Raw genomic sequence first — 66348 nt, 5'->3', positions numbered from 1 at the left:
CCTGTCACCGAGAAACCCGTTCCAAAGTCCCAAACAGCAGCCTTATGGCATGTCTGTCGGCTGATGTGATACGCCAATCTCTCAATCACTCGCACAATAAGAGTTCTCGCTAATCGCTTTCCGGCCAACATAGAGGCACTCCTCAGGGCAAGAAGATCACCGTCGCCGGCAAGTATGAGGGCTACCTCGCCGAGGCTCCTGCCGACAAGGCACACAAGAACACCGGTCTTCTCTACGTTGCCGACGTCTTTGGCATCTGGAATAACTCCCAGCTGCTTGCCGATCAGTTCGCTGCTAATGGCTACACCACCTTGATCGTTGACCTCTTCAACAAGGACCAGCTTTCTGTCCCCATGCCTGCTGGCTTTGACGTTATGAAGTGGATCGCCGAGGGCAGCGATGGCAAGAACCCCCATAACAAGGAGGCCATCGACCCCATCATTGTCGACTCCCTCAAGTACATGCAGACCGAGCTCGGTCTCACCAACATCGGTGGTCTCGGCTACTGCTTTGGCGCCAAGGTATGTTTTCTCCCCTACCCTCCCTGTTCTGTAGCTGCTACGACCGCCGGTTTCTGACATGATCACTTGACAGTACGTTGTCCGCCACTACAAGGACGGCATCAAGGTCGGCTTCGTGGCACACCCTAGCTTCGTCGACGAGGACGAGCTCGCCGCCATCACCGGCCCCTTCTCCATCGCCGCCGCCGAAACGGACAGCATCTTCCCCGCCGAAAAGCGTCACAAGTCCGAGGAGATTCTGCAAAAGACCGGCCTGGCATACCAGATCAACTTGTACTCTGGCGTCGAGCACGGCTTTGCTGTCCGCTGCGACGTGAGCAAGAAGGTTCAAAAGTATGCAAAGGAGCAAGCCTTTTACCAAGCTGTCGCTTGGTTCGATGAGCACCTTTTGTGACTAGCGGTTAGCCTTGAGGGAGAAGCCAAATTATGAATGATGGGCGCCGCAGCTGATACCAGAACGATGGGCGGGTTTAAGAATACCAATTGATTATTGCGCGATATGATGTCGTTCCCCACCTTGATATCTCGGTCTCCTGATTGCTCTTAAGCTCTTAAACAACGACCGCATCAAGCCCTCTCGGCCCAGTCTCGCTTGATAAAGTCGGCACATCGCTCTGCCACCATATAAGTTGGCGCTACGGTGTGAGCACTCGTCACCTTTGGGAAAACGCTTGCATCAGCAACGCGCAAGTTTCGGAACCCGTGGACCTTCAAATTCTGGCCGACTACACCTTTATCGACCACGGTACCCATGCGGCACGTTGAAGTTGCGTGGTAGATGTTGACCAAACGCTCCCTGATGTAAGCGTCAATCTGTTCATCCGTCACATCCCGCCACCCACCTTCGACCGTACCGGCCTTGACTCCGGGGGCGAGATGCCAGGTAGCGTTGAAGGGGTACTGTGTCTGACGGAAGCGCTCCACAAAGCTCATCGAGAAACGAGCGGCCTTGCGCGCTGCCGCCCAGTCGCGGGGATCTGTGATGTAGTGATGGAACACTTTGGGATGCGCCAGAGGATCTGAAGACGCGAGCTCGATTCTACCCCTAGAGAATGGCTGCACTAGTGTTGTCTGGAATGCGCAGTACCCCTTGCCCTTCTCATAGTCATACGAAGCATTGGTGAACAGGAGCTCAATATCAGGTACGTTCTCAGGCCTTAGCGCATCCGTGTTGTCGTGTTTCTCATCGATGCCATTTCCGTGGTGTCTCACAGTCATTGTGGTCTCGTCAACGGTGCTTGTGTGAAACCAAGCACACAATCTGGTTCCAGAAGTCGCCAATAAGCCAGTCTTGAAGAAGAGAAAGAGGACGAAGTGCCAAATGCCAATAAGTGGACTGAACAACCGGAGATATGAATCGATGAGACGGGTGCGGAAGGCGATGCCGAAAGTTATGTGATCTTGAAGGTCAGCACCAACTCCCGGCATATCTCGCACGAGTGGGATGTTGTGTTTTTCAAGATGTTTCTTTGGTCCTATGCCGCTGCGAAGAGTCAGCGACGATCGAACGTGCTGGAGGGTCTCAGAGAAACGATACCTCAACATCAGAAGCTGCGGTGAGAAGTGAGTTCCACAACAAACGATGACCTCTCTCTCGGCCTTCACGAAGCATTGCCTGGCAGGGCTCTTGTCAAGATGATCCAAAATGTGAACACCCGTTACTTCTGTCCCATCGTCGTTGGTCTGAAGCTTTGTGGCTACAACACCAGTGCAGAGTGTGAGTCTCTCCCTTCGCTCATCAACCGTCGACTTTGGAAGGTAAGCTGCCAATGAAGAATGACGATAGCCAAACTTGTCTATCATGATGTCGGTCGTGAAGAGGCCCATGGCCGGGGCATTTGGGTTATTGCCATCATTCTGGACAGGGAGGTTCATGTCGCCTGCAGCTTTTTGGATGCTGTTCGAGGCACAAGTTAGCAAGGATTTGGGGAATGCGTTCACTACAACACACTATTGGTCTATCGGGAAGTTCAAGGGATTCTGTCGAAGGTAGAGCGGCCCTATCTTAAGTCAGCTCGATCTTGAGAGGAAGAATTGGATGATACCAAATACCTTCATGACCGCGGTAGGGAGCATCGGGGTGGCAAGCAGCGTTCTCAATCTTCTTGAAGTATGGCTCGCACTTATCCCAGCTCCATTCATCATTACCAAGCGCAGCCCATTGGTTGTAGTTACCCGGCGCGCCGCGCGTGAGCATCAGCCCGTTGACTCTGGTGGCGCCGCCGAGTGCTTGAGTATTGAATGTCCGAGTCTTGCACCCCGTCCATCGCTCGTCGGGCTCAGACCAGAATGTCTCGATCTGAGGACCCTTGCCGTCGCTCGCATTGCCAACGATAGGAATACGATCAAGCCAATTGTCCTTCACCTTGCCTTTGCAGACAACGAGGACGCTGGTGCTTGGGTCTTCGCTCAGTCGGGAGGCGAGGGCGCATGCTGCTGTACCGCCTGCGTAATGTCAACTTGGGGGGACTTGGCCTCCTCGCCAACAACGACACCTACCGCCTACGATAACATAGTCAAAGGTTTTCCCGTCGACGTCAACCGCTTTGCGCTCCGGATAAGAACGAGAAAATAGCCAGGCCATGGTTACCTGATTGAAAGAAGCGTTATGGGACGATTTGGAAAACGGACTGGACTGTCCTGACGAGCAAGAGACCTCATTCAAACTATCTACTCCAAGTAGTATCTTGGGGGCTGCTGTCAGATGAGGGGTTCTTTCTTGAATTTTCGAAGGATCATCACTCGTCTCAAAGCCATAGACTAGTCTTACACCAAAGATCAATCGCAATCTACAGGAACGCCAGAAAGTGCGATCCCTCCAATCGCTGGCTGATCCTTCGCCGGCTAAGGCAACCCAGGCACTTGTTTAAACCTTGGCTTCCGTTACCTACTCACACGGCAGTCCCGGAAACTAATGTTAGAAGAAAGAACAAGAGGATATCTAGAGGACAAGAGCCTTGAGACCTTTTCATCATGGGCGATATTTCTATGAGAATCCCTCTTCATTCATTTGCGGCCCCCAGTGTAACCCGGATCTGTGGCATCTCAGCATCAGCTCACCGCCAGCAATACTTTCATGCCAACCGACTTTGCATGCTGTAGCACACCAATGTCGGCCAACTATCATCAGAGAAAGACCAATACCGATCGGCAGGCCGCAGAAACGGCCAAGAATGCGTGCGAGTCGAACGGTCGACGTTCAACAGCAATGAAACCTGGCTGCTTGTCGATTGACATCGGAAGCACTCAATGGTGCCCCACTGCCTCCACTACCTAAGGTACTTTTCTGTGTATGTCTTGTCACTAAGGTAACAATGAGACGCTCAAATAACCTGAGGTAAGGATGAGTTCGGATACCTAACAGGGTGTTACGAGGATCAGATGGAAACTCCCATTGACTTTGAATTGACTCGTCTAGGTATTCGATTAAGGTACCTTACTGGATATTGGCGGGGAAGAGGGAAAATAAGCACTGAAAACAGGGCACGACTCGTCTTTTTCGTGCCTGCCGTTTCTCATCCTGGGGTTCCTGCCTTACTGTGTAGGCGGAGGTGGTCTTTCCTTCCATTTGCACCGACCTGTGGTTCGAAGTTCGAACGGCGGCCCGCTCCTAGCCCCAGTGATGGGAGGAAGGCGCAAGACGCGAGCTTAGCCACGCTGTTCGTACTCTTTTCGAATGTCTGCACTGCACTGCACTGCACTGCCCCTAGAATGGACGATAGCCACCTAAGCTTCATCAGTCGATGATTTCCCCCTCCCACAACGACGTCGCCCATCTTCCACGTCAACATACATCGCATCGCCTTGCCTTACATCTGCATCTCCATCAACAACAGCGGAGCCACCACCGTCCTCGTCCCCCGAATCCCGCTGCCTGTTGCACAGCAAAGTAGCGCAGTATAAGCCACGAGCTAGCAACTGATAGGGCTATTGGGAAAGACATGGGTGTAAATGCTGACACAGGGGAGGGGTTGGGTTGGGAATGGGGCCAGGCCGGTATAAGCAGGCAGGCAATCAACGATTCCATGATTGGAGATGGCTGGTGAGACGAGCTGAAGCTGCTACGGAGTACCAAGTACTGGGGCGAGCATTCGCTTCTCGACACTGACCTGGCCTGGTCGCACATCCCATGGCATCCCACCTGCACTCTTCTTCCGTTTCCCGGTCGCGGCTGTGCCGCCATCGCGCGCTAGCCAAACGTGCAGCCTCGTCCTGTCTCGTCGAGATTCTTTTTCGACTTCGACTCGACACACGTCACGGCTCCCTTCTGCCGCGTTTCTCCTCCTGAGCTGACCCTACTTGTCTGCTCCAAACTCGGGTTGCCTCACGCCACCCATGGCTTCCTTCAATTTCATCAAATCTACCCCCATGACCGACGTAGACCGCTCCTGAGCACCTCGATACCACCCGCATCCGAGAGAGCACCAAGTCCCGAGCACCATTAGCTGTGCAGCTCCGAATAATCAATTCGCAAGGCTCGGTAAACAACGGCAAACAGAAGTCCATAACGAACCCATTGGTCCGAGACAATGGCCATGGAGGGCATGAGCGAAGCACAGTTCAACCAGACTCTTCAGCAGATTAACGACAATATCAACGACGACGACAAAGAATTGTTTGTTGCCATTGTCGCTCTCGTCATCTCCATCGTCGCCTTGCTTGCATCCCTCCTGCAGGTCGCACAACAATATTTCGCTTCCGCCGCTGGCTATTCAAGTTGTGGCAGCAAGGTGATAGGAAAATGGTCCGAATCCAAGCAGCGCAAAATCAAGTTCACCGAGTTCCGATTCGAGGTCCTTTTCGAAGCTCCCGTTATTTTCCTATGCCCTCCGACTAATAAGAAGGGCCCCGTCAAAGACGAGCCCATTATATTCATCGACGGCTCGGAAAAGAGCTTGCTGGACAGCCGGTCCGAACTTCAAGATCAGAAGGATGTTTCCGACAAGGAGCTTGCGAAACAGTCAGTCCATACGGCTGACAATGAGCGAGCTTCGTGGGTGGCGCTCCTCTCTGCCCTGCAAAAAATGGAACATGAATCTAGGGAATGGCAAGAAAGACAATATACCGAAAAAGTCTACCAAAAGCCACCCAAGGGATCTGACCAGCTCGAGAGCCAGGAAAACGTTGCCAGCGTCCTTAGAGAAGTCAGTGACAAGTATACTCTGACGGTCGCCATTCAGAAGAAGCGTAGGAGCTGGGATACGATGCCCACCAACGTCAAGAAGCCATACGCCACAACGACGTGGTGCCATATGGTCGAAATGCTGGCCATGCTCGGCGTTTACTGGGTCGAATTCAATAGGACCAACGATAGATACCGTGCAGAAGGCAATGGCTACACCATCACGGGGGAGAAGGTTAGCGATCTTGGTATCATGTTCACATTCCAGGTTTATGGGCGCAGTCGATTTGAGAACAACCGTGTTATACCCGTGGACGAGACCAAGGAGCTTTGTTTTGGCTTTCTCCCAACTATTTACCGGGCGACGTCGGACAATCGACGTTTGAAGTTTCCCAACGATGAGCCCCGCGACTTGTCGACCCTTAACTTCGCTAGTAACCATGAAATCGCTGAAACGCTGGTTTTGATCGGCTGTAATACCAATACCGTCAACTACTTTTCCACCACATCGACAGCCAGAGTTGGCCATTTGTTTCCTGGTAAGCTGAGGTCGTACAGTTCTTACTGTTTCCCAGCGCTGACATTTTCTTGGCAGTTGCTTTCGAGATCGTAGGCATGCTTGGACGTACACTCCACATTGAGAAAAGCGCATTCCGTTTACTTCCCAATCCTACTCACTATCGATGGGATACGAAAAACTTCTCCTTGACTAAACTGCTGGAAGCATACACCATGCAAATGAACAAACTCAAGTCGGATCAGCCAAGTCCTAGCCTTGTCGGCAGAGCTATTCGGAGGAATATCCGAAGAATTAACGGGCTGATCAAGACGCACACTGCCGCCTCCGGCAACTGGTTGAGCCTGCCCCTCATGGATGCTCTGCACGAGGCTCTTAACGACACCGATGAGATTTTGACGGCAAGGGCGAAGGTATCTCGGCCAACAGCGCCTCCACGGGTCGACTCGATGATGACCGCAAAGCCCTCTGTTTTTGAGGGCAACCCTGAAGGCGCAGTTGAGAGCGCACGACGTGAGATGGTTCAAGATGTGTTACGCAGTCATATTCAAGAGGTCCTAGGAGGGTTCAACGAGAAGCCGGAAAAGACGGCACCGAAACCTACAGGTAACGCCGCCACAATGGAAAACAGAGTGAGGAGCCAGCTTCGATTTGAGGATATCGATGCGGCACCACCAGAACTAAAGCAAGAGAAACTCATGGAGGTTTACTTCCGCTTGGTGCGGAGAAAGGTCATCGAAGTGTCTCGAGAATCGTCAGATAGGCGCGAGCAGCCTACTGTGGGCTTTGGCGGTCTCAAAAAACGGAACCAAACCAACTTCAGTACCCGGACTGTCGAGACAATAGACGATGAAGAACCAATACTGCTGCACGAGTTGGGCGAGGAGCACGTCACCCACGAGGATATCTGGTGCACTCTCGTTTTCCGGATGATTTGTTGGCTCATGCTACACGATTTCCACAAGAAAGATGTCCAGGTATCGAAGAGCGAACTTTTGGGCAGCCGCTTGCCGGTATATATCTCATAGTCGAAAGATATATCGAGGAGGACAACGATCTTTTCAAGCATTTTGGAAGAAAGAAATTGCATTAATAGGATATGGATGGATATGGACGGATTATGAGCATGAGAGCGAGTAGTTTGATGTCCCCCGAAAGCCCCAATTGGAGCTAGACATGAAACAACTTCGGTCTTCAGGGTAGCTTACGAATGATGACAATGACAATCAAACGATTATCTTAAAAATTAGAAATCTCCTGTGTGAGAAGACGGGAGTCTAGGCCCGTACGCTCTGGCTGAGAAGGGCTGGCGGCAGCAACGCTTATACCTGTCAGCGCTTCGTCAACTTGTCATGCGATTGATCCCCTGACCAAGGTCTGGGACAAGAGTCTGGAGGGTTGGCCTGGACAGAGCCAGCCGGCCGATGGGCTAGTGAATTCATGGAGAGGCAACCCGAGGCCCGGGAACGAGGATGGAGCCCGACTGAGGGATGCGGAGCCCGTCACTGGCTTGTCACCGAGGCTCCAAGCGACCTTTTTGCGATTCCAGAACTCTAGCACAGTACTCCATCAACGCCCAGCGGCCCAGAAAGTTCCCAAGCTGCAAAGCGATTGCAGTCCTCACATTCCAAGGTCCTCTGGGCGTACCGGTACTCATGGGACCGGGGACGCGCGAGAGCGCTAGGCCGGATGAGGGCGAACGGCGGCAAACAGGGGGAAAAGAACCTTGGTTCGGCAAGAGTGGAGAAGCCTACGATTGGGAGCCTGTATCCGTAAAGGAGCATGGTTCACCGAGGCTCTGGGAAGACGATACCCATGCTGCCGAATCGTGAAATGCTTCGAGGACTATTTGTTATCCTTTGGCTCAAAATACTAGCCGAGAGATACGTGGGATGAGCGTATGTGATGTGTATGGGGACCCAAGATTGAGACGAATGCTAATGGCACAGCACAGCGCCTTGACACTGTAGGGGCTCTTGATGTCACGTAGTGGAACCTGTAGTCCGCCAGAACGACTTCATCGACGCGTTCCGTATTCAATTCCTTGACGTTGGAAAGCAATGTTACGTGCGATGCTTCGGCTTCCCTGGGCGCACGCACGCTCAAGGTGAGGTGCTGCACTCACTCAATGCGAGAAGGATGCGCGGGGAAGGGCATTTGACTTTATCGGTGCATATTCAAGACGGAAGCAGACGGATGAGGCCAGTAGTTTGATGCAGGCCGCAGCTCACCATGGTTGTTGGTCTCTCTAGACGCCGGTTAGTGTGATGTCGTCCAATGCCTCGCAGCGCAGAAGACGCATCTGTGCGGCGGCTTTCAGGGCTGGGTACGAGCCAACGAGTCTCGCGAACGAGTGTGGTGTTTGCTGGTTATTTCATCCATGGTTGGCAGACATAGCTCAGACAATGGCTCTGTCGGTTCGTAAGTGGCTTGCTGCTGGCGTCCTTCTTCTCCCCGTTCTCGAGGCGTGTGTCAGCGGCTTTGCAACGGAATGTCTTGGGCGTTGGTCCCTTGATTAAGAGAGAAAAATGCGTCTATAGGGTGGTGACTCTGGCGAGAGTGCTGCGCGCTTGAAGCACTTCTCGGGGTTGGGGGTCCAATTGCATTCTCAAAACAGAATCGCGGTGTGGGAGGGCGGTATGAGACGAGACACTGCTTCACGGGCGACGACGGATAACGCGTTTACAGAGTCTGTATTACCAGAGGGTGCGTGAGTACTAGTTAGGTAGACGCGACTAGCCTATTCATGGCCCCCTTGGCGTGAGATCAGCGGATGATGGGCAGGCGAAGCAGTTTACATAGAACTTTGGGTACGGTAGGCGAATGTGCAACCCTGCGACGTGGTGGCAGCGTGCCACTGCCCAAGTTGACGCGAGAATTGGACGAGCCCAGCGTGAATGTCACTGGGGAACCTGGACCTGTGGCCGCCGTGACTGGCACGACTGGCATCTGCGAGAATGTGACTGGGGGCCATGGTGAGTGCAGTGCAGGGAAGGGAAGGGGAACTAGGGCCAGCCGCCAGCGGACCGAGGGATTGGGTTTGACATGGTCCTGAGATCGGCCGGCAACGGCCATGACAAGGGGAACAATTCACAGTGACGACTGAGGACTGGCAGCGGCAGAGGGCCTTGGTCTGGTGTTTGTTGGAATGGAGATTGATCATTGTATGCTCGGAGGTCTCTTGCTGGCTGACCTCGTCTCAAAGGCGGCAAAAAGAGTCGAGAACCAAGACAGGGAATTCCAGCCATTCTGCCGATGGCGTGCAAACAAGGAACCTGAGGTGGGAGACCTGTCCGAGAATAGACAGAGACAAAGACGGCATCTGCATAGGTATGTAAGCGCAACAACATTGGTAGACAAGCCATGGGCGCAGCAACAGCCAAGAGTCAGGACCAACAAGAGCAACGAAACTGCTTGCGAAGTTATGGATAGCAACTTGCCTAGCTTTGTGCTTCTGAGGCAATCGTTCCAGAAGCAGGAGCAATATCTGTCTACCTTACTTACCTTACCTGGCTGCCTTACATCGCTCCGAACATATCGTCAATTCTAAGATGCGTGAAGTAAGGTGAGATGGATGACAAACATTCTGTTGCGATGCTGAGTGCCTTGTACGCTTGAAACACCGGGTCAAATACCTCTACAACTAACAGGGGAGGGGGGCCCCGCTTGATCGAATTAGAAGGGCTCCATCAATGGTTGCAGTCACTTACTGAGGTCGTTACAGAAGGTACTGCAGACTGCACACCTCCCTCCAAAGGCTCAGAGTCAGGTGACCGAGGCAGCAAGTCTCAAGGCAGCTAGGTACCTACGCAGTATGTACGCTTGCCAGTCGCTGAGGTCGACCATCGAGCGAATCTGGGAAGAGAGCACAGGCTCTAGAATCCCACTTTTCCTCACTTTGACCAGACCTGGAGCGCACGTGTTGCTTCTCCACTTTGCCATGGGACAGGTACGGAGTACTCCGTACCTTTGGCGTGGACATCTGCTGTGTATCCGTAAGACTAAGGTACCTTAGATGGTGGACGAAAGTAATCCAGGGTTGGCAATCCAAACATTTGAGGCCAAAATACTTCGAAGAAACAAGCAAAGCAGAGCAGAGACGGAGAAAGCAATGTCAAAGAAAGAACATGCCCCTATTTCAGTGTTGGCTGGTGATTTTGGCTGGACAAGGTCAGGCAGGTATGAAACCCTGGGTTGCTCGCTGTAGCCGCTCCCGAACCAACACACCGGCCAAGTGGCCCAGTGACGCTCGTCGTCCTGAGTGAGTGGAGGCCACTAAAGGAGGAGCCTGGCAAGCCTGGAACTTGGAAGCAAGGAGCGATCGAAGCAAAGTACCTTTTCTGCCAGCTGTCCACCTCAAGATACCTCTCTCTTACTACATATCTAAGGATAGGCACTTTGATGCGAGCGGCGAGCGGACCACAAACCCGCAACGAAAAAAGATACTGTTTTTATTTCTTTTCCTTGCTGCCATTCCGCCATCTCATTTCATCTTGTCGCTTGAGCGTTGCCCGCCTGCCTGATCCACTTTCCATGCTTAAGAGTCTAGACTTGAGATCCGGACGGCACCTACCTAGCCTGCTCGTGCCTGCTAGGTATTGATGAATCAATCGAGTCTGTTCTCGTTCAGTCGAGATTCCCGACATTGGGCCCTTGTTCTATGCTCTCATTGCCTCGATGACCTGTCGCCCACCCAGCGTTACGCTCAAGTCTCAAAGGAGAGGAGAGGGTGCTTTGATATCATCTACCTCGAATTATGACAAAGACGCAAACAAGCCCGGACCCAAGCCTGACCTGATCCACATAAGAAAGTAAGAAAGGCGAAGACGCCTTCTTCCCTCTTGTTTTCCCTCGCCGCTTTCACTACCTCGTTGCTTGAAGCCAACTTTATTCCCCGCAGCTTGGAAACCTTCCATTCTCTCCCACAATCCTTCCAGGTTACGTCTTTGGCACCTACTCGACATTCTTCCATGCCCGGCATTTTGCTGTGCGAACAATTGATAGAACCCTTCTTCATTCCTGCCTGTCACCATTTACCGCTCCCGAGGTAACTTGGCGGCGGGAGTATCTTTCCTCGATACTCCGTACATTACCTACCTACCTTAGTACCCAGCTTAACTTCCCTGACGTCCGGCCGCCGACAGTCGTCTCACCGCGTTATTGACCGACGCCTGCTTTTTCGGCTTGCCTTGCATCGCCCCCGTCGTTCCTTCCACTGCGGCATTGCTTCTGCGCTTTCATTCCATTCCGATCCGTTGCGGTGTGAGCAGCGGGCTTCTGTTGTGCCGTGCACCTACTAATTGGGTACCGTATTGCTTTACTCAAGGCCTCCCAAGGTTGGGTACCTACTTTGAGTAGATACTGAGAGTGGTACCTTATATTTGGTGTTTTGTAGTCGAATCTACAAGTACCTCCCGCCAGGTACTTTTTCTTCAGGGGTGCCCATCCACCTGGGGGCAGGCAGTGAAAACCTGGAACGAACCTCCCCGTGCTGTTTCTCCTCCGCGGTACTGAGGTACCTTCCATTACCTTCATTGCCCCCCAAAACCGACAAGGACCGCGCCGCATCACCAACGAGTCGCTCTTTCCGCCGTGGCCCGCGACACCCTATCCGTACGTACCTAAAGTTCCCAAGGCTCCTGCCCGCCCTCACACCCTCGCGGTTCGCCCTCCCCTCCCGCCTTGGTTGTCCACGGTGCTGCCACCAAAAAACTCCACCTCCACATCCACAGTACCCGCACCCGTAAGCCGTGCCTGCAACCTGCGACCTGCGACCGTAATCCCGCCCGCCACCTTCGAAATCCCCAACCCTCACTCACACCCGATTCCGATCCCAAACCTTACATTTCCTCTCCTCTTCGACACCTCCCCTCTCTTTTCCGACACTCTCACGACAAATACTCCCCGCCTCACATCGCACCTTGCAGCAGTCGAGATTTCGAACTAGACCGCATACCACGCGAGAGGCAATATGACGCCCTCGCCCGGTCCTCAGATCAATACCACGGAGGTGAGGCGGCCTCGCTCTAGCCAGACCGTCTCCTTCTCTGTCGACGAAGGCAATAATTCTATTCACGGATCCGACTCGACAAGCCTCCAGCTGGCCGTTTCTGAGTGCATAGAAACCACAACTACAACCACTACCACCACCACTAAGCGCACCTTTCCACCCGTCTACCTGCGCGAAGTTCGTCCTCTCCATGAACTCGACTCTAAGGAGTATCCTCTCGCCTCGAAGCCTCTACCCCCCGAACTCGCGAACTTCTCTTTCAGTGTCTCTGGCTCTTCTTCCGATGGCACGGTCGACAACCCTTTTGCTGCCAAAACCGTAAGCCCCCTCACGACTTCCCACCCTGTCTATCTTTTTTCTTTCTTTTTTTCTTTGCTCTTCTCCTTTCCTTGCCATCCATCGCATTTGCTGACAATGTCTATCTCAGCAGCGCAAAGCACCGATTGCAGCCGAAAGGCAGCCAGCAGGCCTCCTGAAAGATGACGAGTCGAGTCAAGAGCCCCCAAGACGCACATCAAAGTCGCCCTCAGATGCCAGCCAAAGAAAGTCTCGTCGTTCGAATCCCCGCGAAGCATCGCCGTCCTACAACGCGTCGCCAGTCCTGCCTTCGAGACCCTCCAGGAACCCCAGACCCACTGGGCTCTCCATACCCGAGGACGCTTCGCAACGTCTTAGACGCCAACTCACGAGGGGCAGACCGTCCGGCTACCTGGCCACTCCAGATACCTCCGAAGTCGCTGGTGCAAGCTCAGAGCGTGTGACGCGACCACGATCCCTTCACCCTCACCGCTCCAGTCATACTCCCCCAGAGTCGGGACCGAGTCAAACAAACTTGCAGGAAGCGGCCAGCCCCATCGGAAGCGATGCACTCACTGTCTTCAGCAGTAACGTTGCCACTCCGCCCATCACCGACGCTGACCCTGAGCCATTTGTTGATACCGACGAGTCGCTCCAACAATCTCTCAGAGCCGTTGGCCACAGACCCTCCATCGATGCCGTGGCTGCACAGGATGCAAGCCTGCCTAGTCCGAGACTTTCGCCTACCCTGGCAGCCGCTCAACTGAATTCGAGAGACTCCGATGACGAAGATGGAGAGTCACCCCAGAGCAGTGCTGTTGCCCGACGAAATGTCAGCTTCCGCAACCAGGCCTGGCTGCATGAATCACAGACGACCGAGGAGGGCGGCTACGCTTCCGACATGTCCATCGTTGTGGATGACAGCTCCTTCCAAGCGGACGACCTCGACGCCCACACCGCCATGCTCGACACCCGCAACATGATGGAAAGATTCGATGCCATGCCCAACGAGATGAAGAGCTTTTTGATGTATAATCTTCTCCGGCGATGCCCGAGAAAAACCCTTCGTCTTGTAGCCGATGTCGTCACCCCTGCGCTGAAGTGCGACTTCTTCAAACAGCTTCCTCTCGAGTTGAGCTTCCACGTCTTGTCGTTCCTCGATCACCGCGACTTGTGTCGAGCTGCGCAGGTCTCCAAGCATTGGCGAAATATCGTGGACACGAACGAAACTGGGTGGAAGGAGTTGTTCGATCGCGATGGTTTCACACTGCCTCCGGGTGAACTCGACAAGGCCATTATCCAGGGCTGGGGTTGGCAAGATCCCGTTGGAGTCACTGGGGCCGAGGTTGACTTGCGACCTCTGAGCAGACTGGACTCGGCCGACAACGAACTCACCAAATCCGTTGTCAAGACCGATTCGACGAGCAGGCTTCGCAGTTCCAAGCGAAAGAGGGCTCTCAACTTATCTAGCGCCGATAGATCGAAGCGTAGAGCTAGCGGCCAGGATGTAGCCCGGCTGGATGCGATACAGTCCGAGGTGAAGCAACACAAGTCCGAGGGACCACTTTCAGCAGCCAACGCGGCGGCCGCTGCTGTGCCCAATCCCAAGACCAGCATCCCGGGACTCCAGAAGTTGCATCTGTTCAAGTCCCTTTACCGACGCCATTACATGATTCGGCAAAGTTGGACGAGCGGCAAAGTCAAGCCTGGACACGTTGCTTTTGCTGCCCACCCCCGCCATGTCATAACATGCCTGCAATTCGATGAGGACAAAATCATCACCGGTAGCGACGATACCTTGATTCATGTCTACGACACCAATACCGGAAAGCTGCGGAAGAAGCTCGAAGGCCACGAAGGCGGTGTCTGGGCCTTGCAATACGAAGGGAACATGCTCGTCTCTGGATCTACCGATCGATCTGTTCGTGTCTGGGATATCGAGAAGGGTCTTTGCACACAGGTCTTCTATGGACACACTAGTACCGTTCGATGCCTGCAGATCCTTATGCCTACTGAGAACGGGAAGGGCCACGATGGAAAACCTATCATGATGCCGCCAAAGCCGCTCATCATTACGGGGTCCCGTGACAGTCAGCTTCGTGTCTGGCGCCTGCCTGAGGTCGGCTCTCGCAGATACATCCAGACTGGCCCTCCAGCCAATGATGCCGACTGTCCCTACTTCATCCGAACGCTTTCTGGACACACGCATTCTGTGCGTGCCATTTCTGCACACGGTGACACCCTCGTCAGTGGTAGCTACGACAGTACTGTCCGCGTCTGGCGGATCAGCACTGGCGAGTCTCTGCACGTTCTGCATGGTCACTCCCAGAAAGTCTACAGCGTCGTACTCGACCACGAACGTAACCGTTGTATTTCAGGGTCCATGGACTCTCTGGTGAAGATTTGGGACCTGAACACCGGCGCTTGTCTCCACACCCTAGAAGGCCACAGCTTACTCGTCGGACTGCTCGACTTACGGGACGAAAGACTCGTGTCAGCTGCTGCCGACAGCACCCTACGCATTTGGGACCCAGAGAATGGCAAATGCAAGAATGTACTCACAGCCCATACTGGCGCAATTACATGTTTCCAGCATGATGGCCGAAAGGTCATTTCTGGAAGCGAGAAGACGGTCAAGATGTGGGACATTCGTACTGGCGAGTGTGTTCAAGATCTCTTGACCGACCTGAGCGGTGTTTGGCAGGTCAAGTTCGACCAGAGGCGTTGTGTTGCAGCTGTTCAGCGAGACAGCTTGACCTATGTCGAGGTAAGTTTCACCCTTAGAGATTCATCAGACAATTTGCTAACCAACACATGATAGATTCTCGACTTCGGCGCTGTCCGTGATGGCAAACCTCTCTTCGAGCTTGGCGAACGCAAGCTCCTCAACGAGCCAGAAGTCCGCGCCCTTTTGGCCGAAGACTTATAATGACGAAGGAATATCAAGATAGGACAACAGGAGTTTTCACGAACAAGCATATTACGACGGGCAAAACAGCATCCACCAAGGGGGAAACCGCATGATGGCATAATGACATTGGTAGGGCGGGGTTGGATGGGCTTCTTCTACCCTCACATTCTCGGAGTTTTTAACGGCCACAGGCGGGGCTTGAAAACAAAAAAGGCGGGCGTTTGCATGATTTCTGGGCCGCGCAGAGCGCATATACCACTTCACTGTATGGGATAATGTAGATATCAGGCAAAAGCCGCACGAAATGAAAGGGTTCATGGTACATCAATTATCACATAGTGGTCCGCGTCTTTTTCTTGCAGTAGACAGTTTATATATTGTGATTATGAGCTCTTTCAACGCTACACTTGACACAGAAAGACAACTGTGGAGGACTCTCTAGCCTGTGCTTTAGCCCTTCTTTCCCGTGCTTTTGTCCGTCTCTTGTTCTCTGTCGCATTGCTCATTACAAAGACTGAATAAAGTCATTCATTCTTGTCCTTTTGTGTGGATTTCCAACAGCAAAGAAGCACGAAGTAACAAAAACAAACGCTAAATCAAGCATGGACTACGCTCACGGCACAGCCTGGATATCTAGATAGTAAAAGAAGCACTAGATCTTACGGTTGACCACTCAATTTAGACCACCTCCGATTGAACGGCCCCCTTTGAAAGGGACTACCCAACCTCGATGGTGTCCGGCCCGAGTCGTCACGTTGCTCACGCTCCCTCTGCGGTTGCTTGACGTCTCCCTCCAGCCCGAAGCCGTACGTCTCGACGCCTCCCGCGTGCGGATCCTTGGGTACGAGGCCGTAGCCGACCTTGGCGCCGGCGACGGGTCGATGGTCGCTGTTGGGCGTCGTTGCCCAAGGGAGCTTCTCGAGGCCCGGGCCGCGGGTTGCCGCGACGATGCTGCTGAAGCGCGTATTGCGGACGAGGCCCTCTTCGCGGACGGCAGCGAGACCAAAGGCCACGCCAACGATGGCGAGGAGGATAGCGACGGAGTAGACGGCCCAGAGGTCGCGGGCGTGGTACTTGTAGCGGAGGTCGGTCCGCTCGCGGGTGCAGGGGTAGGTGTGGTTGTCACCGAGACGGGTGCCCGTCTTCTCGCTCGTGTCGTTGGCCCAGACGACGGCGAGGAGGCGTGGCTGAGAGAACATGGAGATGAGGATGTCTTCGTAGAGGCTCTGGACCTGGAACATAAAGTCCTTGACGACGAGGTAGTTGTGCTGGTCGAGGATGCGCGTTTGCAGGATTTTGGTGTTGGCGTCGGTGTTGGGTTGGAAGATTGTCCCGTTGATGTATTGGCGGAATTGGTATCCGATGGAGTGATATGCCATCGTTCTACGGTAACGAGCCACGTCCTGCGGGAAGATGTAGTTCGATTCCGGGGTGCCTGTGGTGTTGTCCGCTGTTCCATCTTGAGCGTCGACGCCGGGGAGGTAGCGGGTATCGACGATGCGGTCGAAGAACGTTCGCTTCCGGACAGTGGTCTTTTGAGTGAGACCCGTGTAGTTGAAGTCGACCTCATACTCCGTCTCACGATGCTCGCAGCCAAACACCTTTGGGGTGTAGGCCGTTTGCCATTCGGGCAAGGCGGGGTTCATCGGCTGGGGATCGGATGGCTCATCGACCTCAGCGATGCCGAACCAGAGCACCGGCTCCACACGGAGCGCGCCGAGGTTTTGCGGATATGGCGGTGGCGTGTTGATGACGCCTGCGGGACCAGTGTCGTTCATCTGAGGGTTCTGATACTCGCCAGCGGTGGCATGAGCAATGTAGGTATGATTGCCCACCGGGGCAAGCATGCTCATGTTGAAGGGCACCTCGGCGCCGTTGAGCTTTTTCGGTGTCGACCCGACGCCGCTGGCAAGCTCTTCGCACTTGTATCCGGGGCCCTTGAACTGAATGGTGAATGAACAGTTCCAGCCCATGCCGCAAACATCAAGACTTGCATTCGTCCGCGAGAGCGGTTTCTTGCCTAGAATTGCTGAAGTAGATATCTCTTCGAATTGCCAGCTCGTTCCGATCCAATAGTCAAAGAAGTCTTCGCTGGACTGATTCAAGGTAGTTGTGTTCCATAAGGAAGTGGAAAGCTCAAAAAGGTTGTTAATCTTCGTCCCTGTACGAAAGTCATTGGTTTCTTCTTGTGCAAAGTTGAGAGTGCGAATGGATGGGCACGTCGTGGTCTGGCGTGTCGTCGCAGGTTGAGCAGTTAGAGTGTCTGAGGTGAGAACCACGACAAGAGGGGTACACCACACATAGATGGCCAAGATCATGGCGATCCTAGCTTGGCGAAAGACTTCAATGTTGAAAATGGCAGTCATATCTTCCGCCGCGGCAAAGAGCGAATCCACGGCAGCGAGGGTGAGCATCTTTCGGCGGACAGTCATCCATACTCTTTGTCGGAAAGCTAGGATCACAGCCGATCCAAGACTTGCCTTGCTGAGGAATGACAATGCAGCGCCGTAGCGTAGCATGCGAATCTGGCCGTTGGCCTCTGTTCCGTCAAGGCCGGCATAGAAAAAATGGTGGCCGAGGGCAAATGCAATCCCGGCGAAGAGGAAAAAATACATATTCCATGACGGGTGCCAGTACTTGTTGAAAAGCCGAATTTGCTCCGGGGGATAATACATCGACTGCGGTCGATTAGGCGGAGGACCATGCCACGGTGGTGAGAGTAGACCAGTCGCCGAGGACTGAGAATCGACTCGAGCGCTTCTATGTCGTTTTGGTGGAAGCCCTCCAGTAGAAAGTCCGCCCGTATACGGCGTGCTTAGGCTGGAGTAAGAGGCAGAATAGTTTGAATACTCGTGCCTATCCATTTGCAATGGCGCCGGCCTCGGTCGCTGAGAAGACGCATTATTTCCGCTCGCCGGTGCCGGGAAATACGCTGCGGCGCCGGCAGCTCGTTCGGAAAAGGACGGTTGTGGTGATTTGGCGGAAGGCGTCGGCGGGCTTCTTCCGAAAGGCCCGTACGGGCTGCCGATGGGTGCCGGCGTTGTCGGCGTCTGTGGCCCGTTGATCGGCTTCCGAGCAAATTGGCGAGTGGGATGCCACTCAGCCGACGGCGTCATCTGAATATCATTTTGATCTTGAATGTCCCTTTCCCGCAGGCCTAGCCCTTCGTCGCCGGGTTTGCCCTCCATCATGGCTGCTTAACCCAGGCGGATGAGGCCCAGGGATAGAAGATGATGTGGTGTTGGTGGTGGTTTGAGGGAATGCGACAACCAGACAGTGACGTTAGTCGGCGTGGCACAAAGTCTTGGCTATTGGGTGGTCGCTCTAGGCACATTTGACGATTGAAATCGCCAGCGAGGTCAATCTGAAAGATCGCAGAAGTTGGATCCTCTGAGTCTCAACAACTTGTTGGGCTGGATGGCTAAGTTGTGTGGATTGCCATTCGAAGTTTTCTGGGCAAGCGACATCCAACGCGGAGGGGCACCGCTGCTGAAGAACAAAATCTCTGGAGAACAATAGAGTGAGAGGGGAAGTACGGATTGAGGGGAAGCAATGAGAGAAAGACAACTGATAAGACAGCTTGCATGTTGTCTCGTAAGGCTTGCGGAAACACAGCTACCAACACTTGCCGGAGGTGATGGATGCATGTGGCTCCTCCCGCCCTCCATCTCCGGACGTACGAATAACGAACAAGGGGAGGGGCAATGCGACCTGCGTCGAGCTGCACTTGACTTTACGAATACCTTGCCTGGTCACTACTTTGGGGCTGGCCATTGCAGCCAAGTTGGCTCAGCTCGAGGTGATGGCGCAGGACTGGCGTTCCCGACCAACATTGGGGGTAACTGATGTGCGTGATTGGTGATGGCTGCATGTGGCGGCCGGGATATGTCTCGAGAGAAACCCGGGAGCCTTGTTGGTCCCTTCATATTCTGACATCTGGGCTTGACCATATGCTGCTGCCTTTGATCGCACTCGCAACCGTGAATGGCTCTGTTTGATGAGGTGGGACGAGGTTCTCCGTCATCATCTAGACGCAGCTGAGGTTACATTCCCCTTCTCATCGGGAGGATTCAAAGAGTTTTCCATGGATGACACCGCCTCGTGGGGCCGAAGAGGATGACAGTGAGATGAGAGATGGGACGTAAGTTGTGGTAGTTCCAACGCAACCTGCAGGGTTGATGATGAGGTGAGATGACGGAAAATGAGAGTTTGGGGGCTGTGACTGAGTCTGCGTCGTTTCCCACACCAACGGACACTGAGCTATTGAAGGATGCCTCCTCGTGGACAGTATCAAGCGAAGGAGGATGCTCTCGAATTCAAGGGTCGAGGATTTCAGACATTTTGAAAAAGTCTCAGTGTCCATACACTCAAGGTAGTCATCCGACCATGAAGCAAGATATCTTGCCAACTTCCATACCCTGGCCACCCAAGTATACGGTCGATGGTAACCTTGTGGATAGGCTATAGCCAAATTCAGCATGAGAACTAGGTAGCAGAGGCCCGTCCGCCACCGGGGTTGGGTGAAGAACTACATGAGTGACCGACGCAAAGTGGGCAACGGCTGTGCGATATGAGAACCCCGAGAATTGTGTGCCGCCGCTGCTGCGATACCCAAGGGCGGCGTTCAGTTGGTCAAGGGGACTGACAACATAAAGCTGACATGCATCTTCAGCGTGCCATCTCGTACCCGGAAGAGACCGTTGTCTTTTTTGGCTTTTCTAGTCCTCCTGTAACTCAGGTGCCACCCTTCGCTGGTGAGCCTTGCGCCGTTCAGCTGACGAAAAAACTTGCTTTTGGCCGTCTGACTTTGTTTCCGATCTCGTCCATCTCCGGTTCAGCCCTACGCCTCTTCGCTGCTCCCGGCCACAACTGCGACAGCATCAAAAGTATGCCATGCCTCTCCCACTATATTAGCGGAGACTAGATCGATTGAGCTTCTTCAATTTGCTGACTGACAATTGCCGTATGCGACTGGCATCGTTCGCTTTTCATAACGCCGTCCCTGCACGTAGCCCGCCCAGTGCGATGGAAATTCGAGTACAGAAAATATGTTTCTTGCGTGTAAATTGCGATACTATCTACTGTTCTGAAATAGAAAAGTTTTGATCGCTCAAAGATGATGTAACAGTAATCGTCAGTATGTTTCCCTCTTGGATGAATAATGTATTCTCCACAACAATGCAAAGTGAGGGCCGATTCCAAGCCGCGTCCTCCCTTATGCATACCAATTATAATCCCAACTCCGTCCAGGCTGGGAAACCGCCCAAGCCATATGCATCATTTCCATTCTTCATTGTCCTCATCTGCAGCGTCTTCTTCATGGTCACATCCTAGAACACCAGAGCAGAAACCCTTTCATCTCTATCTCTGTGCTCTTTCTCCTTCTTCTTGAACAGGGACTTGAGCATGTTGTTTTTCTTGGGTCGGAGAACCGCTTCGATAGCCTCGTCTTCCTTCTGGCGACTGCCGTCCTCAATTGCTAGTGTCGGCGCGCGTGTACTGCGCTTGGAAGCAGAGCTGCGGTGACTTCGGTGGCTGCTGGCGACACTCTCGGCGTCTCTTTCAGATCTCGCAGCCTCGGACCTTGCAACACTGCTCTTGCGTTCGGGCACCTCGGACTCGCGGATGCTGCGATGCGACCTGGATGAGTGGTGCGACCTCTCCGACCTCTCGGTCCTCTCCGTCCTCGAGCTGCGGTGCGTCTTGGAACTGCGTTGTGTCCGGAAACTCCGCTCAGTACGGGTGTCGTCTCCAAGCATGGAACGCGCGGCCTCAGGGCTGATGAGCTCCATATCAACACTCTCATCATCACCTGCAGGGGCGATCCCGCGGCGCCAACTCTCGATGGAGCTAAGCTCCTCGTCAAGTCGAGGATCAAGAACATATGCCTCGTCGTAGGCAACGGTCCCCTCGCGGACGCTTCCTTCCCGCACGCTCCCCTCCCGTGGCTGCTGGTAGGGGTCATACTGGTCGTACTGGTCGTACTGATCGTGCTGTGCATACTCGATGGCCTGTGGTGCGGGTTGTGCCTCGAAGGCCATTGCGTTGGCGATAGCTGCCTGTTTCTGGGCCTGGGCGTCCTTTATCTGCTTCACAATCTTCCACCCGCCGAACATGACTACCGTGAGGCCGATACTTGCACCGGCGGCAATGAGAAATTGAGGCGATGCCAAAAGCGCAAAAACGGCCGGCGAGCCTCCCTTGATCACAGATAAGAAGGCAGGCGACATTTGTTTCAAGAGCGTGGACAATTCCGCTAGCGTCAAGGCAACAGCGGCGGCGGCATCGGGATTTCCTTGCAGATGAGCGATGGTAGCGGTCGCGGAGTGGTGTGCGCATTTGGCTTCGTCGAGGAGTCCCTCGACCCTGGAGATGAGTGTCTTAGCCTCCTTCTCCTTGGTCAGGGGATCCAGATCAGTGCGATCCTTCAGATCGGGAGGAATGTTGCCGTATGCGAGGTCCATATCGATTTCCTTCTCTTTGCGACCCTTGGGTATAACAGGCGCGGACATGGTACGGGGAACCATGGATCCACGGATTGTTGCCGAGTCTGCGAGACTGTCGCTGCAAGACGGGGCGGTGGTGTAATGCGGCAAGGTCGGGCGGCTCAAAGCCACATCGCGGGGAGCCGTTTCGGCATAAGGAGCACGGTATGCAGAGGGAGGCGCTCTTGATGGCGTGACGCTGGAGACTTCGGAATGTGTCTTGAGGTTGTTCTCGGTCAGAGCAGGTCTCGAATGTGGATAGTACTCGACATCGCGGTGGCTTGACTGGGAGCGTCTCGATCGATGACTTCTCCTGGAGCTGGCGACAGAGCGGCCATCGTCGTGCGAGTAGCGGCGATCAAAGGCTTCGGGAGGGAGATCGCGAGAAGTATCAAAGGTCTGGGCGCGCTTCAGAACCTCCCGGTCGGCCTTGATGGCCGCCTTTTTCTCCTGGTAGGAAGCCTTGGCTTCTTTGAAGATACCGGCCAGGTGTTTTCCCTGCAGAAGCGAAGATGATACGTCAGCTATTGGGCTTCATCGCTCGGCTGAGAGTTGTAGTGCGTATGCATTGTTTGCATGTCGAATGTTGTTGCGCACAGTTCTGACGGCCGAATTCAAGGGCTGGATCGAGTGGGCATGGAGTCTGATGAGGGGCGGTGGGGGGGAATGCAACGGGTGTGAGCCAGAGAAAGAGACTTACGGTACTTATAATCTTGCCCGAATTGTTGATGATAGTGACTGTCTGCGTGAGGGCCATGATGATATATCTCAGTTCACCTGCTCGGCGTCTTTCACCGAGCAAGTGATGTGTATGTGTGAGAGAGTGTGCGAGTGCGTCAAGGCAGAGGAAGAGTGTGTGAGAGACACACACACAGGCGGTGACCCAGTATGGTGGTGTTGGTGCGGGCGGTACTAGTCGATTTTGAAGCTTTCCCTTCTTTTAAGTGACGACAGGCTCCAGGGTGCTACGAGACGGGTTTGGCTTGGCCAAGAAGGTTCCGTCAGGGCTTTGGGAGGAAGAGGGAGGCTGGTCTCAGAGGGAGCCCAGTCCACCGCCAAAATTGAACCCGTCTTGTTCGTTGTCGCGGGGAGCCACTTGAAGGGCACTCGGGGCACTTCTGGGCGCTTTTGGGGGCAGGGTCCCTCGCTGTTGACGATGCGGTGAAGGAAAGGAGGCCCCTAACAATACTCCACCGTCACAGTTCCAAACGGAAGCGAGTACCGACTTGGGTGACAAGGGGTGGAGGACACCGAGGACGGGTTTGCAAATCGGCCCCCACAAAGTCACAGAAACGGGTCAAGACTCAAGACCCCCCAGAGATGCTGTGGCACTCGTGGCAGTGGCACTGAGAAGATCGCGGTCCGTGGGAGGTTTAGCCGTTGATGTTAAAGTGGACGACGAACAACGGCTGGCAGCCGGACAAAAGCGATGTGGGGATACAGAGGCTGGGAAACGTGCAGGTCCCTTTCTTGCCTGGTATCTGTAGAGGGGACGTCGATGGAGATGTTCTGTCGTTTTCTGTCAACGGTATGGGAGATTCCGATATGACGGTGTGAGATGCAGGTGAGCGTTTGGTATGTGTTTGTACGGATATCCCGGTCTCTCTCTCTTTCTTTCTCTCACTTGCGATGCGTAGTGAGATGGATTGCGAGGCCACGATATGTTGGCTGATATGAGAGGAAAAGAGCGGGGAGGGAGGGAGGTCGCAAGAGAAATCGAGAAACGGGGGACGATGCGGCATGAGAGGGGCTCTTCGACATGAAATACAACGGCGGACAGCATCGGCTCACAATTACACGCCATGACTGGTTTCCAATCTTTGGGAAAACATTGGAGGTGAGCCAGTGAGAAGGTAGAAGCCAAATGCCCAAGCCGAATTAATGAGTGAAAGCCCAGTGATGGGAGCGCAAGTCTGCCCCTTTCGCGCCTATGTCTACGGATAGAATACCCTGCTTCTCATCACGGTCGCATTCGCAGTCCCAGTCGGTCACGGTGACAAGTCCACGTCTTCTTTTTTTGTCACACTCCCTGAAAACCGAGAAGGAAAAGAACCACCCCCTCCCCTGTCTTCATAGGGGCGACAAGGCCAGCCCAGGCCGCTCAGGGTGAGGCGACATCCCGGCGATTGGCAGCGGAAGAAGCTCTGAGCGCCTTTTTTGTGCATTTGGGCCTCGTTGCAGGTTGCAACTTGCAGCTGGCCATTCCAAAGGCGACAAGACGGATGGAATGGGGATGGAACAGGCCAAACGGAAAGGGTGATTCGTGACTTTGGGAGCTGAGAGCCTGAGACTAGACGGGGCCGGTCGGATGAGGGGCCACCTAAGTCACTGAACGCTCCCAGGCCTCCCAGTCTGATCCTCGATCTGTCTACTCCGTACATTCAAATAGGTAGCGTGAAGTTTTTAACCTCTCACACTAAGAACGCGTGGGAGGGGGAGCGGGAAGAAAAAACTGTCAGCTCGGCCAGGCCCACCTCTCTCCCTCGTCTCGTCTCTCACCAGTTATCCGTGAGCTGAGCTCTCACCTCGCGTCTCTCACTCAGACTCAGTCACTCTCACAGTCTCACCTCAACCACAGGCCTTGTCCCTGCCCATCTTCTCTCCGGCTTCTTTCCGCCTTTCCGATCCTTCATCCCCTGGGGCCCAGGGGCGGATAACGTGGCTCCCTTTCTCTCCGCCTTTCCAGCTCCCTTCCTTCTTTCCAGCCCTCCTCACCGCATCGCAGCCAACAACCGGTCAAGGACCGTACAAGCTTGAAGTGAACTGTGAGGGCCGCTGCTCTTACTCAAAATCGCAATGCTCATTATTGATCCCCGGTCAATCCTAACCTCCGATGCTGCCTCTCTTCAGTCACGCGATTACAATGTTTTAATGTTCCTCTTCTTGTTCCCGAGTCACGCCAGTCCTGCTTTTGATGTCTGTCCTTGCCACGATGCTGCTGCTTCAGCTTGCTGTTGCATGACGCACGCACGATGAGGTTGTACAGCTTCACTTTCAAATGGCCCCAGTCTTCCCATTTGATGTTCCTGTATTGCTACCCAGCACCGACACAACGTTCCTGACGTCGTTCGTCCAACACCGACAGCTTGGCCGAGAGCCGTTAGCCGCTATCCGTCGTCATGGTGGATTGACATGAACATAAAAATGTGACTTTCTGACAGAGCACTCCGTACTATCTGCCTTGCGTATGAGGGTCTGGACGGGCGGGTGATTGCAGGGCTCCAGATCGGTCAAGTCTCCTCACTATGAGTGAGCTCACATTGATACATCGGTGACTCTGTACGTTTTGCCCCAAACAGCAAAAGAACGTCGTCTTTTCGGGTTGCCGCTTCCGACGGGGCCCTCAACTTACTCGCACTCGGGCAATGCAATTTTACAGAATCCGTGCCACTGTACTCAAGTATTCATCTGTCTAACAATCACCTACCACCGTCCGAGGCCAATGTGCCCTCATCTGCGGCTCTTCCCATTGGGTTCTACTTGCCCCTGTCAATCCTTACTCTCGTCAACACCATCAAGTGCAGCCGCCGATCCTGCCACACACTTCTCGGGCTCTTCTACCACCCCCATTGGGCTGCCATGCACCTCTTGACATTCGTGCGCTCCAAGCTTCAAAACAGTACTTCCACCCGTGGTCTCGGTCATGGCAGATCGCCTTCCCGCCGCCCAGTGCTCCCGTCAATCTGGCTGCTCAGAAAGCGACACGACAGTAGGTGGCGACTGTCACTCCGGGCTCTAGCGCACTGTTGAACTCAAACCGCTCCTTGGCTTTGACCCAGGGTCCCGCCTTGAAGCAATCCGTATGACTGAGTTACTTGGCAATTTTCTAGACTATCGTCGGCTGTCTCGCTTATCGCTTTATTTGGACCCCATACATAGCTCACCCCTCTAAGCGATGGATAGACACTTTTGTCCCTTTGCACTTGTTCGTCGCGCTTTTAGACCATGGTATCCTTAGTGAGACCCATCACCTCATGCTATCAGTCGAGGTCGCCTGGCTTATGTCAAAATCAAGCCATACCCAGCCTCTTTGCTTTACGGCGTTGGTTCGGTGTACGGATACTGTGGAGACGGAAGCTTCCCGCACTGCCCTAGGAGTGATATTATCGAGGTTCACCTAGATTCTCACCATGAAAGATAATTTTGAGGCTGCGACGACAATTATTCGCAAATCAGGTGCTACAGATTGAAGAATTGGTGTGACATCTGATTAGGCTTCTAGACCCGGAATTTGAGCTTATCTCCGCAGGATCTTTGTCGGGTCAGTCTCCAAGCTACTTGCTGACAAAAGAACTGCTTGAATTTATTGGAGTCATTCCGTCAAGGACATAACTGTCTGAAACCCATAGTTGACTGGATCAGCCCGTGTCTATAGAGCTCCAAGCGAGAACGGTACTCATCAGGTGTGTTGACCAAACATGAGCGGCTCTGAATTTCTTGACACAATCTTTCCGACGAACAGCCTATCAGCTGGCGTGTTCTTCTGTGGAATATGTAGCAAGCCCTTCAGCCAAGGTCTGTCTTCAGCTACTGCGTCTGCCTCTTATTTCAACGTGAGAACTAACTCAACATCCCCAAATTAGAGACTGCACTGAAGCGACATGTGTCTTACTGTCGACGAACAAAAGACCGACTCCGAAGCCGACCGAAGCCTTGTCGAGAATGCAGCGCAGCCAAACATAAGTGTAGCTTACAAGCCCGCTGTACGCGTTGCACAAAGAAAGGATTAGACTGCATCTACGCAGAAAACAGAAGTCAAGGGCCGACAGCCAGCACAGAGGCCCTTAGCGCACAAGTTTGGGCGCCGAGTCTTCTGGGCTTGGATCCAGCTAATCCTGAGTCTACTTTCATATCAGAGGCTTCGACTTTTGATCATCAAGTACAATGGGATGCATTCTCGCAAATAGTTGAGCTGCCGGATGAAGTCGCTTTTGGCCACTTCCCTCTGGCGGAACCTGGACTTGGTCACATAACCGAGGACCTGATGGTCGGTGACACCGATTTGTCTCCATCACCAGAACCATACCGGCAGATACTGCCACATTCGATGAATTTTGGCAGGCCCGTGATATCAAACACATCTGGGATCGTCTTTCCACTTCAATTCATCAAGGAACCAAAGCCGGCGGCGAATAGCAGTGCGAACATGATCAAACAGGCACTGCGCTCATATCCCGAAATGATGCTGCGAAGGTCAACATTCCCTCCCTTCATACACCAATATCAGGACAAGAGCCATCTTCCCGAGCCACTAGCAAACTGTATGGGCATTGCGATTCTGTTCGTATCTCGAAACCCAGACACTAGTTCGTTCTTATGGCAATCAATTCGAAAAGAGCAGGACAGAAACCTCAGCGAAGTTGGAATAGTGCACTCCACCCTGCCAGATGACTTGAGAATGCTGACTTCTCTCAACAGATGGTTAGATATAGCAGAAGAGATATCTTCGCATCAATACAAGCAGAGCTGATATATATCATCATGCGTGTCGTTGCCGGCGGTGGAAGCACTCTTGTAGACCGTGACTACAACACCCACATGCTGTTGGCTTATGAGGTATCTTCTGCTACCGAAGATTATGAGTTCTTGATGGAACGCGTCGCAGCTGACAATTTTTGACTAGGCGCTTTGGAAACAGTTCATGGCCTTGACTGATACACCATGCAGTGTAAAGTCTAAGAGTTCGAAATCATGGGAAGATTGGATCTTAGACGAGTCCCGAATAAGGTAAGTAGATTTCGGTTCCATTCTGAAATCAATGTTAAACGAACTGACAAGAAGACGCGCCAGAATTGCTTGCGTGTGGTTCTTGGTAGCGCAAGTAGCCACCGTTAAGGTAGGCATATCTTGCGGCGTTCTTGACACATGGAGAGAATTGACACTACCATGTCACAAAGTACAATGGGGTGCTACAACGCCAGAATCATGGGACGAAGAAACAAAAGCGTTGAGAAGTCTTCCCAAGCGGGGTCAGGATCTGGCATACTTTGGGGAGCTTCTGGAAAGTCATCAACATGCCAACGATGCAGTTCATGCAGAAACGCTTGATAGATGGAATTCAGGAGTCGATAACATCGGGTTGCTCCTGAATTTAGTGACGGCGATGATGTAAATTAAGAGACTAATACGTAAGATGAGCATCATAGATTGTACTACTGGTTTCGCGTGTAGTCTAGGACGCGCGGTCTGGTCGGTCTCTCATGCAATTAAAATCGAGAAGGCTAGAACAGGTCCAAGGCTGCCATTCGCGTTCCCTCTTTCCACTGAGGCGGCCTAAACCGATACACTGATGAGCCCGAATATCTTTTCTACCACGCGAGCGGACCCTCCCTGTTAGAGAACGTGCCAGTCGGTCCACCCGGACTTGCAATTGCCAACTCCACAATTCTTTCCGCACCAACAGAAGTCGGTGCTCCGGCGTCCATCCATCCAGTTAGTTTCGTTCTGACCAAGCCGGGGCAAACAGCATTCGAAGCCCCGCCAATATCCTTGAGAATACGGGCATAGTTGGCAGCCAAGATGTTGACAGCTGCCTTGCTGCCATCGTATGCTTTGTAGTCGACATTGTAGAAGGGCGTACTCTCGTCCAAAGTCGACTCCAGAGAACCCATCTGGGACGACACGAAGATAATGCGCGGGTACTCAGATTTGCGTAAGAGAGGAAGAGCTGCTTCACTTAGAACGGCTGTTCCGAAGACGTTGGTTTCATAGGTCTTTCTGAAAAGATCTCGAGTGGAGCTAAACGAATCGGGGTATGTATCGATCAAAATGCCTGCATTATTGATGAGGACATCAAGTTTTCCGTGAGTCTTCTGAATGGACTCGATGGCCTTGAAGATCGATTCGTCAGAGGTAATATCGAGCTGAATAGAAGAAACTGAGCAGTTCTCGGTTTTGAGAGATTCGGCGAGCCTAGAGCCATTCTCGAGATTGCGAGATCCTATGATAACATGAAAGCCCGGGATTCTGGCGAGCTGTTGAACGACAGCCTCACCAATGCCGGTGTTACCTCCAGTGACGAGAGCGATGGACATCTTGAAGAAGGAAGTTTCAAAGTCAGGTGAAGTAAAGTAGTCTGAGTGATGTTTCGTAATAGTGATAAGAAAATGCGTGTGCTGGATATGACTTGCTCCAAACTTCAAGATGTAATAAGCCGGCAAGAAAATATCTCACTTTATATGATCTCCAGTAGTGTCTTGTATTGAATAGTCACAGATTAGAAAGCCGCTTATTGACCGAGAGTGGCTCGAAGAGAATCGCATTCTCATTCCGTGCAAAGAGCGTGTAATTGGGCCAATTTCGCCGCCCGCTGAACATGGGCGGAACGGCCAAATTGGGCGGGGAGAGGTGAGTCCCGGCCAATTTCGCCGGTGTATTGAGTCTTAGTAGGGTACCTAGTCAGGTAAGGCCTACCCTGCGTGACAGACCAAGGCCAGATTTGGAGAAGGCAGTAAAACATCATTGAATTCAGAAGGATGTACGCCACTGAAAATCTAGCCTAAGAAAATGAAGTGTTACGGTGGCGAGCAGCCATATGATATGTTGAGAGCAGGATCGAGAAGTGCAAAACTCGTTGTCAACTGGGTAGGTAGGTACCCAAGGTGGGCACCACGTACCAATGCGTTCGATGAATTGTAGTGATCCATAGTTCCACTGACTATCTGCGGCGTCAACTCGTCTTGGTTGCTTACCAGCTAGTGAAGTTTAGGAGTCCTATGACATCAATGGGGGTACATCGACATGTATTACCTGAATCATTAAATCCGTTTGTCTCAAGCTTAGCGTAGTTAGGTTGTCAGGACATCGAGACCTGCAGCATCAGCAATGAGTTTTTCTACACATCCAAATACTACATGTCCATATCAAAGGGGAAAATTGCTGTGTTATTCCCACGAGGAAAGAGCGATGAAGCAATGTTTCTTTGAGCGTTATTGTTGTCCCGGCTTCCAGGCAAAGCTACGTGCGAAATAACAAAAGTAAGTAGTGCCCCGCCCTTTAAAAGGTGTTTGGGCAACCCTGTAGTCTTCGAACCCCGTAAATTACTCTCTTCTGCCTGTCCACGTGCGAGATACCAACAGTTTGGCACGATGTCTATTCAACTGCGACAGTGAACTGGGCAAGAAACATTGACGTAGTAAAACTGGCATAGTTGGCAGGACAATATAGCCAGGGAACACGATTTAGCCTCGGGGGATTCTTTCAATGGCCGTGCCACAGACCGACCAGGTGACCTGAACGAATATCTGACTTTAGTCACTATCCACCTCAACTTGCATTTAACACACAGACAGAGAGCAGCTATAGCCGCCAACCCAATGGCGCAGTAGATAAGGCACACGAACAATGTCGTGTCGGTCAGTAAGTTCATTCTGGCTTCCTAGAATGCGACCGGCGCGTGAAATTTCCTACAATCACTGTGGTGGTGTGCACCTTGCATCTGTGTAAGTCTACATGTACTTACTAAGTACCCTGATAATTGGGTCTACGTCCTGAGCTTATCAAGTAACCTTCATAGAAAGATCTGAAATCCAGTACAGATTTTATCATGTGAAAACTGATCGAATTTCATGATGGACGGAAGCAATCAGGAACATTGTGTTTAGTCTTGTACAGTTACCTAGTTGGCTGCACGGTAAATCGGGCATCCGAGCAGAATTCACGTCGGAAGTAGTCCTAAAGTTCGCCAACAGAGCATGCTACTTAGCGTGACTAAGTAAAGTATTGAGACCTAGTGGCCATTGAGTATTTGATGGCATGCAAGAGAAACACGAGGTCTGACACCACGGCAGGCTGAGATTGACAAATGTTAGCATTGCCACAAATGGTGTGACAGGCACTGACATTTCGTTAATGGGATGAGACGTCCATGCAAGGGCGCGTTTTCAGGTTCGACAAGGGAAGTCAAAGAGGCGCATGTGTTCATAGCTTTAGCCCCAAGGGATGAAGAAATTTGTAAAGCACTTCAGATGAACGCTTCTCCATCTTAAAGAGTTTGCCGACTCACCTTGACTGCTGTCTGGGGCCAGGGACGGACCCTTCGCCCACACCAAGACTGTCGTCGGAATTTTGATACCTTGCACGGCCACTGATTTAATAAGAATGCGGGACACTCTCCGGTCAAACGATTCTTGAGACGTTTGGAAGGTACGCCTCGAGTCTTTCAGGGTGAGGACAGCACATGTTGACACCGAAGACTGCCTCGGCTTTGAAGCAGGTAGAAAATTGGGTTTTGCTCTTCAGCTGGTGAATGAGATGACCTGCAGGAGGAAATCTGAAGCCATGGCTCTTCGTCTATAAAATTCGGGAAGCACCCCTAATGCGACCTTTTCGTGTTCGCAAACCGTCACATAAAGCTACCAGCCTCTTCCAGAACTCAAAGGGGACTATACACATTCTTTCTGCAAATCCATATCGAGTACAACTCCATCACTAGTTCACCATGCGTGCGCTTGCTGTTGTAACGTCTGCTCTGTTGGCCACATATGTCTCAGCACAGCAAGGGGCAGTCTGCTTCGATGACTTGGACTGTTTGCTCTCAGTAAGAAACCTCCAAGGGACCAATCAAGATCAGTATGTTGACTGACTTCATGGAGGGAGGACAAAATGCCAAATGCGTGAGGGCACAGGCTGGCGGTATCACAGGGTGAGTACTTTAGGATTACTGTCTGTCCACGTCCCACGACAAAACAAGACGTCAAGGCATGCACTACATTTGTATTAGGACATTAAACTTACCTGGCTCTAGAAATTGCGCTGGTGGTAAGGCTGCCGGAGCCGCTGGCGCCGCAGCGGGAGCGGGAGCGGGAGCTGCCCAGCCTGCTGGCCAGCAAGCCGCTGCCGCCGACCCCATCGGCTCTTTGTTGGGAGGACTTACGGGTAAGAAAGCTACAGGGAAGACTACTGGCGGTGCTGTAGCACCGGCAAAGGCGAAAACTGCCGGGAAAGCAAAAGCTCCAGCATTAGGGGCTCGGCAAGCTGCTGCTCCCGCAGCATCTGCGGCTCCCGCCGCCGACCCTATTGGAGCCGTGCTCGGAACGGCAGCAGGCCTGCTGAAAGGAAAGGGAGGTCAACCGGCTGGCGCTGCTGCCCCAGCTGGGTCTCAAGCCGCTGACCCGATCGGGCAAGTCTTGGGAACCGCCGCCGGAGTTCTCAAGGGTAAAGGAGCCCCTGCAGCCGGAGCCGCCGCTCCCGCAGGACAACAGGCAAACCCCCTTAACGCCGTAATTGGAGCTGCAGCAGGAGTATTAAAAGGAAAAGGAGGCGCTCAGCCAGCTGCTGCAGCTCCTCCGGCAGCCGCAGCTCCCGCAGCACCCGCTCCATCGAAACCGGCAGCTGCGGCTCCGGCCCCGCCAGCAGCTTCTAAGCCCGCTGGTTCCACTCCCGCCGCTCCTCCAGCTGCCGCTCCGCCTGCCGGAGGAAAGCCGAACTCTGCACCCGCCCCACCCGCTGCAGCTCCGGCAGCTCCAGCCGCTGGGAAGCCCGCCCCTCCGCCCGCCGCAGCTCCCGCGGCCCCAGCTACAAGCAAACCCGCTCCTCCACCTGCTGCAGCCCCCCCAAAGACTCCAGCTGAGGGAAAACCGGCCAAGCCTCCTGCTGTTGCTCCTCCGCCAGCCCCCGCCGGTGGAAAGCCAGTTCCAGCTGCTCCCGCCGCGCCGGCAGCACCTGCAGGCAAGCTTTTTCGCCGTGTCGAGTTCTAGAGTCAGCGGCAACTTTGTTTGGAATTTGGAGCGCGTCTTTCTTTCTTTTACCCCACTGTTTGACTTATACACACTGGTGTGAGAAAGCAAATAGCGCGGGAACTGCCAGCAAAACTAGGTAGACTACAATACATGGCCTGTAATGGGCATTGAAGTTGGCAAAAAGAGGCCACGTACTTGCGGTATCTCGAACATTTTGCGCAAAGTCAGGGCCCCTCAAAATGTATTATCAAGTCATCTCACAATCATTATCTAAGGCCACTTGTATTGCACGGGGGCGAATCTCTTTCTCTTTCAAATTGTGATATCAAGCGACGTCTTAAGCGTAAGTCCACCACACAATTGAATTCTTTTGGTTCGGAATCTTGAGAAATCCTCATTCGATTTCGAAAACATCGCATTGAGCCCCTCCCTCCCCCTCCCTTGTAGCAAGCGAATCGTCACATGATATCGTCAGTTCCGAGTAGACTCAACTGAGGTGTGCAGCGTGTAACAATGCGTTCTCGTTTCCTCATTACGTAGTCTAAAGTTTGTACGGCATGAAGAGGAGTCTCCTTTTAGCCTGTCTAAGGATTTAACAAGTATTGTGTTTCATTCCTGAAAATCAGACGCAATCGGACGATAGACATCGCAACGACGATATAGCAAAGTCATCACAGTATTAAGCTAATCGTTCTCATTCAAGCAACCTTCTGCAGAACAAATAGATTATCTGCGTCATGGCCAAATCTGAAACATCTGTAATGACAGGCAGACTTGAGGATCTCATTGAGAAGCACGATAGACCGAGGAAATACTCAGACAGTAACCGCATATTTTTTCTTTTTTCCTTGGAGCCACCGTCAGTGGTCATGCCCTTTCCGTTACTTGAACCCACATATCCGAAATCACGAACAGTCCCATGCAATTCTTTGCCCGCCATGGACGCGCAGGATCATTCGACGCTAGTTCGAAATTTCGCAACAACTTGACAAAGTCAATACTGTAACTTCACAGCCGAAAGAACAACGACGTGCTCCAGAGTCTGCAACGCACCTCGAAAATAGTTTTAGAAAGTTCCATCTGAGCCACGGGCCTCCCGAGACACATGAACTTACCGTGACCAAAAATCAGGTCATTAGTTTGGATCATTGATGCGAGCTTGTCCGGATCTGTCTCAAACCATCTCTCTGGTCGGAATGCCTTAGAGTCGACGCCGTATGTTACTTGACTTCGATGCATGGCATACCCAGAATAGCCCACACAAACACCACCAGGTAAAATATAAGTTTCCCCTTTCACTTCAATAGCATCACCTCCAGGGGGAACATCTCGAGAAAAGATATTGAGAACCGGCGGTCGGATCCTCAGAGACTCTCGGATGACTGCTTGCAGGTACGGCAGCTTCTTCGCTTGACCAAGAGTTATAATTCCCTCGCCGAGCTTTGGGGCATTCCCAGCACGTACTGCCTCGTCAATCTCATGCTGTAGTTTGGCATAAACCCTGGGATTGGTCATGATTTGTAAGAGTGTCCCTCGTATGGCAGCTGCGGTCGTATCCGATCCGGCGATAATCTGCTCCAGTGCCTCAGTCTTCAGCTCATCGCCATTTAGCCCATGGCGTATGAATGATGCAAGCATGTCCGACCTTTCGTCCGTTGGCTTTTCAGTGCGTTCGTCAACATAGCGGAAGCATGCTGCGATCATTTTACCAAAACCGTTCTTGTCAGTAGGTGAAGGAGCTATGAATTTGCCAATGATAGGTGACTGAGCCATCCAGCTAATGCCCATAGCACAAGCCACACTCATAGCAGACAAGCCCTCCTCGGTAGACTTCAGGTAGTCATCCACATCACTATCAGTCCGCAGCATGCCGAACGCTTTCCCAAGCCCGACAGAACTGATTACATCGAGAGTAAAGTACTGTATCTTTTTGGCCAAATCCACTGGTGTGACTTTGCTATCAGTTGAAAGATATTTGGATCTCATGAGCCCGAGAAGCTCCTCAAGGCGTTGATCAATCGTAGGTTCGAGGTCTAGATTCTCTCTGCCGGAGTACTGGTTACCAAGGATCAGATTAGCCGTGCTGTTTGGCCAGAAAACTGTGACTACTCATGATATCATACCCCCGGCGCCATTTGCTTCCTTCTCTTTTCGTGTTTCTCATTGTCCGTTTGAGAGAATACGTTGTCACGCTGGTACTCAATTCGACAAGCGTGATAATACCAATCGGAGCGCTTGTATCCAGGATGTCTATTGACATGGGCCCAAACTTCAGGAGATGAGGTCACTAAAATTCCCGGAGCGATGCGGGCAATGAGACCTTTGAGAGAGTTAGCTTCCAGGAAGTGATGTGCATTATCAATGTTTATGCGATCGTCAGTCAATAGGTGAGCTGGAAGTCGTTGTGCTTACCATATCTTTCATTTATATCGGCGTACCACTCGTGGCAATTGGGGCTAATGATTGCCTTGCTGTGAGGCCAGTATGTGAGGCCACTCCACCAAGGACCGCCAAGATGTCGAAGTTTGACATAAAGCGCGGCCCTCCGGACGACGCACCAGCAAAGCAAGAAGGCAAGAGCTGGCGCGGCAGCTTTGCCAAGGAGAGTGCCGAAGATACCCATCGCGATTTCCAGAAGATTGTTGATGAGTTGGGCCAAATCTACAATGCAGTCAAAGTTATACTCATGACAAAAGTAAAGGATGTGTATCCCCGCACTTTGGGAAACAGAGGCAATATGTTGGATTGCCAAAAATGCTTTCCAACGCCCCAATCACACCCTGGACATATCCAAGCAACCCACCTCCAACGCCTTGCCCTCTTGCCATTCGATCGCTTGCATGCAGATGATGCATTAGTAAAACTAGAAATAGATTTATGACACGTCGTTGGAAACTTTCCCCCTTGCTTTTAAGAAATGCTGCCGGGAAACCGCGCGCTACTTGTTCAACCTGCCAACTCGTTCTTGAATAGTAAAGATAAAATTTTAATCTCCCGAGCAGCGGTAAGTTTGCACTATCTGCAATAAGCCAAAGAGGGCCGTATGTTGACTGTTGAGACACTAATGAAAGCTGCTGATAATGCTGATATTCAGAAAAGATTACATACATCTCTTATAAATTATGAATGGGAACTTGGGACTTGAAAGGAGTTCGAAAGGTAACATGTAAAGTGGGTAGAGATAGCCAAGGGCTGATTGCCCAGATGAGGGAGCTGGAGAATCTTACAAGCAGTCGAAGCTATTTAAGGGGGAAAAGAAAGAAAGAAATCAGTAATAAGATCTTCTAACATGGCTGATTTCGATTTGGTGTAATGAGCTTCTATATGAGAGACTAGCACTCGAATAACTCATAATGGAACTAAGTTGAAAGAAGGATGATGATTATTGATTGCTTGGTATGTGAGTAGGAATCATCCCCCAAAGTCCAATTGCTAATGTGTGGGCAATGGTGCGACTATGCCCAAGGCTTCCGCCGAAATTTAAGCTTTCTATGCAACTCTTCCGTCTTTACTGTTATTTCAGTAAAGTGTAAACTATTGTTATTTATTTCACCCACTATGTCCATGTGAATAAGATGTCGTAAGACGATCGTCATATATCAGCTAAGTGTAAAAACACTCTAAGTACTTAGGTGAACTAGAGGAACCAGGACATTTGCTGATATGAATAGTAAGTGAACGTAGATTTGAGTATATTAAACTAGCCAGGAAGAAGGAATGAAATCACACCCTAGATCGTTCTTTAATCCGTCATTATGAACTTTCGCCCAGCAAAGCTCAATGACGTCCCACAAGTACATATTGCGGACAGCGGATAGTTTGGGGTGTTCATGCCTTTGCAAAGGTATCGACGGAGTGGACAAAGTCCCATGAAGTTGCTCAATGGTTGGAGAAAGGGCAAGGGGGAGAGGGTTAACACGACTACTAGTGGTATCATAATGATTGTGACTCTGGAGCATAACTGCTATTACATATTGCGCGAACAGATGATTTTGCCACCGAGGCACGATACCCTACTGCCTGCCTTCTAATCTTCAAATGAGAAACATTGATGAATTGACCACTTGAGCAACAGTGCAAGAGCATCTTTCTACCTACGAGAACCCATTTCAAAGTTGACAGATGAAGTACCCACCATGGCAGATTTAGTTATCTCGCGAACAACTACGCGCAACCTTCTGAATCAGTCCTGACTGCGAGGTGCAGTGTCATATTTGAACAGCACCAGGTAGAGGCGATTCTCTCTCATATGACAGCTTTTCACCGTGGTCAATTTTTTGGCTTCCCGCGCAGTCTCAAGTCTTAGCTGTGTTGGGTACAAAAGCATTTGAGTAATCAGAAGATGGAACATTGGGAGAAAGGGAATTGATCTACCTCACGGTCCTCACCGAGGTGATGGATGATTAGAGCCGAGCCATAGCTCGATCACCAAATGGTGGACGTAATGGGCCATGAGAGATAAGACGGCGGTCGGAAAACAATTGCAGCGGGCGGAATTCAGCGGGACTTAGCGGGAGGAACAATCGGCAGATCGAGATACCCCCGGAGATGTGGGGACATGGGCGGTGCTCAACTCCCGGGATGTGGGCGGAGCAGCGCGGGGTTTTTCGAAGGATTTCCTCGCATCCGGGGTGGAACAGACGTCAAATTAAGGAAGGTAACATCCTCGTTGGTCGGCAACGCCCGATACTCATAAATATAAGCTTGAATCGGCCAATCCCCATCGTAAGAAAGAACAATGGTAGTCAACCGCCAAGGCTGCCAAGAGAGCCAAGAGCTGGCAGTGGGAACTGCAATGACCGCAATTGAGCCCAGCTTTACGCGTTGTCCGCCAATGATTTGTTCACGATTGGCGTAAGAGGCAACTCGATCAACGGCATCTGCTAGGTTCAATCACACCGTTGCACAAGATACGAACGGGACTCAGGACTTGGTGCCTTTCTTGGCTACAGTCACCGTCTTGGCATTGCCTGTTAGATGGCAAAATCCGCAATTCATCTTGGCAACTCGAGATATGCCGCCCAACCGGCTTATCACGCAAGGCCGTTTGGTCCTGTCGTCAATTTCAACGGTCTGCAACTGGACAAACTCAGCAGGTGGCTAACTTCTGAGCATGAATCAACATTCCAGTGATGGAGCCACATTCGAGACCACTAGCCAAAAGAGCGTTGAACAGTCCCCAGTTGACGTACGACGAGCCTGGCCATGATGTTGCTAGACTTTCGGTCTCTTCCATTTGAGGAAGGTTGAAGTCGAGATACTCAGGCGCTCGTGATATGAACCTTGGGAAGGTATGTGAACTCAACAGCAGACAGTAGAAGGCAAAGAACTTATATAAAGTGTCGAAAAATCAGCCATCAAGGTGTTCTTTCATCCTCATCCCACCCCAGCCAAGCCAACTCCAGTCAGGTGTCCGGTCTCTTTTTCAATATGCAGTTCAAGACTCTCTTCGTCTCCGCCCTTGCGGCCGCCTCCACTGCTCTTGCCCAGCGTTCCTGCGGCACCCCTTCCCCCACGGAAGAGCAGATCGAGGTTGCCCAGCGCCTTCAGCTCAAGGAGGACAACGCTCGCGTCGAGGGTAACGCTACTCGCCTTGCTCCCATAACGGTCAATGTCTACTGGCACGTCATTGCCACTTCCAACTCGGTCAGCGGTGGTTACCTTACCCAGGCCACCCTAAACGCTCAGTTGGATGTCCTCAACGAGGCTTACGCCCCTCACGATGTCTCTTTCGCCCAGGCCGGTGTCGACTGGACCATCAATAGCCAGTGGGCTTCCGACAGCGCCGAGCTCGCCATGAAGAGATCGCTCCGCAAGGGCACCTACGCCGATCTGAACGTCTACTTCCTCCCCGGTACCCCCTACCTCGGATATGCCTACTTCCCCCAGACTGTCACCACCGGTTCCTCTGCTTTCTACTATGACGGTGTTGTCATCCGCTCTACTTCTGTCCCCGGCGGCAGCCTGCCCCAGTACAACCTTGGCCACACTGCCACCCACGAGGTTGGCCACTGGCTTGGACGTAAGCTTTTCCAACTCTGGCAGATATTGAATGAAGCTGACTTCCCGATTAGTCTACCACACCTTCGAGGGATACCAGTGCGGCGGTAACGGTGACTACGTCTCTGATACCCCCTTCGAGGCTGAGGAGGCCTACAACTGCGAGATTGGCCGTGACACCTGCCCCACTCTGGCTGGCACCGACCCTGTCACCAACTACATGGACTACTCTGACGAGTAAGCTTCTATCTATACGATCGATGATGAACCTCCATGCTGACTACTACATAGTGACTGCTTCACCCACTTCACGGATGGCCAGGAGACTCGCATGCACAGCTACTGGGACACCTACCGCGCTTCTTACCAGTAAATGGTTAAGTCGGTAATGTCAAGCCACTGATGCAGCTAGCATCATTGTTGCGTCTCGAGTCGAAAACATCAGCTTGGCCAGATCAATCGATGTCAAGGGAAGACTCCGCCAACGTGATACCGGTCGTCGGATAAGAATCAACTGGGAGAAGAAGATGGGGTGCAATTCCAGTACATACTTTACTACTTAAAATCAAGTGTATATCCATTACGAACTCTGTCAGAAGCAAAGTTTGCCTTGCCAAGTGAACGCCCTGCCTAGGTGTGTTGCCTGTAAACACGTGCAAGTTCAGAAGGACGGTATTACCCACTTTGGAACGCCCAGTTCAGATTCCAATTGCCTTGTTCCACCCCGAGTTCTCTCATTGAGTTGAATATTTCATCAGCATACCCCCTCTGTTCCTGAGCCCGCTCCCTGTTACCCGCCTCACGAGACCAGTAGGCCATCATGCGCCGGATCTGTAAGGCCCTTGTTTGGCAATCCCGATCGCCGTTTCGCAGCTTCTCGGCGAGAGGAGTTAGACAACCATGCTAGAGGTCAATGTTTCCCTTCTCCTTGTCAATCCTCGCCAGTAGCTTGGAGGCAAGCACGAAACCATATGTCCCCCCCCCCCCTAAGCCCCCGTTGTGGAACAGGCCCCAGTTCCTCAGATCTCTGACAAAGGTCAGAAGCCAGCTGATATGTCAAGGTGATATTATGCCCATGATAGTACGCAACGTACATGTACTCAGTCAGAAAGAAAATTGTACGCTCATCAGAAGACCCAAACTCAGTTCCGGAGCGGGCCACGAGGGTCCCGTAATTCGGCAATACATTATCAGCAAGCGCTGCGGGCCAGTATCTCAAAAATCGAGCGACCATGATGAGAACCACTGGATGCGATCCGCCGGGTAGCTTTGGAAATGAGTCCGTGCAGAACTTAAAGACCCGTTCATTAGCTAGCTGCATTCTATCGAGCGAGAAGACGCGTAACGAGTTGAGACAGTCTACCATCATACTGGATCCTTTGCGAATGATGAAGAGTCCTGCTAAGCTGGAAATTACATGGCGGACCAGATGATCGTTTTGAGGTCTTAGACGTGTGGATGGAATGCCCACTTTCTTATTCTCGATACGGTATGAAATTCCTCGCAAGTATAGTATAATCCTCCATAGGTAGATCAACATCCAGGGATCCTCCTGTTGTGCAAGCTGGTCGATGCTTTTGAAAATGTTCAGAAGAGTTGTTTGGCACTTCTTCTGTGTGCCATTTCCCTGACTGATCAAAGTTGAAGCGCCATGGCATTGATCGGCAATCGCTTTCCATTCTGTCGAGTTGTCCTCATGACCCTGTGGGGGCGTCAAACCAGATGAGTTCACTTCCCATCCAGATGAAGTCTCTCCTGGACGGCTCTGATCGAAGAGGCCCATGAGATAGTTTCCTATCGAATAGAGCATGCAGGCCAAAGCTTTCAGCTCTGCAGTTGGCCAGTCCAGCACCAGATCATGCGTACGCCATGAGAATGCGGCCCCGATTGGTAATCTGCTAGTATCCGGGGCTTTGCCCCAGCACATCGTCGTCGCTTGACGAGTGGCGTGTCCAGACCGTCCATGCGACTTTGAGATTGACTCGATGATTCATGATTGAAAATATGCCATTCCTTGAGCTTTTTCTTGTACATGGAGTTTCTACGGTCACAAATAAAAATGAGTCAACAACTCTGAAAAGATGGAGGAGATTGATCGACGAAGCGTCGAAGCCGAACACCACATGCATACACCCCTCAACCATACTCAACGGCCAGTTTCCAAGAATATAAAGAGAAATGATGATCTCTTTTTTTGCATCCCACTCTGCAATGGTATACTTGGGTTGCTTGGTCACTTGAGGCTTACTCCTCGTGCGCGTGACAGCGGACATCGCCTGTTCGTCGTGTGCATTTAGCGACATGTTGAGCTACGTAGAAGTGAGCCGATGATTATGGGAGAAGGTGAATTTCAATGAAAGGCTTCTTGCCCGGAATTTTGTAGCCTCGCAGCAAGGATAGATGACGGAAGAAAGAGAGTTGAAGGCATCCCCCGATAGATGGCGGGAAGAGGGGAAGGCGGGCGTCGTAATCGTAAATAGGATGGCAGGCAAATATGTTGGCGTGGAAAGGCACCAATGTCATCGTGTCTGGCGCTGCATGCGTTTGACTGATCACTGTATCGAGGCCATGAGGAAATACCTCGTAGCTAGCTGCTATGGGATTGCGTGAAAAGCTCCAGGCTCCTCACAAATTGAAATATGACACACAGCTAAGAACTTAACTCCGCAATTAGTCCACCTTGCATTGAAATTCCTCACAGAGTGATTGGCTAACCTTGCATTAAAGTGCCTTGCAGGGTGATTGGCTTAGAAATTGGTTGTGTTTGTGAAAAGCCGCATTGTGGCACTTTCTTACGACCTAATGAGTGCTCGAAGCCGATCATCTGGGGATAGATAGCGTAGTACAATAGTAATTAGGTGACAGATGGCTCCACGCTGTGTTACCCGAGTCGAAAGTGCTCCTGAGCTTTGAAATAGTGTGTCTGAGGGAGGAACACATCTGGATACCTTAGCGTAGGAGGGACTATTCCAAAAGATGAGGAAGTATATGGGTATTAGTAGGCGCGATGTTCTCGAGAGGGAGAGCAGCCCTTTTCCTGGTCTGCAACGATTCTTCCATCAAACAACTTCCGAGATACTCTTTGATATTGATGGGCCGCCCAAGGTCTGGCAACTCCATTCTTATACAGTAAGAGCTGAGTGCATGTTCGGTCCATGGTCCAATCCTTTTCAGCAACAGCGAAGCTTGGCCATCATGTATTGGAATCGGTCTGAATCTGATGTGCTAGCTACTGCCACCGATCTGACGACTTCTTTCGATAACATTGGCGACGATTTCAACCGTGAAGTCAATGCTTTATTCGACTTCATCAAAGTCGACATGAAGAAGTTCAAGAAGTCCTCTGAGGGATTTAAACGGGCATTGGGTAGGCCCCAGGCAGCAAGAGACCGAACCTTTGTGGTCGTTTGTGGTCAACGCGATGCAACTTGGCTCAACAAGAAGTTGAAAAGCGAAGAGGCATCCTCTGAAATTCTGGAACAAGAGATTCTGGATTGGTGAGTCGACTCAAATCCCCTTTCAATAGCTCGTGTTCGTCGCGTCTCCTTCAACAGGATTTCTGACCCTCTGTCACCATGAAAGGAACTTCAAAGATGATTGTGGCCACCGACATTACACTTGAACATGAGCTCCGAGTTCTTGGAAAAATGGACGAGATACGAGAACTCGTGCTGGTCGTCAGCAGTCAGTTCGATGACGTATACTTCAAGATGCCACTCAATGTTAAGTTGCTAATGGTGCTGCGGGCCGAGACTTGCTTCAGTACAGGCGGCCAGCTTTGCATCAATGGAAGTTCGACATTCAGAGACACTAAGCTTGACGACTGGCAATCTAGATCACACAAGGGTAGGTTGTTCTTCGGCCCTGATGTTGGAATCCCTATCGATCCAAGAGGTGAACGTTGGACAAAGGCTAAAAGGACCTTCGAACGGGACTTCACCGATGACGAAAAGGAAAAGCTGCGAAGACAGTTCGAGAAGATGAGAAGTCAGCCTATGGAGGGTAACGGATGGCTGAAAGAGTGGAAAGGCATAATTGCTTCCGTTATGGGCGTACTTGCCGGTGGCTCGAAGCTGGTGGCCGCCATCACGGCTTCAACAGGTGGTGTCTTCGTCCATTACCAATATGGTATCAAGAGTCTCAAAGTTGGTGCTGCCTTTGCTGAAGGATCTATGATTGCAACAGCTGCCGGCTCAGCAATCTTAATTGGGGCTGGGGTCGCGGCCGCAGTCTATTTTATACCATGGGAAACCTTATTAGATTGGTTTGGAGGCATGTTTTCCTGGGCTCGAGACATACTTAGCACACTCTGGCCGTGGGTAAAGGACTGGCTTGCAAACTCTAAACCACCCCACGCACCACCGGGTGGACAATCAAGGGGTAGACGAAGATCGCGAGTCCCAAAACCGATGAGGTTTTGATAATGATAGTTTGGAAGATGGTTCTTGATTGCCCAGGTTGAGTATCGCGATATATCTTATTCATTATACCTATGTAGTTCTGGTCTCCCAATGTGATTTCTACTGGCTTTGGTAAAGACGCTTAATCCTGAGCTCATCGATCTTGGCGAAATAATGGATTTGAAGTCAATGGATAACTGTATTCGAATGTCGCGGATGGCTTGAGATTTAGTCTAGTATATATATTCAGTAGTTGATAGCTACTTCTTTGCAGGGGAACAAGATTATATACCAACGTAGTTATAGCGTATAGAGCTACTTTAGATATGTTCTAAAGGTTAGAGTTGAAAATACTACTAATCTCATGAGAGTACACATATGGATAGAGAAATAAGGGAAATGCAATACATAAAGCACCTTAGTTAGGAAGCTGTGGCCCAAGTAGTTGATATCATTCCTACCATTAGCAAGCTCGTTTATAACTTTGTGACATTAGCATTTTAGCGATAGGGGCATCACTAATTCGCCTGTTTCTGACCGTTGTTGCACATTGCAAATGTACTATGGAAAGTACCTAGTAATTGGAAAACTTAAGTGTGAACCTACTACTACGACTTGTCAACTGCCCTCTCCGATCATAATAATAGGGCTCGCGGCCCTGATTCTCTTTCTTGCCTCCCCTGGCTTCAAAGTATTGCACACTTCCTGTCCGGCCAAAATGCTTTCAAGGACCTTGTGCTGATCCACCATTCCGCCTTGGATCGCCACCCCCATCTGTGGTGGGGGCTCTAGACGCTGTTCGCAGTCTCGTGGAAGGAAGAAAAATGACGATGAGATCTCTAGCAGATTCGTCAATATCATAGTGTCGCTCCACTCGACTTCATTTCTTCACCATGCAAGCCCAGAAATCCTCGTTTCTAAGAAGCTCTCTCTGTTTTGTCACTCCCGACTTCTTTTTGTCTAGTACGTCCTACATAGTGGTCACGAGGACGTCGATTGTTTTGTTAGGTGATGATCACCGCATAGCTGGCGGAACAGACTCACAATAACCTTAGTAGAGCTTTGCATTCGCACGGTGGTGATGCGATGCAGATATAGAAATCGTGAAGACAAATACTGTTTTTGTAGGTAAGAGAGAGCCAAGCTCCCAGCGACCGCAAGACGATCTTGTCAGTTCTATACGTGTTGTCAAAGCCGGGAGTGTTGATGAGATGACTATTGTGAGTGGCGGAACAGACCTATTGGTAGACTTTCACATTTCGCGCACCTAAACCAGTGGTAAGACAATTTCAGACGCACTTGACTCAGGGGGACAATGGTAATCAGGTCCCAAAGCTGCTCGAACTCACAAGAATCCAGACTGTGCCCGACTTCCGGCTTGTACTTGTCATTGGTAAGGTGGAAGGTGAAAGTGCTTTTTTTAACCCTAGTTATACCAAGCATGACCAGAAGGATATCTGTTTTTCTCGGCTCATGATAATTTCGAAGACACGACAGAACAGCCTTGTTAGGAGGGCTCGATTGCGAAAGGTCATCGTCCTTTAGTCTCGGACTGGACACTTCCATAATTGTTCCAGCTATTTGATACCTTACCATAGTAGGCGAACGAGCCAAGAAAAATGGAACAAGAGTCAGTGGAGTAATGCGAGAGCATTGGAATTCTTAGGGCATGGTAAATAGTCTAAGCTCATTCTCGTAAGTTTGTCGAGAGGAGGCTATTATAGGCGGGCGGGGGAGCTTGAGATTGGGTGCGCCTTTCATCCAGAACTAAACCTCATTACGTCTCTCAGAGCCATGATAAAAGCTATCAAAATAACCAGAACATAAAGTTCAAACATATAGTTACCATCTACATTACAACAACTACTCAAAACATGTGCATTATGTTATCTCTTTCCTCGCCTCTAATGCTTTAAGCTGTTCCAACCGCATACATGTAGCAAGGTGCAGCCTAATACCAGAATAGTATCAGGCCACGCGCCCCCAGGCGCTGCGGTCAGGCAGCCTTGGAGATTGTCCTGAACCCAGATTAAAAAGCAGGGCTGCAATCAAGCTGCTTGTGAATACTGATCTGCAAAAGTATCTGATTACCTAATGACCGGACTAGGGTATACGGGCCCCCGTGCAAGCTACCTTAGGATAGTGATTGAGGGTATTAGGGATAGAACCGAAGTACCTCGGGTTGGGATATAGATATGGGTTTGTTTATCCTTAAACCCAAGGTCATAGCGGGCTCTCCAAGACATCTGTCTTAAGATGACTACATTCTTCAATGAGTAGATGTGTACGGTATAATTAAGAATACTCCTCCATCTATTGATAATCTAGCAATTTTGATTTGTGACTGGCAAGGTAAACCTCTTGTGGAGTGGCTTGTGAAGTACTTAAAAAGACCTTGTTTCCTTCCTCATAGTAAACAATACCCGCCAAGTCCGCCGAGGCATATCATATGATCGACAGCGTTCTCGTATCAAGTAGTTGTATATTTAGACCCTAATTGGTTTGCCAAAGTACCACAAAGTTGCCGGATTCATAAGTAATCCCCAGCCTTATCTTATGGCAATCCCGCTTATCTCGACACGTAGTAGCTGTCTAGAGGCACGTGGGGTTGGATGATGCACCAGGAGCACGAGACACGCAACGGTTATCACCGCATTTGGGGACGTAGCTACAAGCAACTGGTGCAGGGCCGCAGCAGTCGCTGCTCTTATTGCATTTGGCTAACTCTGCCTCGCATCGCTCTGTATCTCATTGAGTCAATAATAACGTAGCGCGGATTCAGTGGGGGTTTCACTGACTTTCGACTACGAAAAGATTACCGTCGTCATTATTAGAGGTAGGTGGCACTGCGGCAACGAGGGTGGCGAAGGCTAGAAGAGCGATCTTTAGAGTCGAAGGCATCTTAATAGTGTTAAGGGGGGCAGTATTGAATGATTGCTTGCAGGATAGTAAAGAAGCACGATAACAAGGTAACACATAAGGATTGTACACGAACGTATTTATTGAGGTATATGTAGTTGACTGAGATTTGTTTGACCGGAGTGCTCGGTAACTCTCAATTAATTACTTTAATCCTATTGTCAAGTGAAGTGGGTTATCGAGCAACCTAAGCCACCAAACCAAGGCTGACTTTAACTTCGGTGTTACCGAATTCTTGAGTTCAAGCTGGAATAGGTCGTCTGAAAACTTCTTATATTAAAGCAATTCATTCATCTCCCCAAGCCCACTACTTAAGCTTATCCCGTCGGTCGGGGGCCAACGTCCGTACAAATCAGTACAAACTCCTCCAATTTTTCTCCAGCTCGGAGACAATCCTCGATTTTTAGTTTGCGGGAACAAGGAATATCAAGTCGGATTATCTTATAATTGGCTTAATTCCCTCACGGAGATACGTACCTTTGTACTGACGTCGACCCACGGCCGGTGGGATACGGGACGACCGGAGACTTAACCATTAGCTTAATGTTGTACGTAGCCATATATAGGACGCTATGCCGATAATCTTGTGCCGTGCGTCTAAGTCTATCCGTGGTGCCCTGACTGGAGCCGGAGCAGCGATACGTCTAGGTAGAAGCTCACCTGCCCAGGTACTTTCCACGTCTATGGTGCCGTGCTCCCCTCCGCCCCCCGTACAGTCTGCTGCCATCGTCGACTACACTAGTAGCAGCGCAGCCAGATCAACAACGCTATAGAGTATGTCCAACAGCTAGTCCGTAGTGACCCTTGCGCGCCAATACAGAACGCGGTCGCCTACCAAGTCAACTACGCCGTTAGCAGGTAAGTATATTATAGTTATACATCTGCATATCGAGGATCCTATGCATCGGCGTTAGCTCAGCCTTAGGGGCTCCGGACGTACGGGTAATAAACCTCTGCTCCATACCCAGGACATAACCAAAAAAACTCCGTACATCGTCGGCATCGAATACGACCAGAATAATGCCGTCTCTCGACACATGCCTTATACACAACAAGCATACGTGCAGCTTAGATAATGGCTGAGTACTTTGCCGTGTAGTCCGGAATATCCCCCTAGCCAGCGCGAATAAATCTATTTTTCTTTTTCACATCTCACTATTCTTTAATGATTGCCTGAAGCTTTGAGCAATTGATGCTCTTATGGTACATTGCGCCTAGTGATTGATTATTTCCGTCTATCTATATATTTGATTCTGGTTAGCTAGTAACAAAGTCCCTTTTACCAAAGCGACTGCTGCCTATAAGGACAAACAGGCTTAGTTCCCAGTAGCATTGTGCCGAAACCTCGAAGTAGCTGCGGCCTTTCCGGCAAGCTGTTTGATGCCCTGCCCGCCAGTAATGTCAAAGACTGAAATGTCCGCGCCAACCTCCTTGGTCATCCATACTCGAAGTTCTACAGCCACTAAAGAATCTACACCATACGAATTCAAGGGCTTTGAGGGATCAAGATCTGCCAGCTCGTAGCTGAGAATCTTGGCCAATTGTCCCAGCAAAGCATCAAGCACGGCTTCCTCAGCATCTCCCAGGGACTCGGCGGCAGCGATGAGGTCGCCAACTGAGCGCTTAGCAGAGCTTTGCTTGCCGGGCATGGAACCGCCATTGTGAGCGCCGTGAAGAACTAAGTGGTTATACATCGGCTCATGCTGCCATTTAGGCTGTTCAGCGCCCTCATCCGCCGAGTATTTGGGCAACCAGAGCCTGGGAATGACTTGAGCACCCTTTACCTTGAGCTCTGCGCTCTCGGACCTGGGGCGACAGTGGTAATCCAGCGCATTGACAAGCTCTTCCACAGACATGCTAGCCCAGCCGATCGAGAGAAGATACTCCCTCAACATTGGTCTCACAGCGACCATACCAGCATCGGTCAACACTGGGGCGTCGAGGGCGATTACGTTGTGGCCTTGAGATGACAAGAAGCGCGCCATGGCGTCTTGGTACGAGTTGCCCGCGCTATAATTCGCTTGGCCGTTGTTGCCGGTGACGCTGGTGAGAGACGACAACATCACGAAGAAGTCGAGTGTTGAATTGTCGTTTTTAGTGGCAATGAGGACTTCCCACAAGTTCCTACTTCCCGCTACCTTGACGTTGACTGCTGCATTCCACTCCTCGAGGGTCATTTCAGCGAAGACGTTGTCCTATCAAGAGGTATTAGTAGTGTCGGCGAGAAATGCTGCCAGAGGGACCATTACTTACACTGAGAACCGTAGAAGCCTGGATGCATCCACGCACTGGCGGCAGATAAGATAGCGCCGAAGTGATGGCCTGCTCAAGTTCCTTCTTATCGGTAATATCACAACAAGGAGCAACAACCTTGATGCCATCGCTTTGGAGACTTCTGATGAGATCCTTGGCAGCTTCGTCGTCGGGCCCCTTTCGTGAAGTAACGACAAGATTGCGCGCGCCCTGGCTAACCATCCAACGGAGAATTTCCAGGCCAAGACCACCAAAGCCGCCAGAGACAATGTAGGTAGCATCCGACGCGAACTTGGCACGGGGTCTCCGTGGCTCAACCACTCGGACCAGGTCCTCAGAGTGGAACTCAATGAGAATCTTTCCAATGTGCTTGCCAGACTGCATCAACCGCATGGCATCTTGGATCTTGGAAATGGGGTATTTCGTGATTGGTGTGGGACGCTCGAGATCGCGGCCAACGACACTGTCCATGGCGCGTGCAAAGAGCCCATCTAGTCGTTCCGGGTCCGTTTGTCGCATGTAATTCAACTCAAGGGACTCAAACCTCACGCCTCGGGCAAAGGTACCCATAGAGATACGAGATCTGGACTCAATGTCGGCCAGACCAATCTCGGCAAAGCATCCAAACGGCGCAACAATCTCCCAGGTGGCACGAAGCGTGTCACCGGAAAGACTGTTGATGACAATGTCGACTCCCCGGCCTCCAGTCAATCTCTGAATGCCATCCTTGAAGGTCAGATCACGGCTCGAGAAGATGTGATCTCGAGGTATCTGATATGTCTCCTCGAGAAAGTCTCGCTTCGCAATGCTGCCAACTGTTGCAAAGATCTCAACACCCTCACGTTTAGCCATCTGAATGGCAGCTTGACCAACACCGCCAGCCGCCGCATGAACCAGCAAGCTAGGCTTCTGGACGCGTCTCACCCGCTTCTCTAGTTCTCCAATGTCGTAAAGACAGGCATATGCCGTTGTGTACACAATGGGAATAACCGCGGCTTCGGCAAAGGAATGGTCTTCGGGTACCTTGGCCAGAGTGCCCTCAGCACCTCTGCCGTACGTAGAATATGCACCGTTGAAAGTGAAGCCAAACACACGATCGCCAGGCTTGAAGCGCGTGACTCCCGAGCCGACTCGGGTAACGATTCCCGCGGCCTCGAGACCCACAGGTGTCTCTTGGATCTTTCCGAGCATGACGGCCAAGTCCTTGAAGTTGACGGCAGTAGCCATAGTCTGAAATTCGACCTCGAGGTTGTCTAGGGGAGTAGTGTGCAGGTGGTCGTTGGCGAAATGGAGCGAACTCAATAGACCAACGGTTTGGACCTGAAGTCGTAGTGGTCGACTCGGATTCGCGCCAAAAGCAACCTCAGATGTGTCGCCAGCAAAAGCCTGCTTGATGTGCCTAGTGATTGTGGAGACCTCGACGAGGCGTGGAACAGTGACCAGGCCATCGGCAACCCTGTACATGGTTTCCACAGAACCCTTGCTGCTCGAAAGGTGTGCGTCTACTATGGCGATCCTGTCTGAGATGACGCCGTTGCTCTCTTGTGGATCGAAGGTGAGAGTGACAAACTGAAGTTCGGGTTTCTCCAATCGGATACTCGCAGCAAAGCCGTTGACGAGGGCGGTGTCTGGAGAGAACTCTTTGTTGACCCAGAGCAGGCGCTTTCCAGTAATCATGGCCTTCAAAGCCCTCAGGATCTCGTTGTTGACTGAAACAAGTAGACGCGTGTCCAGTTCCGTAAGTACAATAAAGGTGCTCTGAGAGATCTCTTCCTTAGACGCTGCTTCTGTGAGCTGAGCGTATTGTGGGATCGTAGCGGTCTTGACCGACAAGCCCTTTGACTGCAAAGAGGATGCTAGCTCCTCAGCCACGTCGCGCTGGACTGGCGAAGAGAGATCTCCTACGATATAGTAGCTTCCAGATGGCGGTTCAACATCAGTTCCATGAGACGACGGGGTGCTCGCTACTAGGGTGGTCGTCACCAAGACTGATGAACCCTGATCACAAAGCACCGCGTCGATGCTAGCAAGCCCGGTCTCGCCAAGATACTCGCCCCAGCTCCTTGCCACGATCGGACTGCTCGCCGCCGTCAAGATGAACTTACCACCAGGTCTCACGAGACTGAGGCACATGTTTAAGAACCCATCGATGAGCGTATTGGGTATCAAAGACACCGGTACAAGTAAAAGATCATATGACGCCACATCGAAGCCCTGGGATGTTGGATCCTCCGTGATATCAAAAGTCTTATATCGCACATAATCTTCCGAAATGGGCTTCTTTGATTCATCCACCAAGGAAGACGAAGTTGCGGCAAAGTCATACTGCGCGCAACGCCGAGACAACGTGGACAGAATATCTCCCGTGAAAGAAGAAGCTTGTTTGTTAATGTCGAGGAACTTCATCGAAGGATTCTTGTGAGCCAGGACACTGAGATACTTCTGGAACCCTCCAGGCCCCGAAAAAGCTGTCTCTGTCTGTTCTGTATCGAGGAACTCGGGATCCAGAGCCCAATCGATGCTCCATGCTCTGTGTCTAGGGTCCTGCTCTGAAATCGAGTCGTCATTGTTTCCGTCAATCTCTGTCACAATACATCCCGAAACTCGAATCATGGGCGTTTTTGAAACGGAATCGACAGCGGTGCAGGACATGTGATGTTTCTTGCGGCCGTGGGCTACTGAGTCCGCAATAACGAGATAGCCATCTTCCGAGTGCTCCGCAGTAGAAACCCAAAGTTCTTCCATGAAAGACAGGACAATGGCGTTTTTTTGCTTATGGGAAGGGTTGGAAACGAGTGGCACCAGGCATGCTTGAAGCGCACCATCCAACGTCGTAGGGTGAATCAAGTGCGGTTGCAAGTAGCCGCAAGGTGTCAGAGCCTTCAGGAGAGGTGTCGTAGGTTTGACTCTGGCCAGGGTGACGCCGGCTTCATGGTCAACAATGGCGTGCTCAAGGGTCTGGAAGGTTGGGCCGAAGACCAAGCCGACATTCTCCCAAGACTTGTAGATCTTTTCGGACGAAACGCGCCGCGTGAAGTTACGCTGACTCCGGTCAATCCTGGCTTCGCAATGAGCCTTAAAAGCACGCTCTTCGAGACCGCCATCAACAGCCGTAGCCGCCTCGTCGTATTCCACGAGAACTTGACCGCAGCAATGCTCCCGCCATTCGTCATCGTCCTGGGCTGTGCAGACCTGGAACTCGCGCCACGCTGAAGGCTTGGTCTCCATGGCAGCTTGCTTAACAGGGCGAAGATAGAGGTGGGACTCGACGCCCAAAGCACCCTCTGGAACTTGCAAGGCCGAATGGAAAGAGACTTCGCGGAACCGGATGCCTTTTATCGGCTTTCCTGGGTTCGAACGCTCCGACAGTTGCTTGCAGCCCTCGATGGCCATAACAAGCATACCGGCAGCAGGATACAGCACAGATCCCGAGATGGTGTGGTGTTCCACCCATGGATTCTCAGACAGACGGATCCAGTTGCGCCAGATGGCATCATGCTTTCCATCCCAATCGTTGACTGGCGCTCCAAGTAGCTCGTGTCGTGGGTACGGCCGGAAGCGGAAGTTTCTGCTTAGTCGGCATTCGTTCCAATACTCTCGCGTGTGGTTGAAAGGGTACCGAGGGAGGTCAATCATCATTGACGGCTGGGTACCGAGGGTGTGGTTGACCTTGAGCAAGTCAATTTGAATGCCGCGAGAGAACAACGATCCAATTGCTCCCATGAGAACCTCCAAGTCAGAGTCGCCCCGTTTGAGCAGGTGGTGGTACTTCACACTACTGTTGACCCTGACATCCTGGATAATATTTCGGAGAGGGCCCCGCAAAGCGCAATGAGGACCAACTTCAACAATGTCTGTAATGAGCTGGGATGAACCACCATCGCCCTTGAGACTGTTAAGAGCTTGAAGCATGGTCGTCACGGATTCATTGAACCGCACCGGGGAGGTTAGATTTTTGGTCCAGTAGTTCGCGTCTTGCAACTTAGCATGTTGTATCTGTATCCCGTATGCTGACGAGAAGAAAAGCACGCCGGAAGAATGGTTCGCGCTGGAACTTGGAGGCCGGATCCTTCCGATACACTCGACGTACTCTTGCGAAATGGGTTCCAGGAATCTCGAATGGTATGCCATTTCTACTGCAAGCTTCCGCGCAAAGATCTTGTCCTCGTTGAGCTTGTCGATGAGTGCCTCAACCTCTGCAACACTACCACTCACAGTGTGGCTAGTATTACTGTTCATGCAAGCGACGGTAAGCGTTCCGGCAGATTCGAGCCCGGACTGGTTGAGTCGGTCAATAGCCTCCAAGGTCTTGTCCAGAGTCAATCCGACTGCAGCCATCGTGCCCTTCGGTTGCGTTGGAGAGTTTGCCAATCTAGCAGAGAGTTTTCCTGTGGTGAGGTCGATTAGCTACATGCTCTATTGGTTCATTGCAAAAATGCTGCCACCTACCCCTCCAATACGCGATACGCCAAGCACACTCCTTAGAGATAGCACCCGCACAGTACGCGGCCGCGATCTCGCCCGAGGAGTGGCCGACAACAGCATCAACTCTGAGTCCCCAATCGCGGAGAAGCTCAACCAAAGCAACCTGCAGAGCCGTGCACAAAGTCTGCGAATACTCGGCGCCGCTGATGAGAGACATGTTGGAAATCTTAGAAAGCTCGTCTGTCGTTCAACGTTAGTTCGACTTGTGACTGACGGAAAGACTTGGGAGAAAACTCACCGATGACAGACCACTGACATCCCAAGGTCTTCATATACGCATCGGCGCACTCAAGACTCGTTCTATAAGGCTCATAGGACATGAGACCGTTGCCCATCTGGGCCCACTGCGCTCCCTGACCGGTGAACACGAGAGCGACGCCGGGCTGGGAAACAACGCGAGTTGCTCGTGGGCCCTGAGATAGCGCATGTTTCAGTTCCACGGAAGAGTTGGCGACAACTGCGGTGCGCCAGTTGAAGGTAGACCTCTTCGCCGCTAGAGTGTAGCTGAGATTGTAGAGAGGCTCCGTCATGTTCGGCAGATAATCCTTGTAGACAGCGGAGAGTCGGGCGATACCATCGTGATCATGGCTGCTAAAGACAAACAGCTGGGGATGGTATAGAGTTCCATTGATGACCGGAGGTGCTTGGCTTGCTGGTATTATACTTCAGTATTTGTATTTTGGATCACCAAAAGGGAAGTTGGCCTTACGAGTTGTCATTGGCAGCCGCGGTACCTCAATAGTACGGTGGGGTGCGGCGTGTCCATGCTCCCTTAGGAAATGAAGCGCATCTTCCAGCACAACGTGGGCATTGGTGCCCGAAACTCCAAAAGAGTTGATCGAGACTCTGCGAACGCCTCTCTTGGTCTTGGGCCAGGGAATCGAGGTAGTTGGAAACTCAAGATGCCATTCGACCGGGATCTTGTGGTTTCTTTCCTGAAACCATGCGTTCGCTGGAATGATACCTCTCTCCACGCACAAGACGCCTTTGATGAAAGACGCAATGCCCGAGTTGCCTTCAGTATGGCCAATGTTGCTCTTCAGGGCGCCGATGTACAGAGGCTCTTTCGCCGATCGATACCGCGTGAACATCTCACTAATGGCAGCAGCCTCTGTTGGATCGCCAACATTCGTACCCGTTCCATGAGCCTCAAAGAAGCGTGTGTCTGAGGGGTCAAGCTTGGCTTGCTCATAAGTCAATCGCATGATCTCAGCCTGGGCCTCCTTGGCAGGTGCTGTAAGACCAGGAGAGTGTCCATCATGGTTGCACCCGGTATTGCGAATAACGGCGCGAATTGCTAGCGAAACCGCACGTGTCAGAATTTTCAAGTCGCGCTCAACTTTCTGGCAACTAGAAAGGGTGTACTTACTGTCTCCGTCCCGTAGAGCATCGGACATCCTTTTCAGGACGACAGCTGCGATGCCTTCACCTCTCCCGTATCCGTTTGCCCTGCTGTCAAAACTGTAAGATGTACTAGATGGGTCCAGAACACCAAGACCATTCAGCTCCAAGCCCATCTCAGGGGAAAGCAACACATTTGTGCCACAGGCAATGGCCTTTCGCGATCCGTATCAGCATAAGTTGGGAGGGAGGAAGCTATGAGATCTGGCACTGACGATGTTACAGTCGCGTGATTTCAAGCCAATGACAGCTTGATGAAGGGCAACCATGCTGCTCGAACAAGCAGTGTCAACACTTAGTGCTGGACCTCGGAGATCATAGAACCATGATACACGCCCAGCTAGGGTACTGGCAATGGTGCCACACGCCGTGTATGTCATGGGAGTATCCACGTCCTTGATCAAGAGATCTCGGTAGTCCCACATGAACGCTCCCGCATAGACGCCAGTGGGCGAGCCCTGCATGTCAGACATGGTGTACCCAGCGTTTTCCATCGCTGTGTAGACGCATTCAAGCAGCATTCGCTGCTGCGGGTCCAGATTCGCAGCCTCTGCTGGAGTCATGGCGAAGAATGGTGCATCAAACGCCTTCACGTTGGCTTGCATGAAATGCCCTTCTTTTCCGCCGATCTGTTTTCGTGTCAATCAAGCTTGAGATAATCAGAGAGAAATGCTGGGTATCTTACAACTCCATCTCTGTGATTATCGGGGTGCCAGAATGCTTCCGCGTTGTAGCGATCCCCAGGAACAGGAGCTCGCGCAGATCTTCCGGCAATCAAAAAATCAAAGAACTTCTCGACGCTGTCTCCATCGCATGGAAGCTTGGCATCCAGGCCAATGACGGCAATAGGCTCAGCCATGGTTTCTGACAGAGAAGAGAAGACGAAGTCGGATTGTTGTCAGCGAGTTGGGAGTGAGTATTGTTCACTACCTTAACATGAATTCGAACTCAACGGCAATGACCTAAAACGACTAGAACCTTATAACACAAAGGATTAAGGGCTGCTTTCTTAATGAAGGAATACATATACATATATATAGCCATGTGTCTGGATATATGCTGTTTGGACTCTAACAGAAGACTGGCTAGATGTTGCCCAATCCCTCATCATGCTTATCCACGTCGCACTTTTGTTGTGGTGAGCCCATTTCCTGAATGCCCAGAATTCGGACACTGCAGGGAGGCTTATTCCCCATTAACAATAACTCACTGGAACCTTGCGAAGAATCCCCGAGTTCTAGGGAACTTTTGTTTCCTGGGCATCGGAGGCCGCGGACACGACACTGCGTTCCGAGCGTTTGCGTGATCTTTACTGGAGGGCACACTCTGTATGAGTCAAAGCATCATCCGGGCGAGAAGGGGTAAAAATACGGTCGCAAGTATAGAGCAGGTCGCAAACAAAGCTCATAACGTCAAGAAGAAAGTTACAAAAGTACAAATGAAAGACTTGTATCGTGCTTGTATTGAGATAATACTAGTACGAGCCAGATAGTGGACGTAATTATAAACCTATCACATTACAGCAAGACTAGAAATAATATGTATGGGATCCCGCTCGGACACCCTGTTGAAGGATTAAGCCACTCCGAATATCATACGATTGAGTCTTTTGGATATCACTTGGTGTTGTAGTCGCAGTTCTACACTCACCTGGGAGCAAATAATTTGGCTGGTACATAGCAAGTACTAACGAACATCCGATCTAAGCGGAGGTGTACAATGATCTTAGCCGCACTTTATGTTTGGTAGTGAGTTTTTCAGCCTTCCACCATCTTTGTTTACATAATTCATCTTCAAGCACTCTCAGTGATTGCCAGGACGTGAGCAAGCCAGAACGGGGTTTGCATGTTGCAACTATGATGGTAGATGTTTCATCATCCCGTAGTTGCTGCTCGGCATTGTGAACGCGGCAGCAATTCTGTCGTAGTCCTCTGTCGTATTCGACCCTAGAGACAAACATTGTTCTAGTTCGATTTTGTGCTAAGACGACACTTTTGTGGGGCACTGAAGCAGTCGTGACAGTAAAAGCTTAAACAGGCTAGCGTCGCAGATAAGGAATAGTATATGACCTTACATGCTGACTTGACATCATGTCCTTACATCATGACCGTACATTGTGTAGCGTCATTGAGACACATTCACCCAGCCCAAACACAAGGCAAAATTCGTTTACTACAGACCGTACTCTAATATACTCTCTGATATCCAAAGTACACATCCAATTCCGAGTCTTGCACGAGGCCTTTCCCTATCGTAATCGTAGATATATATCGGCCATCGGCGTTCACTTCAATTTCACAGGATTGCCCCGATGTTAGTCAAGTCATCTCCCAAATACCGGTGTGTAAGGGGGTTTGCAAACCTAAAATAAAAGCCGTTAACATCGTCTGGGCAATGGTCTACTACAAACTTGCTCGTGGGCGGGTGGGCATCAAAGCGAGGGGTTATGGTGCATTTGTCTCTGATTTAGGCTTTCATACCAAGGATAAGCTCCAAATGCTGCTAGACGCAGCTTACAGTCAACGGCGAATGTAGCCCACAAGTTCCGACAGAGGTGAGTCTTCGCCGACATCGGCAACCATTAGGCTTCGGCTTTACACTTCGGCGAATGGAAAAGCACGGCTTACGGCGCTAGGTGATTGGGACGCTTTTGCGGGATGGCTGGTCCATACATGATGCTGGCTGGCGGTATCTCCTTGATGAAACGCGAGGCGTCGATGCATGCAGGAATCTACGTTGGTAAACTAGTCGAGTTGGCAATCATGTAGCAGCCATCCCCAGTTCGGCGTTCAAAGTCACCTCACACCATGACATCGCAGGAATAATGATTGGTTAGGATACTATTCATCAGACAATGCTCCTTTACGTTGAGCTGCGTCGCTGACATTGCTGAACTGTTGTCCGGATCGGCCTCTGGCTTTTCGCCTGAGGTCATTTCAGGGCTACCTACATGTCGATAGTGCTACGGTACCTTAGTCCATATTAGGTTCTGTGTAGGAATTGACTTTCTCCACTTGTCAATATCCTACAGACTACACTCGGACAAGTGAGAGACATCGCTAGCGTCCGAAGATGGATAATTGCCATTGAGATTTAAGCGATGGACAAGACATCATACGGCCAATACATCTCTTTTCCAGAGGACGATAGCCATCATCAGGATCACGTTCGTTGGTGACATATGTATGCAATACTTGCTGGATTCAGAGAAATTGACAGCAGCCTCCTCTTTCAATTATCCTAGGCGCTGTTAGAGTATGGAATTAATATAGATAGTTTGTATTTCTCTTGTTCGGGGTCGTTGTCTCAGCCTGAGGGTCGAAGTTAGAAGACTTCCTGCAATGATATTATAATACCTTGAAATACAGAAAAGCTGGAGATGAAAGGACGTGAAAAAATAATAGGCCGAAATTTGTGAGAGTGAGTAGCTGAGCAAAGAGATTCGTCGGCGGATTTGTGTTCTGGCCATGATAACCCTTGGAGTGACAATAATTGCCATAAGTGGAAAAAATGGCGGTCTAAAGTCTAAGTCACAGTTGTACTACCATCCAAACACTCGGAAGTACAAGATCCAACCTGAACAGGGTTAGTTCAGGTGGGATGGGAATAAACCATGCATGTTCCGGGGATTCATACGTTCCAAGAAGCAAAAGTTCCAGTCGGATGGCTGTCTTCTCACTGCTCATTGAAAAAACACTGGGCAGAATTATAATATCCCATGACAGTTGCCTCTCTTGTCACCCACCCCTGTTTCTAACAGGTTGTCATAAAGTGGATTTGCTCCACATATAACCACAGTAGGTTTCACCACGAATTCGAAATTCCCCGCCATGTCCACCAAAGAGCGGTGCTGTCGATGTAGAAGGCCCAAAGGCCCAAAGTCTGAGTGAATACGCGACAATTATAAGGCAGCATGGTCACTGGGGGATTCTTGGGCTGTACCACACGACCGCATCTCGCTTGAAAACATATCTTTGCTTTATTGTATCGGAATCCTAAGAACAGTATGATATCGGCCGCCATTATCGTGTCTGCTTTGTTCTATTGGTTCTATAGTTGCAGAAAGAGAAGCTACAATCTCCCTCCTGGGCCTAAGCCTTTCCCTATCCTTGGGAATGTCAGAGATCTGCCTCCGACCGGCATTCCCGAGTATAAGCATTGGCTCAAATTCAAAGACATCTATGGTCCTATCAGTTCCATTCATATCTTGGGGCAGAGGATCGTACTTCTTCATGATCGTCAGGCTGCGCACGACTTGCTGACCAAGTCCTCGACAAAGACCTCGGGTCGCCCTTATATGCGGTTTGCGGACATGTGCGGATTCGCATCGCTCCTCAATCTTCAACAATACGATGGAACATTTCGACGGCATCGCAAATTGGTCCACCAGCAATTTGGGACGAAGGTAATGGCAGCACGATTTCGGGACAATATCGAGCCAGAGTCACATCGATTTCTTCTCCGAGTTCTGGATGATCCAGCCAACTTGGCGCAGCACATCAAGACGTAAGTTTACATAGCCTGAATGAACGCGGAGGCACCGACTCGATATCCATCAATATGCTTTAGATTGTCCCTAACTGAATTCGTATAGTGAGGCGAGCGCCATCATTCTCAAGATAACCTATGGCTATTCTATTTCGCACAGCGGAACCGACCCTTTGGTTCATCTGATAGAGCGCACGATGGACGTGTTTGCACTTGCAACTGTCCTGCTCGCTTGGGCTGTGGATATCATGCCCATACTGCAGCATCTTCCAGAAGGCCTTCCAGCGACGTCCTTTAAGAAGCAGGGTCGAGAATGGAGAAGGCTTCTGCAGACGACACAAGACGTCCCCTACTTATTCGTACAGGAAAAAATGTCCAAAGGAACCCATGAACACTCATTCGTCTCGTCACTTCTTAAAGAAGACAGTATTGTCGACTGCGGGACCAAGAACGACTATTCCGAGGATGACATCAAGAAGACAGCCTTGGTCATGTACGGCGGGGGAGCCGACACCACTGCGTCAGCCCTTCACAGCTTCATCCTAGCCATGATCCTATTCCCAGATGTCCAGAAGAAAGCACAGGCGGAGATTGATGGTATTGTCGGCAGAGAGAGGTTGCCTGACTTTGGAGACCGAGATCGCTTGCCATATATCAATGGCGTAGTGAAGGAAGCTTTGCGATGGCTCCACGTGGCGCCATTAGGCGTTGCCCATCGGACCGATGAAGACATCAGCTACCGAGGCTTTGAAATTCCCAAAGGGACGTACTTGCTGCCGTCGATATGGTGGTTCTTGCATGATCCTCATACATATTTGGATCCCTCTTCCTTTGACCCTGCCCGATATTCGGCACCTCGTAATGAGCCAGATCCCACGGATGAAGCCTTTGGGTACGGTCGAAGGATTTGTCCCGGCCGATTTCTGGCGGATGAGAGTCTCTTCATTACCATTGCGCGTCTCTTGGCGACATTTGATATCAACATGGCTGTTGATGACTCGGGTAATGAAATTGCGCCCCAGATCGCTACTACGAGTGGCTTGATTTGTCGTCCAGTCGACTTCCCATACAGCATCACACCAAGAAGTGAGCAATCGGTGCATCTAGTCAGGTCAGCCCAGGAGAAATATTCTTCGGAAGACGAAGATGCGGATCTTGTTCGGGACAAGTTCCCAAAAGTATTTGAGTAATGAGCATTCGTGGTGGTAAACCCAAAGGTAGAGCAAGATCAAAGTCGTTGAATCTGGAAATAGAAAGGAGCTAAACTATTTTCAAACACGAAACAAGACAATACCTGCCATTCATAAATCCACTTCCTTTTGAAGTAGTGGTTCGTTACATCACTGCGGGGTTCCAGTCTCTTTTAACGTCTCGAAAGGATGGAAACCGCCGCATATCATGAAGATCGAGAGTTGAACAGGATCATGAAATAATCAAGCAGGCTTTAAGTTTTATGGCTTCCACTGTTGACCACTAGTAGGCTCAAGCTCTCGTTCAAGAAATCAGAGCAGGAACAAAGTAGTACTCTGGTGGCTGATGATCCATATAAAGAACCTTTTCGCATGCATACGACTTAGAACCAAAATTTATCCAGCCCATGATTAGTCAAATTCCTCTAGCAGCGAGTCGGGCAATTTCGTCTGCGGCGATATCTCTGCCCGGACGGCGAAGCGTCTGCTGTATTGCCCTCGCATTGTCTCTTTTGGCGACGCTTTCGGGCCCTCCATCCACGAGCCGCAAGAGGGCTTCACTAAGCTCGTCAAGAGAGAAGCCAGGGGCTGATTTTCTGTTGCCCCATATTCCAATCCCGACTTGCTCAACCCTAGCGGCGTAGTTATACAAGTCGAGCCAAGTCGCCAGAATGAGATGCGGCACGCCAGTCCTAGTATGCCTCGCATTAGCACCCATCCGCCAAGAGATACCAGATTGTTCGCAGTGGCATAGGCCATGACGAATGTCTCGAGACAGTGTTAACACTCACGCGAGAGCTTCGTGATAGCAATTAGCCCCGCCATGGTGGACGGAAGCAATGATATCGCCCGTCTCGAGTAGAGCAGCTGGATCCACCGTCAACCACTTCAATACCCTGAGCCTATCGTTCGCAATGAATTCCTCCACCAAGGGCCTCCATTCTTTATCATCGAGACAAGTGTTCATCTTCCACAGAACCTGCACACTCGTGCGTCTCAGGACAGCCTTTAATGCGCCGGCCATGCTGCTTGCTCTGTCGGCATCGTATTCAAACAAACTACCAAGGTTGATAAGTACCGTCGGAGCCCTCCTTAGCCATAACGTTAAATCAATGTCTTGTTCTGCGGCCGAGGCGACCGAAATCACAATAGGACCCGTTGTGGTGACGTTGGCTGGAACTGAGCTGAGCGGAATGGAGGCAGCAGCTGTGTCTTGGGAGATGAACACGCCGTTTCCAGGCTGGTGAATGGTGAAAAAGCCGATTGGGTCCTCGAGATTGTGGCTGGCTAGGAACTTACGCTTCTCGACGAGCTCCGGATTAAATAGCATGGCCCATGCAAAACTACCCATCTGGTAGATATTCGAGGGAATGTCTCGCCACGGAACAGGGAAGTCATGGCCTGAGCCAAGGCTGCTTTCTTCAGTACGATTCTCTACTTGGAGGTTAGGGTTAGCTTACGCCGGGAATTGCCAAAAACCTCTGAGCCAGGGCTGTGCACCACCGAACACGTCGGCCAGAACGTTCGGCGACAAGATGGCGTGCAAGCGATTATCGCCTCGGGTCGCGTCCATCCCCGGCCGGTGGAACATATCGAGTACTACGACAGCGGGATCGATCTCTCTAATGAGTTTCTGTACATGGTTGTGGATCATGAGGTGGTCTTCTCCCGTCCACCGTGAGACGAACATAGCCATGTCATCATTAAGTCCTTTTAGTCCTTGGATCCCAGGTGGGCGTATCCAATTTGGTGTGAAGTTGAACCCAGAGGCGTCGGAGGACTTTGGTGCGGGCAGTTGATGAAAGATGGCGGGACGAGATGACGGAGATTTTATGCGGGCGTGGGCGGACATCCTGTCGATCTTGGGCTCGATCTTGGGCCATGATGCAAAATGGACTATGATCTCTGGGTGACGTTCTAACAGAGAATAGACTGTCGCAACGTGAACGTTCGAGAGCCCATGCTCAACATTGGTAACAAACAACACAGTGTTGTTCTTACCGATGACTGGAGGCTGTCGTTCGGTCTTAGTGCTGCGAAGGGAAACGGCGGCGGCCAGGAGAGCGATGATCAGAGCCCCGAAAACCTGAACAGGTTTGTTTGAGAAAAAGATCATTTTGAGACTACGACAGGACGATTTACTTGGATATTTCGCAGCCACTTGCTAACCTGCATGGCCAAATTATATGTATAGTACTTGGTTTTACCTCTCACAATCAACTCTGTGCATGCGTTCTTCCAATTCCATTGTGGTGGAGTCGCATCACTATATCGGCGATCAGCTCGTACGGGGACTTGTGGTCGCATGGTCATCATCTGCATAGCAAGATGACCGTGCATCGACCGAATCCAACAGCTCCTTGCCCTGGTCATTCTGTCGGACTTTCGGTCAAGCGGAGGCCAAATTGCCTCCGAAAGCACACCGCAAGAATTCGCCGTGAACCTAAGCATAAAACGGTCCATTAGACTCCGGCTTATCCCCCAGTACTGGTGCTGCTCACTATAAGCTGAGTTGTCTGGCCTCGAACTTCTTTAGGCATTGTTCGCTTCCCATGATGACTTTCACATTGCCTCCCACGATTATACTCGGCACACACAGTGTGGGCACTCTTCATGTTGCTAACTGAATGCCGCTGATACGTCACCAGGTTGGAGACTCCATTGTCGACCCCGAAACCTCTCACTTTGATGCCGAGCAAGATGTCCAATCTCTTCTAGATGGCTTCTATGGCCGTGGATACAGCCACCTCGACACAGCTCGCGATTACTCTCCGAATCTACCAGGTGCATCCGAGTCACGTCTCGGCAGGGCTAAAGGCGCCTCTCGGTTCACAATCCACACAAAAGTCCACAGCGCAGACCCGGGAGATCATCTACCCACAAAGCTCGGACTTAGCATTGATCAATCACTGGAGGATCTCCAAACACACACTGTCGAGACCATGTTTTTGCATTTTCCGGACCGCCATACTCCCTTTGAGGAAACAATCAAAGCGATGGACACCGCTCTGAAACAAGGAAAATTCAAAAGGTACGGTCTTTCAAACTATTCAGCTACTGAGGTGCAACGAATACTCGATATCTGCGAGCGACATGGGTATAGGAAGCCTGGTGTGTATGAGGGACATTATAACGCCATTGTGAGAGGAGCGGAGAAGGAGTTGTTTCCCCTTTTGCGTAAGCATAATATGGCCTTCTACGCGTATAGGTACGTCTGCAACCCTGGTGATTCGAGAGCTGAATGCGAGTTAACTATGGTGTAGTCCCGCGGCTGGCGGTCTTTTCTCAGGCCATACTGCTTCTTCGGGACGATGGAAACGGGATGTAGGTCAAGAGGCTGGTGTTCCAAGTTGAGTCATTAATCTAACTCAAAGAACACAGAACTTCCTAGGCAACATTTACACTTACCTCTATCGGAAACCCCCGGTCCGCATTGCAGTAGCTACAATACTTGAGCTTGCAGAAAACCACGGCATCAATGGACACGCTGCAGCATTGCGATGGACAGCATTTCATAGTAACCTGGATGGAAAGCATGGCGATGCTGTCATCTTTGGTGTTTCCAAGATGGAACAGCTTCATGAAACGCTCGATGCCCTTGAGGCTGGTCCTCTTCCCGAGGATCTTGCGGTTGCCATAAACTCTATTTATAGTACAGTAGAAGGCGCCGAGCCTCCTTACCACTTATAAACAAGTGAAAAGGAGCAATTGAATAACGAGATCAGGGAGAAGTATCATCGGAAGATGTCGAGACGGAAAGGGGTGGGATGACAAGGGCCGACAAGGCGTTGGAGGTGGCGAGACTAGGCACAGCAGGTAAAGAGGCGGAGGCCATTTTCAATCGGTATAAGTACAACATGTTGTTAAAGGAACCAGAGGGGAAGAGCGAGTCGAACTAAATAAACGGGAATGGAAAAGAACCTACGAGGGGAAGAGGCCAAGAAAGGTAAACTCAAGGAAGAACTTGAAGAAAGGAAGTAAGACAGAGCAAAGTGACCTCATGGCTACTCTTTTTAAGCCACGCGATTGCCACAGCTATAAATGTAGTAGCACAAGTCCTCGTTACTTACTAATATCTTACACTTGTATTGTGCTATCAAGAATCATCGAAAGACAAGTACAAAGCAGATGTTTATATTGAGGATAAAGCCTAGGCCTTACTTGGAAAATCATGCCATTGCCCCATCAGCCATGAGCCATCGCCCTTACAAATCCTATGCAGTTGATAATCTATGACTTCTCGTATCCCGAGGTCGAACTTTCTCCATTACCAACGACATTCTCATAAGCCGGCACTGGTCTACGCGTTCCGTCATACGCCGGAAGCTCCCCCGCGGCACCAGCGGATGGCGGTCATGACTGTGTGTCTGCAGCTGCCACCCTCTCAACAGCCGGCGACACAACAAACTCTTGAGACCCGCTACACTTCCATGACTCCCCTGCGACGACAAGGTGGAACTTCCACTTGAAAGTGTGAGCCAAAAAAAAGCCGTACGTTGTGTAATCCGGCCCCAGTGGAAAATGATGTTTATGCTCGCGCGGTGCCGAGCGACTGCGCGCATCCAAAGGTGCGCTCAACTCCAATGCCCTCTCTCCCGCAGCTAATGGAACCAGGAGCAAACCAGTCTTAACCGCGATGGCCTGGTCAATGTGCAACGTCATTGTTTCGGTACATTTACCCTCGTGCGCTTCACCTCTTCCTGGGCACGATACACCCGCTATCGTCAAGAGATTGATCACCGCGTTCGTCAGATAAACCTTTTGCAGGACATCGCGAAGTAGGTCGGAGCTCTTCGCACGGTCGGGGATGATGTTGAGCCGGAACGGGGTAGCGGCAGGGTTGCCCAATTGAATGACCGAGGAACACTCCACTCGTAACTTGAAGTGCCATGCCGGCACCCTTTTCGAACCGAGGAACATCTGCATTTTCTGATTCCACGTCAGTTCCGCGTGCTCCATTCCCGATGGCTTGTCACAGATCCTTCCGTCATCGTGCCACGCATTTCGAAATCCGTGTTCACCGCCCGCGCCAGCCGTGACGATACCCGCACTGGCAGCGTTGCCTCGAGAGGGTGCATCTTCTTCCCCTCCACCAGTATCACCGCTTCGAGAAAGTACTCTACGAACCTGTGCCCTTCACAGATTGTCATGCCGCAACTCGCCGGTAGTGGCTACTCTGGCAGTGCCTGCTTGCCTGTTACGTCTTCCGGTGCGCGGAGATAGCTGGCCTCCCGTTGGACCCTTCGAAGCCCCTCATTCAGGGCCTTGCCATCCGTGTGTAGAGGCACTGTGAGCGTACAAGGCCATGTCTGCGATGCGGTATTGGGCTTTAATACGATATGCAACGGACCCCGGTGGACGACTTGCGATACGGCGTTCTGGTTCCAGAACTCGAAGCCGGCATCATAACAATCTATGGATCTGCCCCACGGTATTTGTAGTCAGCCGGCTGAGCCACCCATTAGACAAAAGCGAATGGTAGCAAAGGCGGCGACGATGTGCGATTTTTGGGTGACGTGGCCGCGGATAATGAAGCCAGGGTAGAGCGGTATAGAGGGGTCGAGTAGATGGATAGAAAGGCCTGGTCCTCCTTTGACTTCAGCAGGCGTTATCATTATGGCTGCTTTGAGTCTCACACTTCACTTGGCTGGATGGTGTTGATATATAGAGTGATGATGCTGACTGGCAAAGGATAGGCATTATACATAGTGTCTGTTAGTACTGACGTTCAAAGCACGAGGAAGTAAGCGCATTAGATACTTCCTATTAATATCTTCTAATATAATTAAGGCACCCTATTCAAGGCTTTTTTTTTAAAGGTTATTAGACTCATAAGTAGCTAGATTCCTTATCTATTAATAACTAGAGTAGCTATAAAGATGGGTGTCGACCCATCGTGTTCGGTAGTAGTGTTCTTCGGCCGTGAACCCTGGCAAGTTTTGCAGTACAGTTCTTAATCATCCGTTCTCTTGCCGAGTTTTGACCCGTTCTATTTAACGTAAGTATTAGACTCAGCCGGCGGGTCGGATACCGAGAGGTATAGAATCGGTTCCTAAGTCTACTACCGCCGGAGGCCTTGGCCAAACTTTAGTAGGGATGATAAGAGAACTGCGGCACCGTATAAATTCAGTACTTATCTTGGGTTACTCCTACTTCGGCGAGCTTACACTATCTATTTCTGTACGATACTACTATAACTGGACGTGAAGGATCAATGTGCGATTCATAAGAAAGCTATAAGTTGTTTGAATGTTGCAAAGTATGTCTCAAAACCGCATTAGAGTGACATCTTTGGAATATCTGCCATGGTCTCTTTAGTATTCACTGCTATTTTCCCACGCAACATTGGGCTGGGTCATCTGTTGACTCAGTGAGCTCACTCTCGGGGGACTCAGGCATTACAGGGAGCGAAGTACCGTCTTAACAAGCCAATGGCCCCAAACAGGCTTCACTGGTATCGGGCGTTAGGGTTAGGGTTAGGGTTAGGGTTAGGGTTAGGGTTAGGGTTAGGGTTAGGGTTAGGGTTAGGGTTAGGGTTAGGGTACGCCGTGGCTGTGGCCACGCCAGGAACCTGGATCATGATCGTCTGGGCACCATCGGAGCCCATTGGCATAGTTGAGGTGGCAGTAACACTGAGACCAGGGATCGTCGTCGTGACGAGCACCAAGCG

At 51.2% G+C, this 66348-nt stretch overlaps 24 protein-coding genes across 24 annotated transcripts in view; 12 read left to right on the top strand and 12 right to left on the bottom strand.

Annotated features, from left to right (window-relative positions):
- The window catches only part of CPAR01_06313 (dienelactone hydrolase), a gene marked incomplete at both ends in the record, with an annotated part of 1063 nt that extends 148 nt beyond the window's left edge, over positions 1-915 (top strand). The window contains 2 exons of the mRNA XM_060490586.1: positions 134-521; positions 595-915. Coding sequence (XP_060349460.1) covers positions 134-521; positions 595-915 — 709 coding nt within the window. The remainder of the gene's footprint in view (positions 1-133; positions 522-594) is intronic.
- Positions 916-1088: 173 nt separating this feature from the next.
- Positions 1089-3105, bottom strand: CPAR01_06312 (choline dehydrogenase; the record flags this gene model as incomplete). The annotated part of the gene is made up of 4 exons (XM_060490585.1): positions 1089-2418; positions 2473-2521; positions 2574-2966; positions 3021-3105. 4 exons carry the CDS (start codon positions 3103-3105, stop codon positions 1089-1091), a joined length of 1857 nt encoding a protein of 618 aa, XP_060349459.1.
- Positions 3106-4347: 1242 nt separating this feature from the next.
- Positions 4348-4548, bottom strand: CPAR01_06311 (uncharacterized protein; the record flags this gene model as incomplete). The annotated part of the gene is made up of 1 exon (XM_060490584.1): positions 4348-4548. One exon carries the CDS (start codon positions 4546-4548, stop codon positions 4348-4350), a length of 201 nt encoding a protein of 66 aa, XP_060349458.1.
- Positions 4549-5050: 502 nt separating this feature from the next.
- Positions 5051-7188, top strand: CPAR01_06310 (modin; the record flags this gene model as incomplete). Its single annotated transcript, XM_060490583.1, has 2 exons — positions 5051-6182; positions 6239-7188. The coding sequence occupies 2 exons, from the start codon at positions 5051-5053 to the stop codon at positions 7186-7188; spliced, it is 2082 nt and encodes a 693-aa protein (XP_060349457.1).
- A 2120-nt stretch (positions 7189-9308) lies between these two features.
- Positions 9309-9710, top strand: CPAR01_06309 (uncharacterized protein; the record flags this gene model as incomplete). The annotated part of the gene is made up of 1 exon (XM_060490582.1): positions 9309-9710. One exon carries the CDS (start codon positions 9309-9311, stop codon positions 9708-9710), a length of 402 nt encoding a protein of 133 aa, XP_060349456.1.
- A 2421-nt stretch (positions 9711-12131) lies between these two features.
- On the top strand, positions 12132-15396 carry CPAR01_06308 (WD domain-containing protein; the record flags this gene model as incomplete). The annotated part of the gene is made up of 3 exons (XM_060490581.1): positions 12132-12488; positions 12598-15234; positions 15289-15396. 3 exons carry the CDS (start codon positions 12132-12134, stop codon positions 15394-15396), a joined length of 3102 nt encoding a protein of 1033 aa, XP_060349455.1.
- Positions 15397-16037: 641 nt separating this feature from the next.
- CPAR01_06307 (uncharacterized protein) lies at positions 16038-18569 on the bottom strand (the record flags this gene model as incomplete). Its single annotated transcript, XM_060490580.1, has 1 exon — positions 16038-18569. The coding sequence occupies one exon, from the start codon at positions 18567-18569 to the stop codon at positions 16038-16040; it is 2532 nt and encodes an 843-aa protein (XP_060349454.1).
- Positions 18570-20708: 2139 nt separating this feature from the next.
- CPAR01_06306 (uncharacterized protein) lies at positions 20709-22620 on the bottom strand (the record flags this gene model as incomplete). Its single annotated transcript, XM_060490579.1, has 2 exons — positions 20709-22361; positions 22564-22620. 2 exons carry the CDS (start codon positions 22618-22620, stop codon positions 20709-20711), a joined length of 1710 nt encoding a protein of 569 aa, XP_060349453.1.
- A 3661-nt stretch (positions 22621-26281) lies between these two features.
- CPAR01_06305 (uncharacterized protein) lies at positions 26282-27333 on the top strand (the record flags this gene model as incomplete). Its single annotated transcript, XM_060490578.1, has 2 exons — positions 26282-26378; positions 26609-27333. 2 exons carry the CDS (start codon positions 26282-26284, stop codon positions 27331-27333), a joined length of 822 nt encoding a protein of 273 aa, XP_060349452.1.
- Positions 27334-27504: 171 nt separating this feature from the next.
- Positions 27505-27975, top strand: CPAR01_06304 (uncharacterized protein; the record flags this gene model as incomplete). Its single annotated transcript, XM_060490577.1, has 2 exons — positions 27505-27590; positions 27654-27975. The coding sequence occupies 2 exons, from the start codon at positions 27505-27507 to the stop codon at positions 27973-27975; spliced, it is 408 nt and encodes a 135-aa protein (XP_060349451.1).
- A 196-nt stretch (positions 27976-28171) lies between these two features.
- Positions 28172-28897, bottom strand: CPAR01_06303 (short-chain dehydrogenase; the record flags this gene model as incomplete). Its single annotated transcript, XM_060490576.1, has 1 exon — positions 28172-28897. The coding sequence occupies one exon, from the start codon at positions 28895-28897 to the stop codon at positions 28172-28174; it is 726 nt and encodes a 241-aa protein (XP_060349450.1).
- A 2405-nt stretch (positions 28898-31302) lies between these two features.
- CPAR01_06302 (uncharacterized protein) lies at positions 31303-32560 on the top strand (the record flags this gene model as incomplete). Its single annotated transcript, XM_060490575.1, has 3 exons — positions 31303-31401; positions 31457-31506; positions 31609-32560. The coding sequence occupies 3 exons, from the start codon at positions 31303-31305 to the stop codon at positions 32558-32560; spliced, it is 1101 nt and encodes a 366-aa protein (XP_060349449.1).
- A 976-nt stretch (positions 32561-33536) lies between these two features.
- Positions 33537-35165, bottom strand: CPAR01_06301 (cytochrome P450; the record flags this gene model as incomplete). The annotated part of the gene is made up of 4 exons (XM_060490574.1): positions 33537-33595; positions 33658-34597; positions 34666-34862; positions 34955-35165. The coding sequence occupies 4 exons, from the start codon at positions 35163-35165 to the stop codon at positions 33537-33539; spliced, it is 1407 nt and encodes a 468-aa protein (XP_060349448.1).
- A 2807-nt stretch (positions 35166-37972) lies between these two features.
- Positions 37973-38915, top strand: CPAR01_06300 (metalloprotease; the record flags this gene model as incomplete). The annotated part of the gene is made up of 3 exons (XM_060490573.1): positions 37973-38564; positions 38617-38779; positions 38834-38915. 3 exons carry the CDS (start codon positions 37973-37975, stop codon positions 38913-38915), a joined length of 837 nt encoding a protein of 278 aa, XP_060349447.1.
- A 530-nt stretch (positions 38916-39445) lies between these two features.
- Positions 39446-40845, bottom strand: CPAR01_06299 (uncharacterized protein; the record flags this gene model as incomplete). Its single annotated transcript, XM_060490572.1, has 3 exons — positions 39446-39590; positions 39637-40336; positions 40689-40845. 3 exons carry the CDS (start codon positions 40843-40845, stop codon positions 39446-39448), a joined length of 1002 nt encoding a protein of 333 aa, XP_060349446.1.
- An 892-nt stretch (positions 40846-41737) lies between these two features.
- CPAR01_06298 (uncharacterized protein) lies at positions 41738-42043 on the top strand (the record flags this gene model as incomplete). Its single annotated transcript, XM_060490571.1, has 1 exon — positions 41738-42043. One exon carries the CDS (start codon positions 41738-41740, stop codon positions 42041-42043), a length of 306 nt encoding a protein of 101 aa, XP_060349445.1.
- A 74-nt stretch (positions 42044-42117) lies between these two features.
- Positions 42118-42963, top strand: CPAR01_06297 (uncharacterized protein; the record flags this gene model as incomplete). The annotated part of the gene is made up of 1 exon (XM_060490570.1): positions 42118-42963. The coding sequence occupies one exon, from the start codon at positions 42118-42120 to the stop codon at positions 42961-42963; it is 846 nt and encodes a 281-aa protein (XP_060349444.1).
- Positions 42964-45534: 2571 nt separating this feature from the next.
- CPAR01_06296 (uncharacterized protein) lies at positions 45535-45843 on the bottom strand (the record flags this gene model as incomplete). Its single annotated transcript, XM_060490569.1, has 2 exons — positions 45535-45683; positions 45741-45843. The coding sequence occupies 2 exons, from the start codon at positions 45841-45843 to the stop codon at positions 45535-45537; spliced, it is 252 nt and encodes an 83-aa protein (XP_060349443.1).
- A 1334-nt stretch (positions 45844-47177) lies between these two features.
- CPAR01_06295 (mycocerosic acid synthase) lies at positions 47178-54859 on the bottom strand (the record flags this gene model as incomplete). Its single annotated transcript, XM_060490568.1, has 7 exons — positions 47178-48056; positions 48115-52502; positions 52564-52779; positions 52838-53251; positions 53309-54155; positions 54216-54629; positions 54686-54859. 7 exons carry the CDS (start codon positions 54857-54859, stop codon positions 47178-47180), a joined length of 7332 nt encoding a protein of 2443 aa, XP_060349442.1.
- Positions 54860-58006: 3147 nt separating this feature from the next.
- Positions 58007-59678, top strand: CPAR01_06294 (uncharacterized protein; the record flags this gene model as incomplete). The annotated part of the gene is made up of 2 exons (XM_060490567.1): positions 58007-58506; positions 58595-59678. The coding sequence occupies 2 exons, from the start codon at positions 58007-58009 to the stop codon at positions 59676-59678; spliced, it is 1584 nt and encodes a 527-aa protein (XP_060349441.1).
- Positions 59679-60093: 415 nt separating this feature from the next.
- Positions 60094-61794, bottom strand: CPAR01_06293 (uncharacterized protein; the record flags this gene model as incomplete). Its single annotated transcript, XM_060490566.1, has 3 exons — positions 60094-60370; positions 60470-61090; positions 61139-61794. 3 exons carry the CDS (start codon positions 61792-61794, stop codon positions 60094-60096), a joined length of 1554 nt encoding a protein of 517 aa, XP_060349440.1.
- Positions 61795-62233: 439 nt separating this feature from the next.
- Positions 62234-63368, top strand: CPAR01_06292 (aflatoxin B1 aldehyde reductase member 2; the record flags this gene model as incomplete). Its single annotated transcript, XM_060490565.1, has 4 exons — positions 62234-62278; positions 62327-62886; positions 62942-63002; positions 63060-63368. 4 exons carry the CDS (start codon positions 62234-62236, stop codon positions 63366-63368), a joined length of 975 nt encoding a protein of 324 aa, XP_060349439.1.
- A 663-nt stretch (positions 63369-64031) lies between these two features.
- Positions 64032-65293, bottom strand: CPAR01_06291 (uncharacterized protein; the record flags this gene model as incomplete). Its single annotated transcript, XM_060490564.1, has 4 exons — positions 64032-64797; positions 64854-64965; positions 65029-65091; positions 65137-65293. The coding sequence occupies 4 exons, from the start codon at positions 65291-65293 to the stop codon at positions 64032-64034; spliced, it is 1098 nt and encodes a 365-aa protein (XP_060349438.1).
- An 833-nt stretch (positions 65294-66126) lies between these two features.
- On the bottom strand, positions 66127-66291 carry CPAR01_06290 (uncharacterized protein; the record flags this gene model as incomplete). The annotated part of the gene is made up of 1 exon (XM_060490563.1): positions 66127-66291. The coding sequence occupies one exon, from the start codon at positions 66289-66291 to the stop codon at positions 66127-66129; it is 165 nt and encodes a 54-aa protein (XP_060349437.1).
- Between the last annotated feature and the right edge of the window lie 57 nt (positions 66292-66348).

This window comes from Colletotrichum paranaense, assembly GCF_030867605.1.
Source record: "Colletotrichum paranaense strain IMI 384185 chromosome Unknown Scaffold_5.1, whole genome shotgun sequence".
NCBI classification, from domain to species: Eukaryota; Fungi; Ascomycota; class Sordariomycetes; order Glomerellales; family Glomerellaceae; genus Colletotrichum; species Colletotrichum paranaense.
The sequence above is the reverse complement of the archived record's forward strand: the minus strand, read 5'-3'. Positions and strand labels throughout refer to the sequence as shown.